We start from the raw sequence: 72,089 nt of genomic DNA on the forward strand, positions 1-72,089 counted from the left end.
ATCTCCAGAGCCATGAGTGTTACTTTCGGGCGGGTATCCTCCGGCCTGCATCCTTCATACAATGGAGTAACCACGTCTATCTCCAGTTGATCCATCTTGGCTCTCTCTCGGGCAGCAGCTCTTGAAGATAAGGATCCTTCACCCAGTCCATCGACTATGGTCCATCGTCTTCATCTTCATGATCGTCATGATGACCTCCATCTTGATATTCCTCATCAGGTCCAGGATCTCCTACATTGTGATCATGATCATCTCCGGGATCTTCTACATTGTGATCATGATCATGTCCGGGATCTTCTACATTGTGATCATGTCCGGGATCTTCTACATGGTGCTCACCTCCTTCCTTATTTCTTGAAATCCCATGGACAAATTCATAACCATCTTCATCACCTTGCCAACGATAGCCATCCATGAAACCACACACGAGAAGGTGGTCCCGCACCATATCAGCTTTAGTGTCCACAAGGCTCATCAGCTTGCATCTTCGACACGGACATCTTGGCTCTGTTTGGTTATTTTTAATCATCTCGGCCTTCGCGGATTTCAAAAACCTAGCCACAACGCCTTCGCTCATCATGCGAACCATGGTCGCCTGTGGGGTATAGAGAAAATGGATATTTTAGTATCAAAAGACAAATTTGGCATGACCTTCCCTAAAAATAGGACATATGTATATGCGTAGTATGCCCATTTTTCACCAAAATAGAAATGAATCAACATTTCGGCAAAATATTGGCAACTCGCATTTCAAATCCCTGCAAACAAAAACATGCAACACATGTAGGCTTCACATATACAACACATGTGGAGGCTTCTCATACAACACACATGCATGCACGTGAGGCTTTGCGCATGCACAACACATGTGGAGGCTTCGCATAACATATATGCACACACACACGTGTGCAAGACGATCGGGAACCGGTCACACACAAAGCATATCCAACAAAGTTACAGATACGGCGAGACCGAGAGTGTTGGATGAGGAAAAAAGTTGAGATTGAGTAGGGGATTGAGCTAGAAAGCTTCACCTTACTTACCTATCAAGAAAATTAAGTTTAACAACTTAATTTGGGCGAATGAAGGGGTGGAAATGAGGTGGGGAGGAGGAGCAACACGACCAGATCTAGATTTGGTGGGAGGTGGTGGTCGAAGAGTGTTGGGGAAAGTGGGTGGCACATGTGGGGTGAGGGGGGAAAGGCAGGAAATGGTCCCATGTTAGAAGTGGCGCACCATGATACGCGTACATCACGCGTCCGTTGGGAACCCCAAGAGGAAGGTGTGATGCGTACAGCGGCAAGTTTTCCCTCAGTATGAAACCAAGGTTTATCGAACCAGTAGGAGCCAAGAAGCACGTTGAAGGTTGATGGCGGCGAGATGTAGTGCGGCGCAACACCAGGGATTCCGGCGCCAACGTGGAACCTGCACAACACAAACCAAGTACTTTGCCCCAACGAAACAGCGAGGTTGTCAATCTCACCGGCTTGCTATAACAAAGGATTAGATGTATAGTGTGGATGATGATTGTTTGCAGAAAACAGTAGAACGAGTATTGCAGTAGATTGTATTTCCGTATAGAGAATTGGACCGGGGTCCACAGTTCACTAGAGGTGTCTCTCCCATAAGATAAACAGCATGTTGGGTGAACAAATTACAATTGGGCAATTGACAAATAAAGAGGGCATGACCATGCACATACATATTATGATGAGTATTGTGAGATTTAATTGGGCATTACGACAAAGTACATAGACCGCTATCCAGCATGCATCTATGCCTAAAAAGTCCACCTTCAGGTTATCATCCGAACCCCCTCCAGTATTAAGTTGCTAACAACAGACAATTGCATTAAGTATTGCGCGTAATGTAATCAGTGACTACATCCTCGAACATAGCACCAATGTTTTATCCCTAGTGGCAACAGCACATCCATAATCTTAGAGGTTTCTCTCACTCCCCCAGATTCACGGAGACATGAACCCACTATCGAGCATAAATACTCCCTCTTGGAGTTACTAGCATCAACTTGGCCAGAGCATCTACTAATAACGGAGAGCATGCAAGATCATAAACAACACATAGACATAAATTGATAATCAACATAACATAGTATTCTCTATTCATCGGATCCCAACAAACACAACATATAGAATTACAGATAGATGATCTTGATCATGTTCGGCAGCTCACAAGACCCGACAATTAAGCACAATGGGGAGAAGAAAACCATCTAGCTACTGCTATGGACCCATAGTCCAGGGGTAGACTACTCACACATCACTCCGGAGGCGACCATGGCGGCGTAGAGTCCTCCGGGAGATGATTCCCCTCTCCGGTAGGGTGCCGGAGGAGATCTCCTGAATCCCCCGAGATGGGATTGGCGGCGGCGGCGTCTCAGTAAGGTTTTCCGTATCGTGGCTCTCGGTACTGGGGGTTTCGCGACGAAGGCTATTTGTAGGCGGAAGGGCAGGTCGAGGGGCGTCACGAGGGGCCCACACCACAGGTCGGCGCGGCCAAGACCTGGGCCGCGCCGCCCTATGGTTTGGCCACCTCGTGACCCCACTTCGTCTCCTCTTCGGTCTTCTGGAAGCTTCGTGGCAAAATAGGACCCTGGGCGTTGATTTCGTCCAATTTCGAGAATATTTCCTTACTAGGATTTCTGAAACCAAAAATAGCAGAAAACAGCAACTGGCACTTCGGCATCTTGTTAATAGGTTAGTTCCAGAAAATGCACGAATATGACATAAAGTGTGCATAAAACATGTAGATATCATCAATAATGTGGCATGGAACATAAGAAATTATCGATACGTCGGAGACGTATCAGCATCCCCAAGCTTAGTTCCTGCTCGTCCCGAGCAGGTAAACGATAAACAAAGATAATTTCTGGAGTGACATGCCATCATAACCTTGATCATACTATTTGTAAAGCATATGTAGTGAATGCAGCGATCAAAACAATGTATATGACATGAGTAAACAAGTGAATCATATAGCAAAGACTTTTCATGAATAGTACTTCAAGACAAGCATCAATAAGTCTTGCATAAGAGTTAACTCATAAAGCAATAATTCATAGTAAAAGCATTGAAGCAACACAAAGGAAGATTTAAGTTTCAGCGGTTGCTTTCAACTTGTAACATGTATATCTCATGGATATTATCAACATAGAGTAATATAATAAGTGCAATAAGCAAGTATGTAGGAATCAATGCACAGTTCACACAAGTGTTTGCTTCTTGAGATGGAGAGAGATAGGTGAACTGACTCAACATAAAAGTAAAAGAATGGTCCTTCAAAAAGGAAAGCATCGATTGCTATATTTGTGCTAGAGCTTTGATTTTGAAAACAAGAAACAATTTTGTCAACGGTAGTAATAAAGCATATGTATCATGTAAATTATATCTTACAAGTTGCAAGCCTCATGCATAGTATACTAATAGTGCCCGCACCTTGTCCTAATTAGCTTGGACTACCGGGATCATCGCAATGCACATGTTTTGACCAAGTGTCACAAAGGGGTACCTCTATGCCGCATGTACAAAGGTCTAAGGAGAAAGCTCGCATTGGATTTCTCGCTATTGATTATTCTCAACTTAGACATCCATACCGGGACAACATAGACAACAGATAATGGACTCCTCTTTTATGCATAAGCATGTAGCAACAATTAATTTTCTCATTTGAGATTGAGGATATATGTCCAAAACTGAAACTTCCACCATGGATCATGGCTTTAGTTAGCGGCCCAATGTTCTTCTCTAACAATATGCACGCTCTAACCATAAGGTGGTAGATCGCCCTTACTTCAGACAAGACGAACATGCATAGCAACTCACATGATATTCAACAAAGAGTAGTTGATGGCGTCCCCAGGAACATGGTTATCGCACAACGAGCAACTTAATAAGAGATAAAGTGCATAAGTACATATTCAATACCACAATAGTTTTTAAGCTATTTGTCCCATGAGCTATATATTGTAAAGGTGAAGAATGGAAATTTAAAGGTAGCACTCAAGCAATTTACTTTGGAATGGCGGAGAAATACCATGTAGTAGGTAGGTATGGTGGACACAAATGGCATAGTGGTTGGCTCAAGTATTTTGGATGCATGGGAAGTATTCCCTCTCGATACAAGGTTTAGGCTAGCAAGGTTTATTTGAAACAAACACAAGGATGAAGAGGTGCAGCAAAACTCACATAAAAGACATATTGAAAACATTATAAAACTCTACACCGTCGTCCTTGTTGTTCAAACTCAATACTAGAAATTATCTAGACTTTAGAGAGACCAAATATGCAAACCAAATTTTAGCATGCTCTATGTATTTCTTCATTAATGGGTGCAAAGTATATGATGCAAGAGCTTAAACATGAGCACAACAATTGCCAAGTATCACATTATCCAAGACATTTTAGCAATTACTACATGTATCATTTTCCAATTCCAACCATATAACAATTTAACGAAGAAGAACTTCGCCATGAATATTATGAGTAAAGCCTAAGGGCATACTTGTCCATATGCTACAGCGGAGCGTGTCTCTCTCCCACACAAAGAATGCTAGGATCCATTTTATTCAAACAAAACAAAAAACAAAAACAAACCGACGCTCCAAGCAAAGCACATAAGATGTGATGGAATAAAAATATAGTTTCAGGGGATGAACCTGATAATGTTGTCGATGAAGAAGGGGATGCCTTGGGCATCCCCAAGCTTAGACGCTTGAGTCCTCTTGATATATGCAGGGGTGAACCACCGGGGCATCCCCAAGCTTAGAGCTTTCACTCTCCTTGATCATGTTGTATCATCTCCCTCTCTTGATCCTTGAAAACTTCCTCCACACCAAACTCAGAACAGCTCATTAGAGGGTTAGTGCACAATCAAAATATACATGTTCAGAGGTGACATAATCATTCTTAACACTTCTGGACATTGCACAAAGCTACTGAAAGTCAATGGAATCAAAATATCCATCGAACATAACAAAACAAGCAATGCGAAATAAAAGGCAGAATCTGTCAAAACAGAACAGTTCGTATTGACGAATTTTATTGAGGCACCAGACTTGCTCAAATGAAAATGCTCAAATTGAATGAACGTTGCGTACATATCTGGGGATCACTCACGTAAACTGGCATAATTTTCTGAGTTACCTACAGAGAATTTTGCCCAGATTCGTGACAGCAAAGAAATCTGTTTCTGCGCAGTAATCCAAATCTAGTATGAACTTTTCTATCAACGACTTTACTTGGCATAACAAAATACTAAACTAAGATAAGGAGAGGTTTCTACAGTAGTAAACAACTTCCAAGACACAAATATAAAACAAAGTTCTGTAGTAAAAACATGGGTTGTCTCCCATAAGCGCTTTTCTTTAACGCCTTTCAGCTAGGCGCAGAAAGTGTGTATCAAGTATTGTCGAGAGATGGTGCATCTACAGCGGGGTTTGGAGTTTTCTCAGCCAAGCATGGTATATTGGATACATAAGTTTTAGCGTCTCCCTTTTCATTAGTCTTAGGCTTGCTACTCTCATCAAACAAATTTTCAGGAACAAGCCAAGCATAGTTATTTTCTAGTGCATCATTCATTGCTAGGAGCTTACATGGTATTGGTGCTTTGATCTCCCCACCATCATTAATATTATTAGTGTACCTTATTCTATCCATGTCCATCTTTTCAAGGAGACTAACAAAATTGGTGCAAGAACCAAGCATATTATATTTAGCAAAGACCTTTCTAGCCTCTCTTGCTAGACCACCAAATTCTCTAAGAAGGGTTTCTAAAACAAAATCTTTCTTTTCCCCCTCTTCCATATCACCGAGTGTAAGAAACATGTGTTGGATTATAGGATTGAGATTAACAAATTTAGTTTCCAACATGCGAACTAGAGCAGCAGCAGCAATTTCATAAGTAGGAGCAAGATCTACCAAGTGTCTATCTTCAAAATCTTCAACGGTACTAACATGATTGAAAAATTCTTCTATATTATTTCTCCCAATTATAGACCCACGTCCTACCGGCATGTTTTTTACGGTAAAATTAAAAGGAAACATGTTGAAATAAGTAAAGCAAATACAAGTAACTAATTTTTTTGTGTTTTTGATATAGCAAACAAGATAGCAAATAAAGTAAAACTAGCAACTAATTTTTTTGTATTTTGATTTAGTGCAGCAAACAAAGTAGTAAATAAAACTAAGCAAGACAAAAACAAAGTAAAGAGATTGGGATGTGGAGACTCCCCTTGCAGCGTGTCTTGATCTCCCCGGCAACAGCGCCAGAAAAAGTGCTGTTGACGTGGGAGTTGAAAATCTTTGTGGTGTAACTTTTCTTCGTTCCCCGGCAACGGCGCTAGAAAAAGTGCTTGATACGCGTACAGCACGCGTCCGTTGGGAATCCCAAGAGGAAGGTGTGATGCGTACAGCGGCAAGTTTTCCCTCAGTATGAAACCAAGGTTTATCGAACCAGTAGGAGCCAAGAAGCACGTTGAAGGTTGATGGCGGCGAGATGTAGTGCGGCGCAACACCAGGGATTCCGGCGCCAACGTGGAACCTGCACAACACAAACCAAGTACTTTGCCCCAACGAAATAGCGAGGTTGTCAATCTCACCGGCTTGCTGTAACAAAGGATTAGATGTATAGTGTGGATGATGATTGTTTGCAGAAAACAGTAGAACGAGTATTGCAGTAGATTGTATTTCAGTATAGAGAATTGGACCGGGGTCCACAGTTCACTAGAGGTGTCTCTCCCATAAGATAAACAGCATGTTGGGTGAACAAATTACAGTTGGGCAATTGACAAATAAAGAGGGCATGACCATGCACATACATATTATGATGAGTATTGTGAGATTTAATTGGGCATTACGACAAAGTACATAGACCGCTATCCAGCATGCATCTATGCCTAAAAAGTCCACCTTCAGGTTATCATCCGAACCCTCTCCAGTATTAAGTTGCTAACAACAGACAATTGCATTAAGTATTGCGCGTAATGTAATCAGTGACTACATCCTCGAACATAGCACCAATGTTTTATCCCTAGTGGCAACAGCACATCCATAATCTTAGAGGTTTCTCTCACTCCCCCAGATTCACGGAGACATGAACCCACTATCGAGCATAAATACTCCCTCTTGGAGTTACTAGCATCAACTTGGCCAGAGCATCTACTAATAACGGAGAGCATGCAAGATCATAAACAACACATAGACATAAATTGATAATCAACATAACATAGTATTCTCTATTCATCGGATCCCAACAAACACAACATATAGAATTACAGATAGATGATCTTGATCATGTTCGGCAGCTCACAAGACCCGACAATTAAGCACAATGGGGAGAAGACAACCATCTAGCTACTGCTATGGACCCATAGTCCAGGGGTAGACTACTCACACATCACTCCGGAGGCGACCATGGCAGTGTAGAGTCCTCCGGGAGATGATTCCCCTCTCCGGCAGGGTGCCGGAGGCGATATCCTGAATCCCCCGAGATGGGATTGGCGGCGGCGGCGTCTCAGTAAGGTTTTCCGTATCGTGGCTCTCGGTACTGGGGGTTTCGCGACGAAGGCTATTTGTAGGCGGAAGGGCAGGTCGAGGGGCGTCACGAGGGGCCCACACCACAGGTCGGCGCGGCCAAGACCTGGGCCGCGCCGCCCTATGGTTTGGCCACCTCGTGGCCCCACTTCGTCTCCTCTTCGTTCTTGGAAGCTTCGTGGCAAAATAGGACCCTGGCGTTGATTTCGTCCAATTCCGAGAATATTTCCTTACTAGGATTTCTGAAACCAAAAACAGCAGAAAAGAATCGGCACTTCGGCATCTTGTTAATAGGTTAGTTCCAGAAAATGCACGAATATGACATAAAGTGTGCATAAAACATGTAGATATCATCAATAATGTGGCATGGAACATAAGAAATTATCGATACGTCGGAGACGTATCACACCACTTAGCAGTGCGCCATTGCTAGGGCCACATAGCAATGGCGCACTACCAAGTGGTGCGCCACTGCTAACTGATACGTCTCCGACGTATCGATAATTTCTTATGTTCCATGCCACATTATTGATGTTATCTACATGTTTTATGCACACTTTATGTCATATTCGTGCATTTTCTGGAACTAACCTATTAACAAGATGCCAAGTGCCGCTGTCGTTTTCTGCTGTTTTTGGTTTCAGAAATCCTAGTAACGAAATATTCTCGGAATTGACGAAATCAACGCCCAGGGCCTATTTTTCCACGAAGCTTCGTAAGTCCGAAGATGAAACGAAGAGGGGCCACGGGGTGGCCAAACCCTAGGGCGGCGCGGCCCCACCTCGGCCGCGCTGCCTGTGGTTTGGGCCCCCGTGCCGCCTCTTGACTTACCCTTCCGCCTACTTAAAGCCTCCGTGACGAAACCCCCGCATCGAGAGCCACGATACGGAAAACCTTCCAGAGACGCCGCCAACGCCGATCCCATCTCGGGGATCCAGGAGATCGCCTCCGCACCCTCGCCGGAGAGGGGAATCATCTCCGGAGGACTCTACGCCGCCATGGTCGCCTCCGTGTGATGTGTGAGTAGTCTACCCCCGGACTATGGGTCCATAGCAGTAGCTAGATGGTTGTCTTCTCCCCATTGTGCTATCATTATCGGATCTTGTGAGCTGCCTAACATGATCAAGATCATCTATCTGTAATTCTATATGTTGCGTTTGTTGGGATCCAATGAATAGAGAATACTTGTTATGTTGATTATCAAAGTTATATCTACGTGTTGTTTATGATCTTGCATGCTTTCCGTTACTAGTAGATGCTCTGGCCAAGTAGATGCTTGTAACTCCAAGAGGGAGTACTTATGCTCGATAGTGGGTTCATGCCTGCATTGACACCGGGGACAAAGGATGAAAAGTTCTAAGGTTGTGTTGTGCTGTTGCCACTAGGGATAAAACATTGATGCTATGTCTAAGGATGTAGTTGTTGATTACATTACGCACCATACTTAATGCAATTGTCTGTTGCTTTGCAACTTAATACTGGAGGGGTTCGGATGATAACCCGAAGGTGGACTTTTTAGGCATAGATGCAGTTGGATGGCGGTCTATGTACTTTGTCGTAATGCCCAATTAAATCTCACTATACTCATCATGATATGTATGTGCATGGTCATGCTCTCTTTATTTGTCAATTGCCCAACTGTAATTTGTTCACCCAACATGCTGTTCGTCTTATGGGAGAGACACCTCTAGTGAATCGTGGACCCCGGTCCAATTCTCTTTACAAATACACCCATCGCAATACTTGTTCTACTGTTTTCTGCAAACAATCATCTTCCACACAATACGGTTAATCCTTTGTTACAGCAAGCCGGTGAGATTGACAACCTCACTGTTTCGTTGGGGCAAAGTACTTTGGTTGTGTTGTGCAGGTTCCACATTGGCGCCGGAATCCCTGGTGTTGCGCCGCACTACATCCCGCCGCCATCAACCTTCAACGTGCTTCTTGGCTCCTCCTGGTTCGATAAACCTTGGTTTCTTTCTGAGGGAAAACTTGCTGCTGTGCGCATCATACCTTCCTCTTGGGGTTCCCAACGAACGTGTGAGTTACACGCCATCAAGCATATTTTCTGGCGCCGTTGCCGGGGAGATCAAGACACGCTGCAAGGGGAGTCTCCACTTCTCAATCTCTTTACTTTGTTTTTGTCTTGCTTAGTTTTATTTACTATTTTGTTTGCTGCACTAAATCAAAATACAAAAAAATTAGTTGCTAGTTTTACTTTATTTGCTATCTTGTTTGCTATATCAAAAACACAAAAAAATTAGTTTACTTGCATTTACTTTATCTAGTTTGCTTTATTTACTACTACTAAAATGAGTAATCCTGAAGTTGAAGTTCGTACATTTAAGCAACGAGGGGGAGAATGTTTGAGAGATGCTTGGTATAGAATTAGCGATGCCCATAATAGATGCACTAAGAAACACTCCACCATTATTTTACTCAGGAATTTTTATGTTGGTATCTCTAGCTGGAATAGATATGTTCTTGATAGTCTCGCAAAAGGTGACTTCCTAAGTACTCCTGCATTAGAAGCTAGTTGCATTATTGAGAGTTTATTTGGAATACCCCCTGTTGATAAAGTTAAAACTGAAATCTCTCTTGAAGATGTTATGAAAAAATTGGAAACCATAGAGAAAAATTTTCCAAGTATTGAAGCTGAATTGGAAATGTTACTTGATAAAACTGATAAACTTGATAAATCCTTAGGAGGAATTGATGAAAGAATTAGTGTCCTAGGAACTTGTGTTGTCCATGATGATCAAATCAATAGGATTGATGAACTTGAAAAGGCTATGGGAACCTTGGGTTCAACATTTTCTTCTCTTAAATATAAGGAGAAAGCTTATGTGGGTAAGGAGCAAAAGTTTATGTATGTCTCTAAAGTGCCTAAACCAAAGAAGTATTATTATAGGCCTAAAATTGACAAAGCCCTTGGTACCACTGTGGATGGGGGAGCTCATAATAACGATACATCACTCTCCGATAATACTTGATACACACTTTCTGCGCCTAGCTGAAAGGCGTTAAAGAAAAGCGCTTATGGGAGACAACCCATGTTTTTACCTACAGTACTTTGTTTTTATTTTGTGTCTTGGAAGTTGTTTACTACTGTAGCAACCTCTCCTTATCTTAGTTTAGTGTTTTGTTGTGCCAAGTAAAGTCTTTGATAGTAAAGTAAGTACTAGATTTGGATTACTGCGCAGTTCCAGATTTCTTTGCTGTCACGAATCTGGGTCCACCTCCCTGTAGGTAGCTCATAAAATTAAGCCAATTTACGTGCATGATCCTCAGATATGTACGCAACTTTCATTCAATTTGAGCATTTTCATTTGAGCAAGTCTGGTGCCATTTTAAAATTTGTCAATACGAACTGTTCTATTTTGACAGATTCTGCCTTTTATTTCGCATTGCCTCTTTTGCTATGTTGGATGAATTTCTTTGATCCACTAATGTCCAGTAGCATTATGCAATGTCCAGAAGTGTTAAGAATGATTGTGTCACCTCTGAATATGTTAATTTTTATTGTGCACTAACCCTCTAATGAGTTGTTTCGAGTTTGGTGTGGAGGAAGTTTTCAAGGATCAAGAGAGGAGTATGATGCAACATGATCAAGGAGAGTGAAAGCTCTAAGCTTGGGGATGCCCCGGTGGTTCACCCCTGCATATATCAAGAAGACTCAAGCGTCTAAGCTTGGGGATGCCCAAGGCATCCCCTTCTTCATCGACAACATTATCAGGTTCCTCCCCTGAAACTATATTTTTATTCCATCACATCTTATGTGCTTTGCTTGGAGCATCGGTTTGTTTTTGTTTTTTTGTTTTGTTTGAATAAAATGGATCCTAGCATTCACTTTATGGGAGAGAGACACGCTCCGCTGTAGCATATGGACAAGTATGTCCTTGGTTTCTACTCATAGTATTCATGGCGAAGTTTCTCCTTCGTTAAATTGTTATATGGTTGGAATTGGAAAACGATACATGTAGTAATTGCTATAAATGTCTTGGGTAATGTGATACTTGGCAATTGTTGTGCTCATGATTAAGCTCTTGCATCATATGCTTTGCACCCATTAATGAAGAAATACATAGAGCATGCTAAAATTTGGTTTGCATATTTGGTTTCTCTAAGGTCTAGATAATTTCTAGTATTGAGTTTGAACAACAAGGAAGACGGTGTAGAGTCTTATAATGTTTTCAATATGTCTTTTATGTGAGTTTTGCTGCACCGGTTCATCCTTGTGTTTGTTTCAAATAAGCCTTGCTAGCCTAAACCTTGTATCGAGAGGGAATACTTCTCATGCATCCAAAATACTTGAGCCAACCACTATGCCATTTGTGTCCACCATACCTACCTACTACATGGTATTTTCCGCCATTCCAAAGTAAATTGCTTGAGTGCTACCTTTAAAATTCCATCATTCACCTTTGCAATATATAGCTCATGGGACAAATAGCTTAAAAACTATTGTGGTATTGAATATGTAATTATGCACTTTATCTCTTATTAAGTTGCTTGTTGTGCGATAACCATGTTTACTGGGGACGCCATCAATTATTCTTTGTTGAATTTCATGTGAGTTGCTATGCATGTTCGTCTTGTCTGAAGTAAGAGAGATCTACCACCTTATGGTTAAGCATGCATATTGTTAGAGAAGAACATTGGGCCGCTAACTAAAGCCATGATCCATGGTGGAAGTTTCAGTTTTGGACATATATCCTCAATCTCATATGAGAAAATTATTAATTGTTGTTACATGCTTATGCATAAAAGAGGAGTCCATTATCTGTTGTCTATGTTGTCCCGGTATGGATGTCTAAGTTGAAGAATAATCAATAGCGAGAAATCCAATGCGAGCTTTCTCCTTAGACCTTTGTACAAAGGCATAGAGGTACCCCTTTGTGACACTTGGTTAAAACAGTGCATTGTGATGATCCGGTAGTCCAAGCTAATTAGGACAAGGTGCGGGCACTATTAGTACACTATGCATGAGGCTTGCAACTTATAAGATATAATTTACATGATGCATATGCTTTATTACTACCGTTGACAAAATTGTTTCATGTTTTCAAAATCAAAGCTCTAGCACAAATATAGCAATCGATGCTTTTCCTCTATGGAGGACCATTCTTTTACTTTCAATGTTGAGTCAGTTCACCTATTTCTCTCCACCTCAAGAAGCAAACACTTGTGTGAACTGTGCATTGATTCCTACATACTTGCTTATTGCACTTATTATATTACTCTATGTTGACAATATCCATGAGATATACATGTTACAAGTTGAAAGCAACCGCTGAAACTTAATCTTCTTGTGTTGCTTCAATGCTTTTACTTTGAATTATTGCTTTATGAGTTAACTCTTATGCAAGACTTATTGATGCTTGTCTTGAAGTGCTATTCATGAAAAGTCTTTGCTTTATGATTCACTTGTTTACTCATGTCATATACATTGTTTTGATCGCTGCATTCACTACATATGCTTTACAAATAGTATGATCAAGATTATGATGGCATGTCACTCCGTAAATTATCTGTGTTATCGTTTTACCTCGCCGGGACGAGCGTAACTAAGCTTGGGGATGCTGATACGTCCCCGACGCATCGATAATTTCTTATGTTCCATGCCACATTATTGATGTTATCTACATGTTTTATGCACACTTTATGTCATATTCGTGCATTTTCCGGAACTAACCTATTGACGAGATGCCGAAGTGCCAGTTGTTGTTTTCTGCTGTTTTTGGTTTCAGAAATCCTAGTAAGGAAATATTCTCGGAATTGGACGAAATCAACGCCCAGGGGCCTATTTTTCCACGAAGCTTCCAGAAGTCCGAAGATGAAACGAAGAGGGGCCACGGGGTGGCCAAACCCTAGGGCGGCGCGGCCCCACCCCTGGCCGCGCCGGCCTGTGGTTTGGGCCCCCCGTGCCGCCTCTTGACTTACCCTTCCGCCTACTTAAAGCCTCCGTGACGAAACCCCCAGTACCGAGAGCCACGATACGGAAAACCTTCCAGAGACGCCGCCAACGCCGATCCCATCTCGGGGGATCCAGGAGATCGCCTCCGGCACCCTGCCGGAGAGGGGAATCATCTCCCGGAGGACTCTACGCCGCCATGGTCGCCTCCGGTGTGATGTGTGAGTAGTCTACCCCTGGACTATGGGTCCATAGCAGTAGCTAGATGGTTGTCTTCTCCCCATTGTGCTATCATTGTCGGATCTTGTGAGCTGCCTAACATGATCAAGATCATCTATACGTAATTCTATATGTTGCGTTTGTTGGGATCCGATGAATAGAGAATACTTGTTATGTTGATTATCAAAGTTATATCTACGTGTTGTTTATGATCTTGCATGCTTTCCGTTACTAGTAGATGCTCTGGCCAAGTAGATGCTTGTAACTCCAAGAGGGAGTACTTATGCTCGATAGTGGGTTCATGCCTGCATTGACACCTGGGACAGTGACAGAAAGTTCTAAGGTTGTGTTGTGCTGTTGCCACTAGGGATAAAACATTGATGCTATGTCTAAGGATGTAGTTGTTGATTACATTACGCACCATACTTAATGCAATTGTCTGTTGCTTTGCAACTTAATACTGGAGGGGGTTCGGATGATAACCTGAAGGTGGACTTTTTAGGAATAGATGCAGTTGGATGGCGGTCTATGTACTTTGTCGTAATGCCCAATTAAATCTCACTATACTCATCATGATATGTATGTGCATGGTCATGCTCTCTTTATTTGTCAATTGCCCAACTGTAATTTGTTCACCCAACATGCTGTTCGTCTTATGGGAGAGACACCTCTAGTGAACTGTGGACCCCGGTCCAATTCTCTTTACTGAAATACAATCTACTGCAATACTTGTTCTACTGTTTTCTGCAAACAATCATCTTCCACACAATACGGTTAATCCTTTGTTACAGCAAGCCGGTGAGATTGACAACCTCACTGTTTCGTTGGGGCAAAGTACTTTGGTTGTGTTGTGCAGGTTCCACGTTGGCGCCGGAATCCCTGGTGTTGCGCCGCACTACATCCCGCCGCCATCAACCTTCAACGTGCTTCTTGGCTCCTCCTGGTTCGATAAACCTTGGTTTCTTTCTGAGGGAAAACTTGCTGCTGTGCGCATCATACCTTCCTCTTGGGGTTCCCAACGAACGTGTGAGTTACACGCCATCACTAACCTGGCACTAGCACCCTCCCTGGTCCCACCACCTCCCCAAACTTAGCAGTGGAGGTGCGCCATAGCTAGTACTGGCACACCCCTACCCAGTGCGCCATTGCTAAGGTTCTTACCTATAGAAGGCCCTGGCCCACCTCTTAGCAGTGGCGCACCACAAAGCAGTGCACCATAGCTAGTCAAGATAGCAATGGCGCACCACTGTGCAGTGCACCATTACTAAGTTGGGGGAGGGAGGTGGGTTCTGGTCGCCCTTTAGGGATGGTGCACCCCTTAAGCAGTGCGCCACTGCTATTTTTTTACCAGTGGAGCACCATTTTTTGGTGCGCCACTTCTAAGTAGTAGTGGCGCACTGCTTTTGTGGTGCGCCACTGACACCCATATTACGAGTAGGCCTTTTTCTAGTAGTGATGGGTGTTAGGTACATTACCATGTAATCTATATTATTGACTCTAGTGCAAGTGGGAGACTGTTGGAGATATGCTCAAGAGGCAATAATAAAATGGTTATTATTATATCTTTGTGTTTATGATAAATGTTTGCATCTCATGCTATAATTGTATTAACCGAAAACATTAATACTTGTGTGTTTTGTAAACATAAAAGTGTCCCCAGTAAGCCTCTTATTAAACTAGTTTTTTGATTCTTAGATGATCACGGTTTCCTGATCATGAACATTGGATGTTATTAATAACAAGGTTATGTCATTAGAAGAATGTTGTAATGGACACACACCCATAGTAAGCATATCATAAGATCAAGTCATTGAGTTCGACCATGAGATCATGTAAATCACTTACACCAGATGGGTGGTTTGATTACATCAAACGCCACTTTTTAAGTGGGTGGTTATAAAGATGGGATTAAGTATTCTGAAAGTATAAGTTGAAGCGCATGGATCAAGAGTGGGATTTGTCCATCCTGATGATGGATAGATATGCTTTGGGCCCTCTGGGTGGAATGTCGTCTAATTAGCTTGCAAGCATGTGACAAGGTCACAAGGGAGGACATATCACGGTACGAGTAAAGAGTACTTATCGGTAACGAGGTTGAACTAGGTATAGAGATACCCATGATCGAACCTCGGATAAGTAAAGTATCACGCGACAAAGGGAATCGGTATCGTATGTTAATGGTTCATTCGATGACGAAGTCATCGTTGAATATGTGGGAGCCATTATGGATCTCCAGGTCCCGCTATTGGTTATTGACCGGAGAGGTGTCTCGAGCATGTCCACATAGTTCGCGAACCGTAGGGTGACACACTTAAGGTTCGATGTTGTATAGTATATTTCGAATATGAGATGGAGTCCGAATATTGTTTGGAGTCTCGGATGGGATCCAGGACATCACGAGGAGGTCCGGAATGGTCCGGAGAATGAGATTCATTTAATGGAAGTCATCTCCCGGGGTTCGGGAAAAGTTCTAGTGTTTTGACCGAAGCTTCTAGAAGGTTCTAGAGAGCCACCGGTGGGCCCCCACCCCGGGAGGGGCCACATGGGCTGACAGAATGTTGCGGGGGCCTCATGGGCCAGCTGTAGCAGGCCCAAAAGGCCCAGCCGGCCAGCCCCCAAGGGATAAGATCAAATCCCAAGGGATAAGATCAAATCCCTAGATTATAGGGGGGAGACTTGGGGGGGGAGATTTCTTCCTCCCTCGCACGCGCCAGCCCTACGTGTTGGTGGGCCTAGGGGGTAACCCTAGCCGACCCCCACTATATAAAGAGGGGAGGGGTGGCCGGCCATTGCCCCTTCCCTCAACCCTAGCTACCACCTCTCCTCCCTCCTGCTTCTTCCTGCTCTGGCTTAGGTGAAGCCATGGAGGAATTCTCCTCCACCACCACCACAAGACCCCGTGCTGTTGGGATTCCGAGGGGATCTACTCCTCCACTGCCCGTTGGAACGGGGATAGGAAGGACGTCATCGATACCGTACGTGTGACCGAGTACGGAAGTGCTGCCGGATTGCAGCACCGGAAGGATCGTCTACATCAACCACAAGATCTGATCTCGTTAAGTATTTGGATCTTCGAGGGTTAGTCTCTCTTCTTTCTGTTTTCTCCGAGCTCATAGATTAGATCTTGGCTTTTCCATAGATTGGATCTTGGTTTTATTCATCTTTGCGGTAGAATTTTTTGTTTTCTATGCAACGAATCCTACAAAAATCTCCCACATAGACCCACGGATATGGTGACGATGATCGAATAAATTTCAAGACATCCAAGGTTTTAAATCGTTCAGCCACTTGGGCCTCACCATATACTATCGTCAAACTCCATGGTTCCTTTCCTACTTCCTTCACAGTAGCATCAATATGGTACCGTGAATACGGTAAAATCTCTATAGATATATTATTATTCCAAAAGATAGCAAGGCCGCCACTACGACCTGAACTACTTACAGCAAAACACTTACCGAAACATGTCGATCGGGCTAATCCTTCCACATGTGCATTCTAAAGTTGGGTTTCTTGGACGCACATCACCGTGGGGGCGTGTTTCCGCGCTATGTCGCGGATCTCTTTTGCTGTTGCTACTCCGCCCAAGCCACGGCAGTTGTGGCTCAGGGCACTCATTGTTCACGGTGGTACTCCTCAGAGGCCGCCAAGCCAGTCGTAATTGCCATGTCGTCATAAACTGAGTCCCTTTCACTCCTTTCAGACACCGTCTCCGCAGCCCTCCTCAATTTCTTCTTCTTTTCTGAGGGCGAGATATATGCCGATGGAGGTGGAGGGACTGCCTCAACACCAGCATTCATGTCCAGACGCTTCTTGGCCCCCAATTTGGTACCAATCTGCGCGTTGCGCTCTCCATCTGCTTGCTTCGAAGGACTAGAGGTTGTGTCATCCAGGTCTTCCATGTGATCCATGCCCAAACCTGCCTCTGCAGATTTACGCTTCTGTCCTCCATTCGTTCTTAGCACCCACTTGCGTTGGGTGCGATTTCCCGGCGCACGCCCATAGCCGCGACCCCGGTTACCTCTCATTCCACGTCCTCAATTTCATCCTACCTCCCGCACAGAGCTCCGAGCACGTACGCCTGGCATACCAGGCTTTCAGAACGCTTCATCCGAGATCATCCACTGTCCAAACTGCAATTGGTCCTCCTCATATTTCCCGGTACCACACTCTAGATAGATGTGTCCCATTAAGCCGCAATTCTCATAGTGCTTTGGCATCTTCTCGTACTTCACTTGAAGGAACATACGCTCTGCATCCTCCATCACCAGAGGCACAAAACGGGTCAGAGGCTTTGAAGGGTTTAGCTTCACGCGAATCCTATGGAACGCACTGTTTCTAGTCTGCATAACATTGACATCAACTGTTACTATATCTCCTACTCGCGTAGCAAGCTGCGAGAGGACCTCCGGAACAGCGGCGGGATCTTGTGAATTTGAGCCCATACTTGCACACTGTTTGGAATATTTGGCTTGATCGACGCACCATCAAGAGCTTCCACCATCAAAGCACAGCCGCGAAAAAGCCATATGGCCCCTCTTCCATGATCCGTTGTTTCCATCCTCCCAGACAAAAAGTCATGCCTATACCCTGCAAGCACCGGCAAAACGCTCACAAGCTACCAATTGTACCAGGCTTAATTTGTTTAGGTAATGCTAGAAGAGTGTCTATCATTAGGAGAAGATCAGGACAAGAGAGATAGAAAAACAATGGAAATTAATCGTGAGGCAAATGCCGTGAGTCATATGTTAGCTTCCATAGGAAGAGTGCAAGAGAGAATCACTTTGTGGTTGCATAATTTTTAAATTTGTGTGGTTTGGTAAATCTTAATTATTTGTGTGCTACGTTGAACTTGTTGAATTATGTCCAACATTTAAGTTGTAATAAATTATCAGAGTATATTTGTTGTTTAAATTTAATATATATATAAATGTAATAGGGGAGCCGTTTGGGATGCACGGCTGAGCGCCGGCATGTTCCCAATTCTTATTTTGCGTCGGCGCCCCTCCTACGGTCCCTATAACAGCCACGCCGGACGCAAACGGTTGCTGAGCGACCGTTTTCGTCCGCCGTGACCGGAAATGCGTCTGGCACCACCTCCAGCTGGTCGACGCAAAGTGACCGGGCCGTCCGCGGAGACACAAATCTGGCCCAAATATGCACTAGGTTTGCGGCTCCGCGGTCGCGGAAACTGTCCGCGTTGGGTGCATCCGGGCCCGGTCGGCAGTGAGTAGGTAAGCAAAAGATTTTTCATTACTATTGATTGGCCAAAAGGACCATCTTTACAGAGATGGTTAGTCGAGTTAACCTAAAACTACAATGGCCGTACCTACTCGCAGTCGCGCGGCCTACACCGGCCTCGGTTACTCGCAGTCGCACGGCCTACGACTGGCCGCCGGAAGGGCCGGCGCCGTCGTCGAAGCGGGAGAGCTTCACGCACTCCGCGCACCGCGCACGCCGGCGAACGGACATCTCGTCCTCCCGCATGCGGCGTTCGAGGGCCTCGGCCAGGGAGCTGTCCCACAGGGCCTCCGCCTGGGCCAACGCCACCTGGGTAGCCGCCGCCTCCGCCGCCGCCTGGGCCTCCTCCTCCTCCGCCGCCGCCTAGACCGCCGCCGCGTCCTCGTTCGCCTCGGCCGCCGCCTGCAACCCCGCCAGGTGGGCGATGAAGCGGGCCCTGTCCCTAGCCGCCTCCGCCACCTCTTCGTCCCTGGCGGCGATGGCGACCTCTAGCTCCCGGTTCTCCTGCTCGACCCGCGCGGGAGACGGGCCCCTGCGCTGGAGCGAGTCCAGGTCGGAGCACATTAACCCCCGAGCCATGGCCATCGCACAGCTGTGGGCTTCCTCCTCCGCCACCCAAGCCTGATGGCGTTGGGCGTCCGCAGCCAGGGACTCGAAAGACGCGAGCAAAACCCGCTGGTCGCCGGCGCACTCGAAGCGGCGTGGCAGGGGGGTCGTCGTCCGTGATGTCGTGGATGACTGCGTCCGCCGGAGGGGCCGCCATGGCCGCCCGCGCATCCGCGAGGTCGGCCCTGGCGTCGGCGAGCTCGGCCATGGCGTTGGCGATCTCCACCCTGGTCGTCGCGAGGCGCCCTTCCGCGCGCTCCGCCGCCTCCGCCACCGCCTCCGCAACCTCCGCCTCCGCCTCCAGGTCCAGCTGTTGGGCCTCAACGCCGACGGCGACTACCTCCTCCTCCTCCTCCTCCGGGTGGAGGTGGCGGCACATCTGAACAACGTGCTCCCAACTACGGTCCTGCCCGGCCATGGATGGATTAGCTTGAGGTGTGCCCGTCGCCCCCGCCGGTGTCCACCATATATAGCCATGACGGGGCGGGAAACGGCGTTCGCGCGCAGGTCGTTTCCTGCGTGCGCGAAACGCCGGTGAAACTTGCCAATGTATTGGGCACGCGCGGGAACGATCGTAGTCACGCGGGAACAGTTAATCGCCGACGGCAGTCCTCGATGAGACGTAAAACGCCATTAGCGAGCTTGACGCTATCCCCGGTTAAAAAATGCATCCGCGCTGCTGGAGGTACCACAGACGCAAACGATCGCCTTAGGCCACATCGCGTCCGCGGGCCGACGCAAACGGACATTTCGGATGCCGAAATGCGTCGGCCTGGAGATGCCCATAGGTAGTGATACCCATGAGGCCATTGGATTTGTTTTCTCGCTTCTATACACAGGTGGCCCAAGAGATATAAAGGGCTGGACATTCTGGATGGCCATATTACACAAGGGGTACAATCTGGGCCCGTCTCTCAGAAGTCACAGAAGCAAGTTCCGGAAAAGATAACACAGAAAAGACTGCATATTATTTGGGCCATGCCCAGTAACTGAAGAGTCTATGGGCCTATGGGTAATTCTTCCAGCAGGAGGAGACGAGCATGGAGACGCAGCGACGCATGATGTAGAGCCTCGCCCGCTGCTCCCTCGCCGCGCTCGCCACCCGCACCGGCAACGACGCCGATCGCCGTAGCTCTCTCCTCCGAACATGGCATCCTCCTTTCTCCGGAACCTCCTCCTCGCCCGTCGGCCTCCGCAACCGCACGTCCTTGCACTTCTTTGCGGATGGCATCTTCTTCCAGCTGCACTGCTTGTCCTCCTCCATCTTGCTTCTACAATGCATCTCCATTGATCTTCTCCTTCTTCTCACTTTGTGTTAATTTTCTTGTGGCCGATCAACTCGTAGGACTAGCACTGGTGCTATTTATAGCTTCCAAACTGATGACTAAGTACGTAGTACCGCTAGTTAGTTAGGGTAAATTTTAGTATGTATATTGGGAGACTGGGAGAGCATCTCTTCTCATGACTATGCCCTGTCTCCAGAATAAGGATCACGAGGGACCCATCCCTCCTTGGCCTGCTAAAACAATGGTACTATGCAGCATCCAGGCAACAATATTATGTGCCACATGAGTGCATGCACACCTCGGTAGATGCATGCATATGCTTTGCATAGAACGATTTTACTACTGCGGAAGGGCCGAGGGCGGCTGATAAGATTAGCAAGTACTATTAGTAACTAATAACGCATACAACCGCAACCCAATCATCATGCATGCCGCTGAAAAGTTGCTTTTGGACGGAATCTTTTGTTGCAATACGTGTCGAATATGGTATATCATATTGTATAGAGTACATTTCCGTTTTTACCATGCTTCACCAATTACCCCATTTAACAAAATTTCATCCTAATTACCCTTTAGGAAAAGTTTTGCCAAATTTTACCCCCTTTAAAAAATTAGAGCATTTTGACATGTGGGTCCATGTCATCTGGTCCATGTGGCGTAACACATATGCGGTTTTTGGCCAGATAAGGTTCAAAACTCCTCTAACATCTTTGTCACACGTGAATCATCTGTTAGCTCAACCATAGAGTTTACATTGGTCCATTTCTTCTGATAATACACGGTGTCTCAAGGGTTGAAATCCAATTCATTCATCTTCTCATTTGCATCTAGTTTGCGGGAAAAAGCTAGAAGGCAGAAAACCGCGTATGTGTCACGCACATGGACCTGATGGCACGGATCCACATGTCAAAACACTCTAATTCTTTAAAGGGGGTCAAATTTGGCAAAACTTTTCCTAAATGGGGTAATTAGGATGAAAACTTGTTAAATGGGGTAATTAGTGTCAAAATTGACAAAGTAGGGATAAAAACCGAAATTCACTCTATTGTATATCTTTAGATAATGGTTAATAATATAATTAACCCAATCATATTCTGTTCTAGCTATATACTACTCCGCTAAATGCAATTAAAGTTAATTGATGCAGCCCATAAAAGCAAATATGCTATCTCTATAGTTTATAACCCGCGACAATTAATTTGGGCAAAGTAATAATGTATCATTAGAATAAAATTATGTGGGCTTCAATCCTAAAATTAAACCACCCACATAGCGGGAAATCCATGAGGGTTACAATCCTCCACAAGTCATATGAAAATCGTACGAATCAAAGAGGCTCTTACTGTGTATCTTTCCGAAGTCTTATTTCGTTATCCCGTTGCACACATTTTTCACAATTTAGCACATGCATGGCCTCTTTGGTTCATAAGGTTACGAAATAGTAGGAACTAGAAGGATACCCCGCGCGTTGCAGCAGCATTTTCTCCGATAACTCTATTTTGTAAAAAAACAAAAGGATATAAGTTGATTGGAATATGATGTTATTTGTAGGAAAATGGAGGATTCAATAAGCGTAAATAGTCAAGAGGCTAACTTTTAAAAAAACTGACTTGAAATGGTTATGTAGTTGGCGGCTAAAAATTGATGATGTGGATAATTGAATGGCTTAAAAAATAGATAATGTGACTTGCATGTAGAGTATTAATGAATGTTAGTGGGAGATGACATGGACAATTGGATGGCTAATAGAATGAATGATGTGGATTGCTTGCATGTTAAGATAGATAACTGACCCTCTAGTGGGGTTTTGCTTTATAAGAGATATAGATAAGAACACAAGATTATGAGAATGTATGAGCAAAACAAAGGGCAGGAAATGCGAAAATTTTGTAGTCTTAGTTTCAACACGTATGAATGAAGAACACTGGAGTTTTAATAAGCACGGTTAAATGATAGTCAAACCACTAGTAAAAGTAGAATTAAGATGTCATCATGCCACCCAAAATCCTCGTTTATTTTTTCCATTCGCAAGAGTTCTAAATTGAGGTCCAAGTGGGTTGCACCATTATTCCTGTTGTTTTATCAAAGAAAGAAATTATACGTTTTTTCTTTCGCTATTTTCTTTTGAATCAAACAGATGATTAATTAGTGTAAGAAACTAAATATGTTCATAAGTATATAAGCCATATATTTTGTATTAACGTGCAGCCAAACCAGAAGACGGAAATTGCCTTAAGAAAGGGCAGACTTCTTCATGTGGCATAACCTAGGAGGTGAGAATTGACATGAACCTAGAGAGCAGCCTAGTATTGCATCTTGGATCTAGCGTCCATTTAACCATATGGATGCACGCATGTGCACCATATGAAAGGAAGATACATAGCTACTAAAATTCGCACACAAGGGTGCTAGCACCGGTCACCTAATTATACTGGTTAGAGCATCTCCAACCGCGTTTTTCAGAGTGTTCCTAAACGGCGCCGGATCGAGCATTTGGAGAACGCATTTTCTTCATGCTGCATCCCCCAAATAAATAAAAATGCACAAAAATAAAGATTTTTGTTAAAATTTGATTATATTTTACAAGTTTAAATGAAAACGGCTAGATTATCTAACCTAACCTATTAGCCGTCGGTGGTGCGTTCGACGGCCCCGCCCCGTCGTTGTCTCCCCTCCGCCGCGGCTCTTGCGCCATGCGCCGCCTCTCCCTACGGAGCGTGACGAGAAGACGCCGGTGCTCGATCAGCACGTCGTCGCCTGCCCTCCCCTCATGTGCTGCCTGGAGGGGAGTTTGACGACGCGACGAATCTGCTCGTCTTCGCGGGCACATGCATCGTCCTGCAGGTTCTTCTGCGACTCGCACGACTCGGTTATCGCTCATTGCTGCGTCGCCGCCTCCTCCGGGCCCGGCCCATCGTCGTTGTCATCGTCCTCCTCCTCCGCCTCCGCCTCGTCCTCATCCTCCTCCTCCTCCTCCTCCTCAATTTGCGCCGCCACAGCCGCCGCCAACGCATCCTCCGCCGCTCCAGCGCCTCCTGCCGCTCACGCTGATGGAACTCCAGCTCTGCACGCCATCGCTCGCCCATCTCCTCGGCCCGGTGCCGTCGCGCCTCTTCTGTCGTGGCGGCGTCAAACACCGCTATGGTGTCCACCAGCGCCGCCTCCTCCCACGCTTCATTCTCCGCAGCTTCCGGGTCGACGTCGAACTCCTGCGGTGGTGGAGGTGGTGGTGGAGACGGTGGTGGAGGGAACTGGTCGGCGCCGGCGCGGTTCATCATTGCGTAGGTGGTGTGTATGCGACGAGGGATGTGCTTGCAGCGGACAAAGGGGTGCTGGCGGCTGTGGTGGCTACCATTGAGCGGGGAGGCCTTTTATAGACACCGGCGTTGTGAGAAGAGGCGGGAAGAAAGCGCGGGAAGAGGCCAGAAGCGGCGAAAGAAAGGCGGGAACGTGCGGTGGCGTGCGAATGTCGGCGACGCGTGGAGGTTGCGCAATGTCGGCGACGCATGGAGGTTGCGCAGTGATAGCGGGTGACGGTGATGGAGTGTTGATTCCTCCCCGACGACGGCGCCAGCAAAGTAGCTGCTTGTGACGGTAAAGCACACGTCCGTTGGGAACCCCAAGAGGAAGGTATGATGCGTACAGCAGCGAGTTTTCCCTCAGTAAGAAACCAAGGTTATCGAACCAGTAGGTGATGAAGGCCACGTGAAGGTTGTTGGTGAAGGAGTGTAGTGCGGCGCAACACCAGGGATTCCGGCGCCAACGTGGAACCTGCACAACACAATCAAGATACTTTGCCCCAACTTAACAGTGAGGTTGTCAATCTCACCGGCTTGCTGAAAACAAAGGATTAAACGTATGGTGTGGAGAATGATGTTTGCTTGCAAAGAAAAACAGAGAACAATGATTGCAGTAGGTTGTATTTCAGATGTAAAAGAATGGACCGGGGTCCACAGTTTACTAGTGGTGTCTCTCCAATAAGATAAATAACATGTTGGGTGAACAAATTACAGTTGGGCAATTGACAAATAGAGAGGGCATAACAATGCACATACATATCATGATGACTACTATGAGATTTACTTAGGGCATTACGACAAAGAACATAGACCGCCATCCAGCATGCATCTATGCCTAAAAAGTTCACCTTCAGGTTAGCATCCGCACCCCTTCCAGTATTAAGTTGCAAACAACAGACAATTGCATTAAGTATTGTGCGTAATGTAAATAATACAAATATCCTTAGACAAAGCATTGATGTTTTATCCCTAGTGGCAACAGCACATCCACAACCTTAGAACTTTCTGTCACTGTCCCAGATTCAATGGAGGCATGAACCCACTATCTAGCATAAATACTCTCTCTTGGAGTTACAAGTATCAACTTGGCCAGAGCCTCTACTAGCAACGGGGAGCATGCAAGATCATAAACAACACATATATGATAGATCGATAATCAACTTGACATAGTATTCCATATTCATCGGATCCCAACAAACACAACATGTAGCATTACAATAAAATGATCTTGATCATGATAGGCAGCTCACAAGATCTAAACATGATGGCACAATAGGAAAAGACAATCATCTAGCTACTGCTATGGATCCATAGTCCAAGGATGAACTACTCACGCATCAGTCCGGAGGCGGGCATGGTGATGTAGAGCCCTCTGGTGATGATTCCCCTCTCCGGTAGGGTGCCGGAGGAGATCTTCAGAACCCCCCGAGATGGGGTTGACGGCGGCGGCGTCTCTGGAACTTTTCTCGTATTTTGGCTCTCGGTACTAGGGTTTTCCGATACGAAGGAATATATAGGCGAAGAGGCAGCATCGGGGGAGCCAGGGGGTGGGCTCCCCACACCTGGGCGCGGCAATGGGTCCAGCCGCGCTGCCCTATGGGGTGCCCCCCTGCTGGCCTTCTCCGACTCTTCTTCGATCTTCTGGAACGCTCCGTGGAAAATAGGGCCGTGGGCCTTTGTTTCGTCCAATTGCGAGAATATTTCCTATGTAGGATTTCTGAAACCAAAAATAGCAGAAAACAGGAACTGGTGCTTCGGCATCTTGTTAATAGGTTAGTACCAGAAAATGCATCAAAATGATATAAAGTATGAATAAAACATGTAGGTATTGTCATAAAACTAGCATGGAACATAAGAAATTATAGATACGTTGGATACGTATCAAGCATCCCCAAGCTTAGTTCCTATTCGCCCTCGAGTAGGTAAACGATAAAAAGAATAATTTCTAAAGTGACATGCTACCAACATAATCTTGATCAATACTATTGTAAAGCATATGAGATGAATGAAGTGACTCAAAGCAATGGTCTATAGTTTACTAACAAATAGATAATGACTAAACAACTAAATCATATAGCAAAGATTTTTCATGAATAGTACTTTCAAGAAAAGCATCAAAAAATCTCGCATAAGAGTTAACTCATAAAGCAATAGATTATTAATAGAAGGTTTTGAAACAACACAAAGGAAGATTTAAGTTTCAGCAATTGCTTTCAACTTTCAACATGTATATCTCATGGATAATTGTCAACACAAAGTAATATGATGAGTGCAATAAGCAAGCATGTAAGAATCAATGCACACAGTTGACACAAGTGTTTGCTTCTAAGATAGAAAGAAGTAGGTAAACTGACTCAACATAAAGTAAAAGAAAGGCCCTTCGTAGAGGGAAGCAGGGATTAAATCATGTGCTAGAGCTTTTCAAGTTTTGAAATCATATAGAGAGCATAAAAGTAAAGTTTTGAGTGCTGTTTGTTGTTGTCAACGAATGGTAGTGGGCACTCTAACCCCCTTGTCAAACATACTTTCAAAGAGCGGCTCCCATGAAGGACGTTATCTCTACCAGCAAGGTAGATCATCCCTCTTCTCTTTTGTTTACACATGTACTTTAGTTTTATTTATGAATGACACTCCTCCCAACCTTTTTCTTTCACAAGCCATGGCTAACCGAATCTTCGGGTGCCTTCCAACATTTCACATACCATGGAGGAGTGTCTATTTGCAAAATTAAGTTGCTTACTGATGAATCAAGGAAAAACATGTGAAGAGAATTATTAACGAAAATTAATTAATTGGGGCTGGGAACCCCGTTGATAGCTCTTTTTGCAAAATTATTGGATAAGCGGATGTGCCACTAGTCCATTGGTGAAAGTCTTCCCAACAAGATTGAAAGATAAAACACCACATACTTCCTCATGAGCTATAAAACATTGACACAAATAAAAGATAATAACTTTTGAATTGTTTAAAGGTAGCACATGAAGTATTTACTTGGAATGGCAGAAAAATACCACATAGTAGGTAGTTATGGTGGACACACATGGCATAGGTTTTGGCTCAAGGTTTTGGATGCACGAGAAGCATTCCCTCTCAGTACAAGGCTTTGGCTAGCAAGGTTGTTTGAAGCAAAGACAAGTATGAACCGGTACAGCAAAACTTACATAAGAACATATTGCAAGCATTATAAGACTCTACACTGTCTTCCTTGTTGCTTAAACACTTTTACCAGAAAATATGTAGACCTTAGAGAGACCAATCATGCAAACCAAATTTCAACAAGCTCTACGGTAGTTCTCCACTAATAGGTTTAAACTACATGATGCAAGAGCTTAAACATGATCTACTTGAGAGCTCAAAACAATTGCCAAGTATCAAATTATTCAAGACAATATACCAATTACCACATGAAGCATTTTATGTTTCCAACCAAATAGCAATAAGTGCAGCGGCTTTCAGCTTTCGCCATGAACATTAAAAGTAAAACGAAGAACACCAGTGTTCAAATGAAAAAGCGGAGCGTGTCTCTCTCCCACACAAAGATTGCTAGGATCCGAATTTATTCAGAGAATGAAAATAACAAAATGAAAATAAAAGCACACAGACGCTCCAAGTAAAGCACATAAGATGTGACGGAATTAAAATATAGTTTCACTAGAGGTGACCTGATAAGTTATTGATGAAGAAGGGGATGCCTTGGGCATCCCCAAGCTTAGATGCTTGAGTCTTCTTGAAATATGCAGGGATGAATCACAGGGGCATCCCAAAGTTTAGACTTTTTACTCTTCTTGATCATATTATATCATCCTCCTCTCTTGATCCTTGAAAACTTCCTTCACACCAAACACAAAATAATCTCATTAGAGGGTTAGTGCATAATCAAAAATTCACATGTTCATCAAGGACACAATCATTCCAACACTTCTGGACATTACCCAAGGTTACTGAAATTTAATGGCGCAAAGAAACCAACTCAAACACAGTAAAAGAGGCAATGCGAAATAAAAGGCAGAATCTGTCAAAACAGAACAGTCCGTAAAGACGAATTTTTTCGAGGCATTTAACATGCTCAGATGAAAAAGTTCAAATTGAATGAAAGTTGCGTACATATCTGAGGATTACTCACGAATTGTTTCAAGATTTTACGATTTTCCTACAGAGAGAACAACTCAAATTCGTGACAGCTAAAAATCTGTTTCTGCGCAGAAATCCAAATCTAGTATCAACTTTCTATCAAAGACTTTACGCGATTTTTTTTAAAATAATACAAATTAATTATTTAATTCTAGGACTATCACGCGTTTTCAAAAATTTCCAATAGTGTGACTCGGTCGGCTTGCAGCAGGCCGATCGGACAGCAGCAAACCGACTGGGTGTCGGCTGCGGTCTCCGTCCAGACTGGTAAGACTCGTTGGTCGATAGCTGACCAACTGGACAGCTAGAGACCAATTGGCCTGCTACAAACCAACTGGCTTGCTACAAACCAACTGGCCTGCTGATACCCGATTCTTTGCATGGGTGTATTTTGCTTCGTGTGGAAAGGCCGGCCCGACTCTGCGCCTGCGCGTGGAAAGGAGCGTCTGCGCGGCGCGTCGAAAGGAAAGGAGCGGGGCGTCTGCCGAGCGTCTGCGCCGCGCCATGCAGTCGGCCTGCTACGGTCCGATCGGACTGCTGCCGGCCGACAGGGTGCTGTCGGCTGGTCGGCCGCAGCAGGCACCTGCAATCGGCCTGCTACGGTCCGATCGGCCCACCCCAGTCCGATCGGCCTGCCCCACTCCGACCGAGTCACACTTTTGTAATTATTTGAAAACGCGTGGTAGTCCTCGAATTAAATAATTAATTCGTATTATTTAAAAAAATCGCCAGACTTTACTTGGCACAACAATGCAATAAAGTAAAGATACAAAGGTATTGCTACAGTAGTAACAAGCACCTTGACTCAAATATAAAACAAAAATTGCAGAAATAAAATAATGGGTTGTCTCCCATAAGCACTTTTCTTTAACGCCTTTCAGCTAGGCGCAGAAAGTGAAAATCAAGTAACATCAGGAGAAGAAACATCATTATCAGAGTTGGGAGTTTTCTCAATGATGCATTGTGTCTTATCTATGTAAGTTTCAGAGGCTCCTCTTTCATTACTTTTAGGCTTACTATCCTCCTCAAATAAATTTTAAGGAACAATCCAATCAAAATTCTTTTCTAGTGCCTCATGCATTCCTATGAGCTTATAAGGTATTGGTACTTTAGTCTCCCCCTCACAATTGGCTTCATTAGTGTACTTTAGCCTATCTTTTTCCATCCTTTCAAGCGTATTTGCAACATTGATATAAAAGCCAAGCATCTTATGTTGAATAAAGACCTTTCTAGGTTCTCTAGCTACATCACCAAATTCTTTAAGAAGGGTTTCTAAAACAAAATCTTTCTTCTCTACTTTTTCCCTATCACGGAGTGTAAGGAACATATGTTGCATTATAGGATTAAGATTGACAAATCTAGCTTCCAACATGTGCACTAAAGAGGCAGTAGCAATTTCATAATTAGGAGCAAGTTCTACCAAGGATCTATCTTCAAAATCTTCAACCTTACTAACATGATTGAAAAATTCTTCTATATTATCTCTTCCAATGATAGACCCACTCCCTACTGATATATCTTTCAAAGTGAACTTAGGGAGAAGCATGGTGAAATAAACAAGGGTAAACCGATAAAGTAAATGCGAGTAACTAATTTTTTGTGTTTTTGATATAAAGAAAGCAAACAAGACAAAAAATAAAGCAAAGCAAGACAATAAACAAAGTAAAGAGATTGGGTGTGAGAGACTCCCCTTGCAGCGTGTCTTGCTCTCCCCGGAAACGGCACCAGAAAAGTGTTTGATAGCGCGTGACGGTGATGGAGTGTTGATTCCTCCCCGACGACGGTGCCAGCAAAGTAGCTGCTTGTGACGGTAAAGCACACGTCCGTTGGGAACCCCAAGAGGAAGGTATGATGCGTATAGCAGCGAGTTTTCCCTCAGTAAGAAACCAAGGTTATCGAACCAGTAGGAGATGAAGGCCACATGAAGGTTGTTGGGGAAGGAGTGTAGTGCGCCGCAACACCAGGGATTCCGGCGCCAACGTGGAACCTGCACAACACAATCAAGATACTTTGCCCCAACTTAACAATGAGGTTGTCAATCTCACCGGCTTGCTGAAAACAAAGTATTAAACGTATGGTGTGGAGAATGATGTTTGCTTGCAAAGAACAACAGAGAACAATGATTGCAGTAGGTTGTATTTTAGATGTAAAAGAATGGACCGGGTCCACAGTTCACTAGTGGTGTATCTCCAATAAGATAAATAACATGCTGGGTGAACAAATTACAGTTGGGCAATTGACAAATAGAGAGGGTATAACAATGCACATACATATCATGATGACTACTATGATATTTACTTAGGGCATTACGACAAAGAACATAGACCGCTATCCAGCATGCATCTATGCCTAAAAAGTCCACCTTCGGGTTAGCATCTGCACCCCTTCCAGTATTAAGTTGCAAACAACAGACAATTGCATTAAGTACTGTGCATAATGTAAACAATACAAATATCCTTAGACAAAGCATTGATGTTTTATCCCTAGTGGCAATAGCACATCCACAACCTTAGAACTTTCTGTCACTGTCCCAGATTCAATGGAGGCATGAACCCACTATCTAGCATAAATACTCCCTCTTGGAGTTACAAGTATCAACTTGGCCAGAGTCTCTACTAGCAACGGAGAGCATGCAAGATCATAAACAACATATATATGATAGATCGATAATCAACTTGACATAGTATTCCATATTCATCTGATCCCAACAAACACAACATGTAGCATTACAATAAGATGATCTTGATCATGATAGGCAGCTCACAAGATCTAAACATGATGACATAATAGGAGAAGACAACCATCTAGCTACTGTTATGGACCCATAGTCCAAGGATGAACTACTCACGCATCAGTCTGGAGGCGGGCATGGTGATGTAGAGCCCTCCGGTGATGATTCCCCTCTCCGGCACGGTGCCGGAGGAGATCTTCAGAACCCCCCGAGATGGGGTTGATGGCGGCGGCGTCTCTGAAACATTTCTCGTATTTTGGCTCTCGGTACTAGGGTTTTCCGATACGAAGGAATATATAGGCGAAGAGGCAGCGTCGGGGGAGCCAAGGGGTGGGCTCCCCACACCTGGGCGCGGCAGTGGGCCCAGCCGCGCCGCCCTATGGGGTGCCCCCCTGCTGGCCTTCTCTGACTCTTCTTCGATGTTCTGGAACACTCCGTGGAAAATAGGGCCGTGGGCTTTTGTTTCATCCAATTCCGAGAATATTTCCTGTGTAGGATTTCTGAAACAAAAAACGGCAGAAAACAGGAACTGGCGCTTCGGCATCTTATTAATAGGTTAGTACCGGAAAATGCATCAAAATGATATAAAGTATGAATAAAACATGTAGGTATTGTCATAAAACTAGCATGGAACATAAGAAATTATAGATACGTTGGAGACGTATCACGCAGCGCCGGCGAGACGCCTCGCCTGCCCCTCCATCGCCAGTAAGGCAAAGCTGCGACGCTTCGTTCATGTGTCGCTGACGCGTCGGGATCGCCACTCCTCGTCTCGCTTCTCGCTGTGTCCGGCGCGCCCGAAGCGTCCCCTGTGAACCGGGGATGGGCTCGGGCCGTCGGACACCGTATTGAGCCGCGCCGTACGGAAAGGACCTTTGTGGCTCGCGGCTGGGAACTAAAAAATATCCGACGCGCCTCAAATACCTTTAAAAAACGCTTTGAATGACGTGGCTAGAGATGCTCTTAGCTACAGAATCAAACAAACTCTCCCGCGAAAAAAGCAAACAAACAGTACTCTATCTTTCTCTTTCTCTCCAACTATTAAGCTTACATCTCTGGCATAGTTCAGCACATTAGCGTAGCATTATGATGAGTTCTCAAGTCCAACTAAAAGAATCAACGCACGTAAGCAAGGCACCGACGCTATTATATATTTACTTATTATGGAGAGCGGTTTGACCAGCCAAATACACTTTTAAAATACCAGATGAACTGAAGTTAATTGGGGCTTTTTACAATATCGATCTCATTTTCCAGATAAGCCCTTTTATTTCTAATTTTTCAAATAATATTTTTTCTTCCTAATTGACAAATTGATTTAGTAACCACTAACCAGTTAATCTACCGTATATATAGTTATTTATCTGCAGACACTCAGCCGAAAGGTAGGTAGGAGACAGAGACACGCACGACCAGTACTACGAATATATTTGAAAATTTGATAAATTATACTCATTTATCAATCTATGACTATATATGATTAATTAGAAGCTAGCTACCTAGCTAGCGACCTAACGTGATGAAAGCATTTGATGACTAAATTGATTGCACATACTGTATTCATTTTGTAGTAGTCTTCATGCTATCATGTTAGCATGTGGGGTTCGTTGGGGACCATGTGATCTTAACTAGCAAAATGCGCTAACCTAGCTAGATACTGCAAAGTTTCAAATATAGATCTAGTATCTAGCTTTTGGTAACTTTATATGTGGTTATTATACTACTAGATTTACATGTGCGCCTTGGCGCACGATGCCGTGGAGCTCATGCCAACGTTTATTTTGTATAATGACAATAAAACTTAACTCTGCTCAAATGCTAATATATTACTTAGGTTTTATTGGAAGCAACTAAGATAAAAGTATCTAGTATCTTCTAAATCTCATACTCTTAGTTACTGGAAGCAATAGATCATGTGGAGCTGATGCCAATGTAACTGCCCATATGCTAATATATTACTTAGGTTTTACTGGAAGCAACTAAGATAAAAGTATCTAATATCTCCTAAATCTCACTCGTAGTTACTGGAAGCATATTTTTTTGTATAATTGGCACGCATTTCCTGGCTTTCACACCGACACACAATTTGGCAACAACTACATTAACCATGCATTAAAATCTATCATAAGTCGTAAGTGAAGAATACAACGATGATCATTTTGTAAAACATTATGTAGTAACCCAAGAGAAAAGCAAAGAGATCGGCGTGTACATAATTACTTGAACCAACAAAAAATTACACACATATCAATTAATTATTAATACAAACTGATAATAAATAGTTAGCAATAAAAAGACATTGAGAATGGAAAGAAATGTTTCATATATTGATAGCTTGCGCAAGCCTCCGAGATGGTCGGTGATTTTACACCGTGCCATCAGAGTGGCTAAGGCGTTGTGCCGATAGATAGAACTTGCAGAACTGGTATATGAGCCTGGTATTTTGATTGGGAAGTTGCAGCTTCTTCAGCATGTCCTCGAGCATGACGGCAGTTAGAATTACAACTGCCTCCATGTAAGAGTTGGCCGCTAAGTAAGACAATAATTAGGTAATAGCATACATACAATAGTTAAGAGCAGATCAATGTTGTTGAATGGATAAAAAGCACAACAGGATGGGAAGAAAATAATTATGTCTTACTGAGCTATACATGATACGTAAAATGGAGCTCGAGCCGATGTTTATTTTGCATATAGTGACAATAAAAATTAACCGCCAATATCAAAATATACATGTATCTAGACATGTTTTAACGCGTAGATACATGCAAATGTAGACAAAGTTGAGACATTTTTTTTGTAGACTGAAGGAGTAAAACAGTTCTTAGGTTTTACAGAACTTCTATGATCCACAGTACCTTATAGAAATTTTGATGCGTCTTACCTTATAGAAATTTGATGTGTCTTTTAAATAAAATACCTGCGCCAAGCCGAGGCACCAAAGAGTTGTCTTTTTTTTAAACCAAAGTTATATAAGCAAGAGACTAAAAACCATTGTTCAACGTTACTCTATTTCAAGTTGAATAAAAAAATCACATCTTTACAATATCAGATAAAGAAAACAAGCAGGAAACACTATCCCAGTAACACAACATTTCAGTGAACTTGAATCCCCAAGCAGGTAGCCAGAGAACAACATCCATCAGCTTAGAGCGCGCCTCACGGAGATGGATTTAGAAGGCATCCCTATAGCCCAACATAAATATGTAGTGATGCCAAATAATAGAAGAAAAAATAACATGTCAGCAATAACCACACCTTTCAAATAAGATAAGACTGACCGTAACAGGTATATATCTAAACACAGAGTCCAGATGTACGCACCATAACACACCCGATCCAACTGACCAAAAATAGTCATCATGGTTACCGAGAGGGTAAAGCAAGTAGGTGAACAAACTGAGAGAAAAATGAAGAACTGCCATCGTCACTCATTTTCACGGTTTGGATTCAAACCAGTTATGAACACACCTGATCCGATTGACCGAAAATAATCCACCGCTACCGATCTTTGGGGAAGCATACCACTACATGTTCTATGTTGACTAATAAATTTTCTTTCGAGCAGATAATATATATGCACTTTGGAAGGGGCAAGAAAACTGATCCTACTCTGTATACTACCGAACAGAAATTTAAAGGATGTCAGACAATGCAATGAAGGCTGGAGCTACTTTTTTTCCCACGGCAAACTCCAACCCACCTAATTTGTGATGTGAAGTAAAGAAAGGTAAGTCTCTTCGGATTGTAGAAAATAGAATGAGATACAATGGAATAGATTCCAGTTGAGTGAAAGAAAATAGATAAGACTATCAGATCACCTTCAGCATCTTTGAGAGCTGTCAAGTAAAAGAGAAGCAAATAACTTAAATGCGGGGCTCCAAAATGGACAAATATGCATTTAATTAACTATATGAAACGTTCATTCATTTGTTCAGTCCTTAGCAGCCTGACATTGTGCATATATCAGTACCATTCTCAGTTTCTCATCACTTCACAACAATTTAATTATTTTCAAGTGTTGGTCCCGAACCAAGACACCGACTAATCACCAATACAAAATTATATTATTATCCACTTAAGACAAAGCTGCATGTACTTTTGCTAGCAGCTCCTTGTAAGCAAAGAAGAGAGATTGTCTTCCAAACAATACTTAAGTTTCGGTGGCAAATGAATAGTTCCACTCCAATTATGAATATTAATATCCTATTCTACATCAGAAAAAAGCTAGATAAATAAGTCATTCATGGTTCGCAGCAAAAATACATCTAGTTACTCCACCAACCTTAAAATCCAAGTTAACTGCTAGCGTCAGAAAATATACCAAAAGTGGCAAATGAAACCTAACAAAAATGGGAGAATCTATTTCAGCAAGCATTTACAATCAATTGATGATTTAACTTGCCATTGCTTTCAATTGACGAAAAAACACCTACTCATGCATGTAAAGAATCGAAAACTATGAGCAATAAAACCTAATGATTTCTGCACTACGAGTTGGCAGACACTTAATAAGTTAGGTTCCATAATAGAACATCAAGCAAATATTAACAATGAAATTTCAAATTTTCTCTTCTGTACATGAACATAGTTATAACCTGCAATAGTAAGTCCATTTTTGTAACCAACAGAATAACAAATGGTGAGAAAGCCAATACATCCAAATATCTAGTTATCCATTTTCCCCAAATACTCCACAGTCTGCAATAGCAAATCCATTTGAAGTTCACCACAGTGGTATAGAATAATCAACATAATAAGCTTTAATTTCCAAAATCAAGGGCTACATCCTAAGATAACTAAAGGATATAATGTCATGCCCCTTAATTTCCAAAATCAAGGGCTCACATTATCAGAAACCGTTCAGTATATCCTTGTAAAGAATCTTCAATGCGGTGCATCCTTTAGTTATAGGAGTTACAGGACCTGACAATAAAACACAGTTGTCACAGACTAAGTACATCAATTATCATTCTTATTTCATGAATTAATGTGGTTCTTACTAAACACCAATCTGATGCGTGAAGTTGTAACTGTGATCAGTTTGAGGATAGTATCTATTGCATACTGGCTGAGGTTTCCTAAAAAAATCTTTGCAAGAAAAGGGAGCTTTCAAAGACAAATCAAGCAAGCGCCAATTATAATAGAAACAATATTTTTTCTATATTTATCAATTGATCATCACCAGTAAAAATTTAATGAGATATTAAACAATGCGTACATCAAGTATGTATATAGTTGTTCTTATAAATAAAATGAACCAATACAAAGCAGGCAAACAAAATATTCTTAGCTATCTCTGTCAGATTACCATTAGCGATCCCACTGATGGAAATATCATGTTGGCGCACAAGCGTATATCAAATTAACTGCATCTCACAGAAAGTCTTAGACACAAAAGATATAGGGATCAGTGAAGGATGATATGAAATAATATGGTAAAGAAATTTGCAGAGAAGCATAAGTGGCAGGAATTAAGATGTAAAATAGAAAAGGGTCCCAATCATGTAAAAAATACCCGCACGTCCTTTCTTTTGGGTCAAAAGATTGTTGCAAAAATATCACCCCGATGATGCGTCGGTGGGAGTAAAGCTCATCATGCACACCTACAGCTTGGAAATAGCTAAAATGAGCATTTTTCTTTTTATAAATGAAGAAACCCACGGCTGGGCCTAGAGATAAACCTCATATATGGAGAAATGGATTCACTGTTTTTTCCATACATATAAACCTAGAACTATCTATATTTTTGAACACACATAGAAGAGCACATTAAGAATGCACCACTAATAATTAGAGCAACAATTTTCACTAAGAACAAAATATTTAATAACACCGCATAAAAGGCCAAGAGTAGGACAATTTCAGGGAAAATGCAAACTAATTGAAGGTTTAGGCTATGAACTTTAGTCCCATTATGTAAACTTCCATATGTTGTTTACTCAGCTATGCACACCAACCTCTTATAAGTAGAGCAACAATTGTGAGTAAGAACAAAATGTTCAATAACACGGCAGAAAAGGCCAAGAGTATGGCAATTTCAGGGAAAATGCAAACTAATTGAACATATAGATCAGAATTCTTGCATTTACTGTTCGCTTAACAATTCAAGAACCAACTGGAGCAGCAAGAATATCTAATTGCATTTTTACTGGTGCATGCAATTCACTAGCACATCCACCTTGGGTCCTCCGTACAAACAAACAATTTTTTTATTGCATGGCCATTTCATGGAGGCGTGGAGCACCAACCTGAAACCTGAGAACATCAATTCTCATTAAGAAGAAACCTCAAATAACCTTCCGTGTGGGCAAGATAAAAGCTGCAAGGTAGAAACCGTGATTTAGCAATCCAATAGTAATACAGGAAAGAACAGAATAACCAAGGTAGAAATAGTGCACGCCAAGAAAGAAACACACAAAAATGAAATAAAAAAAAAACCCAAGGGCACTTTTAATAAGAAATATAGAATGCGAAGACATGAATGAAAAGAACGTGTATAAACGAAAGGTAAACATGCAGTAGCAAAAGACAAAGATAGAGAACTACTTGGCAGAGAAATAGGTGCAGCAACAGCTTGCAACAGACAACCTGAAGCAAAGTTATTATATGTCACAGATACATGCAAAACTATAGAAATATAAATTCGCTGATCATATGAAAACAAAGCATACCATAAAAGATCAATGCCAAAGACAACATAATGAGAACCTAAAATAACAACCTAGCGCCATAATCAGGTCTATCGAGGAATTACACTGGTGTAATAGCAGCACCGTGGAGGAGAAGTCAGTTAGTAGGGTGGAGGAGAAAACAACCAGTGGGGTAGAGAAGGTGTGGACCATGGCGGCATCATTCCTATCCCATACCTCACAGTCGTGAAGCGGAGGCCGCCTATCACTCCTCCTGGTGATGGCGACAACGCGAGGCGGCGGCTGCATGCCGCTCCTTCCGTTGATGGCGGCATCACGAGGTGGTGCTGCAAGCAACCACAAAGCTGCAAGTGGGAAGTGGGGACAAGGCTTTCAATACACAAACCTTGTGAAAGCACAAGAAACTGCAAACACATAAGAGCCTGCTATTTAGCTAATAAACCTAGAACTTTCAAATGAGCACTGCATTAGCTGGAGGGGAAGCACATAAATAATGAGCAAGGCTAAATCATATGATAGAATGAAACAGTAAACACTGGAATGAAAGCCTAGAGCAACGACCAAGCGATTGCACATGCGTAGACATGCAATAACTATTTTGCTGGAGCTGGGTCAATAACCTGACAGTAACCAACCAAAGTCTAATTTTATGTTGCTATAAATTTTGTAGGCAATATCAGTCAATAGATCTTATCCTAAAATTGATCATATCTAAAAATTTAGGATTACGATTAGTGTTGTGAAGCACCATATTAAAAAGTTTGCTCCCTAAATCAGCAATTTCACTGCGGTAACCACCTTTCTTTGATTACGAATACGTTTCACTATTTTTAGAACAACTCATGAATTTTATAACTAAGACACATGCATTACATGCCAGTTTTATTTCTCAGCTGTTGGTCACTGTTATTTTTTACAATTCTACAGAAGATGGCAGCATAATTCTCCTATTTGATAAGACACACACAAAATATACATGGCTATTATTATAGATAAATTTTCCATAGCCCAGAACGACCTCAACGCATCTCTTATTTTGTTTCACAAGCAAGCAATAAGAAGAAAACTGTACAACTGACTGCAGAGTTAGCTAAGGTCATACAGGCTTCTAACCTGCAGAACACAGAAACTTCTAACTTGCACAACACAAATTGCCCCTGTACCTACCAATGAAAAATAATTGGAAGCATATCCATTTGCACTGGTTTACTCACCCATCACCATCCTGAAGTGAGGATAACATTAGCTAGATGGAAACCAGACAAATCCTAGGCATATAATAACCTTCAATTAACTAACGAACTCTGAACCTCCAGGAATCAGCAAAAGAGAAATTCCCATGGCTGCACAAGAGTGCTCTTACCTAGGAAACTATGCATGTACGAATGTAGGAGGCTAAGGAAACAGTTTGACGCGCGTTAGGCCAAGGACGCGAAAGTAACTAATCAAGATCTCATTTTTAAGTGATCAAGCTCGTATTTTTAAGAAGCCAAGCTGTCGTTTTTAAGTGATCAAGCTCTCATGTTTACTAACAGCAAACAACACCTGAATTTGAAGCAATGAAGCTCCTTTTTTACTGCACAACGAATAACACCTGCATTTAAAGTAAGCAAGTCACCTATTTTACCACATATTCAACTTAAGGTCATTTAAGTACCCATTTTACCGCAGAACAAACTGAATGTTCTAGGACGTCGCCTAGAGGGGGGAGGGGGGGGGGGGTGAATAGGCGGTGTATAAAAACTTCTTCTTGAGAGCTAAACTAGGCGGAATAAAACTACAAGTGTTTACTAGTTTAGCTCAAGGCCTATCAACTAGGGGTTTGCCTAAGTGCTCCAACAACCTATGCTAGCATGATGAGCAACAAGGTAATAACAAGATAGGCATAGCATCAAGCATGATAGATATCACAATGTAAAGCGCATAGGTAAAGGAGCTCGGGTTGAGAAGTAACCGGTGCACGAGGAGACGATGATGTATCCCGAAGTTCACGCCCAAGGGTGCTACGTCTCCGTTGGAGCGGTGTGGAGGCACGAGGCACTCCAAGAAGCCAACTAGGGCCACCGTATTCTCCTCGAGCCTTTCCACCAAAGGAAAGCCTCGATCCACTAAGGGACCCTTGAGGGTGGTCACCGAACCCGTACAAGCTTGGGCAAACTCCCAAGTATCAAGCTTGAGGCAACTCCACAACGAGGAGGCTCTCAAGTACACGGCCACAAGAGGCTTACAACACACCACCAAGAAAACCCACTCCACCAAGGATGCTATGCGCCACACGAGGCTAACACACTCCACCAAGGAAACCAACTGCACCAAGGATGCAACGCGCCACAAGAGGCTAACACACTCCACCAAGGAAACCAACTCCACCTAGGATGCAATGCGCCACAAGAGGCTAACACACTCCACCAAGGAAACCAACTCCACCTAGGATGCAACGCGCCACAAGAGGCTAACACACTCCACCAAGGAAACCAACTCCACCAAGGATGCGATGCGCCACAAGAGGCAAGATGGCCACTAAGGCAAGAACACCACTAAGGAGGAACACACACACCCTACAAGATCGAAACCCCGGAGAGAGCGCAAACCGATGCACCTAATGCAATGGCTAAGAACACCACTAGGATGCCCAAGTTCTTCTCTATCAAATTCCAACAAAGCTAGAAGAAGCTATTGGGGGAATAAGGAAGGAAGAACAAAGTGAGGAGAAACACCAAGAAACTCCAAGATCTAGATCTAGCAAGATCCTCTCACTTAGAGGAGGATTCAATTGGTGAATCTCTAGATCTAGATCTCCTCTCTCCTTTCCCCCAAAAATATGCAACAAATAGTGGAGGGATCAAGAGGAGGAAGCAAGAACCCAAGGTCAACAATGGAGGAGAGAGAATAGAGGGGCAGGGTTGGTTGGGTCGGAGGTGGAAGAGAGATATATATAGGGGACCCAGAAATATAGCTGTTGGGGCTGAAAAACGGTCAGATCCGCGCCCAAAGCGGTACTACCGCTTGTCGAAGCGGTACTACCGCTCGCGCGCGAACTGCGCAGAAAACGGTCAGAAATCAGCCCAAATCGGCCCAAAGCGGTACCACAAGCGGTACTACCGCTCGAGCGGTACTACCGGGTTGGTACCGGGTCAATACCGGACCAGATGCATTGTCTCGCAGAGACCAAACCGGTACCTGACCGGTACTACCGCCCGTCCCTTTTTTCCTTTAAACTGCGATACGAAAACGGCAATATCTCGAGCTTGGAAACTCCGATTGAGGTGAAACCAATTTTGCCGGAAAGAGGACGACGAGAGCTACCACTACACAAGGTGAAAACATGCAAAAGAGTGAGTGATGATTTTCTCATGGTCATAGAGGTGTAACCTCTCAATATGGTATATCGGGAAAATCATCACCCTTGCACATGCAACATGCAATGCATCCGGAATCCGTTTCCGATGAGCTAGAGCTTGTCATGAGAATGAACACAAGCTCTAACTTATCTCATGGATAAAAACCAAGAAGAACCAAGAACACGATGAAATGCATGCAAGGTTTGAGCTCTCTCCGATGATGCGACTCACTATCCTATCGAGCACAAACCTAGTCCTTGCGCGTTCTTCTCGAGTCGGCAAGCTCCGTCTTCATACTCTTCATGATTGTACATGCCACCGTCTTCATCATTGTCCATACCACCGTCTTCTTCCATCTTGTACGCACACCACCGTCTTCATCCATCTTCAACGCCGTCTTCTCTCTTCATCTTCTACGCCGTCTTCTCTCTTCATCTTCAACACCGTCTTTGTCTCTCTTCAACACCATCTTCATCATTGTACTCTGTCTTCTCCATCTTCCAACCTTGAGTCCAACATGACTATGGACTTGACCTAAGATTGATTCTCAATGCAACCGTTAGTCCATAGGGATTGTCATCAATTACCAAAACCACACATGGGGTAAAGGACATGTTCTTACAATCTCCCCCATTTGGGTAATTGATGACAATCTCTTTGAGAGGGTTTAGATATGGAATTTAGCGAACAACCCAAGTTGAATATTTAGAGAAAAATCCCCCATAATCTATGCATGCGTGAATGAACTTGAATTTCATTGCATATACCGGCAATTAAAACCTAGCGGAGTATCCTCTAAATATTCAACCATGCAAAGCAACGAATGCAAGGCATGAAAGGCAAATGCTTAAGAACCAACAAAAGCAATTCCCTTAAACCCTCCAAACTTCTCCCCCATTGGCATCGATGGCCAAAATGGACGAAAGGTTTGAAAGGCCAATATAGTGAGCGTTCCTCCATAAGTTGTGCATTTCTCATAATTGTGAGTGAAATCAAATGCACATATTCAATGGCGAATATTCGGAGGAAATCAAACTAGATTGAGGATCAAAGATTGCAAGAGGATGTGAAGGTGAGAAAGCTTCGACAAATGAAGCAAGCAATCAATGAACCAAGAAGAAACACAAGCTTAATAAGAGGCAAGGAAAAACGAAGCTTGTGCCAAAATCAAGTATGAGTGCGTGAAGATGCAAATAGGATAAAACAAGCACTCACGAGATTCTTTGTGGAGCCACCAAAGAGATGAACAAGAATAAAGGAAAGGACTCCAACAAAGATGGATATCAAAAGAAAATGTATCATCTCTCATGTATATAAGTTTCTCTAGGTGGACAACATCACAAAGATATTTATCCATCAAGAAACATGCACACACAAGATAGATACAAGAGAATAAGAGCGAGATATCCAAGGTGAAGTAATACAATATACCAATGAGATATTTGCTTTATAGCACGGCCAATGGCTCATATTTATCTCATTGTTCATTGAACAACTTCAACCAAAACACCTCAAAGACATCACAAGAATCACCAAGAGAAGGAGATAGTTGAGATGCTTTGAGAGAGGCAAACAAGTATCACCAAATGAAATACCAAGGATAACCCTATGGTTGGATACAAGATAGCATGCATGAGGGGATTGATACTTGTTACCCGGATGCAATGGTGTGATGTAGTAGATATGAGTTAGTCATAACATCATAGCTCGCCTCCAATAGTCACTTGTCCTTCACTTCTTCTTCATGAGTGAGACGAGCATCCAAAGCATCACCAATGTACCTAAGACAAAGCTCAAGCACACAATGGTCCCCAAACTAATTGGGTCCGAGTAGTTAGTGCAACTACAACACATAGGACAAACTCCACATAAATATGTGCATATGGATATGAATTTGAATTTCATGCACATCTTAGCCGATTTGGGATTATGGTGGAGTTTTCCCGATGCATTGGATCAAAGAAAGCAAACATGCCATAAGATATACATCAATGTAAATATGCATGCAAGACTTTCAAGAACCAAATGGAGATATGACTTGGACAAAATGCAAAATAGAACACGATGGCACACAAAGGTGTGACATGTCAAAAGCTTGTCCAACCCATATCCAAGAATCAAATCAACATAAGATTGACTCCAAAGTTCAACAAAAGAATTAAACACAATGAGCAAGATGATATCCAAAACAAGCATGCTCAAGAACTTATCTCATTTTAGGAAATAAAACCAAATATAAAGAAATGAGATAACCAACTCCCAAAGAAAGCAAGGTTCCAAACAAACCAAACCCTCAACGCTTTTCATGATGGCACAAAAGTACCGAAAAGAAAAGTTTTGTCTTCCAAAGTCAAATTCTTGAAACAAGAGAGTGTTCTAACAAGCATAGGAGAGCTCCCCCAAAATTAGTGCACTATTTAGAATTTTGCATTTGAATACAAAATGCACAAATGCAGGATTATTGCTCAACCATGTTTATCAAAACACTAACAAGGTTCAAGTGAAATAAGGATATCCAAAAGAAGCAAGGAAGACAAATGGGAGTCTAACCCACAAGGAAAAATTCTTGGCAAGAAATGAAGCAATTGAGCACATGAGCCAAGTGTGAGGATGATCCGGAACAATACCACACAATTTATTACCAATTGTCCAAGAACAAGAGGTATTTAGGAAATATCCATATTGTAGTTTGTGAGTATGTCCAAGATTATCTTCACAACAAGAAAGCATATGGTAAAGTGGGATTTGTTTGAGCAAACATGTCACATAGGAGCAAGATAATCTATAATATCAATTCTATGTGACACAACCTCAAGTATTCACATTTTCTAGGTTTGTAAGATGCACAAGGCACAATACTCCCCCATAATGTGATAAAGACATTTTTCGTGCAAGAGGCAAATAAGACCCAAGTGAGATAATTAATGGACATTATAGGATTTTAATTCATCATGTCGCACATTTTAGGATTGTGAAATGCACAAAGCATATCACTCCCCCAAAAAGGGATAGTCCATTAATTTCTCACATGAGCCAACAACTAAGATATGAACAAGATGCAATAGGCTCAACAAAGAACAATTGTACATGATGTGCCACCCAACATATATAAGAAGCAAGATAAGCAAGTAGGAAGCACAACATACACAATCACATGCAAGGTACAAAACCAACACATGTAAAAGGGGAGCGAGTAACTTTTCAATGTAAAGGAGTTGAGAACTCGTTACCGCAAGGAGGTGCATGGATAAAGAATGAACGGAATAGTACTTGACTTGAGGAAGTGAAAATGATGAAGATCCCCTAAGTCTTCATGAGCTAGTCAAGCCTCCATGCCCTCCACTTGTACCTATTGATCAAGTTTTGGCTTGTTGGTCCCCAACTAAGTTGGGTCCTAAGAAGTTAGTCACAATAGGCTTGGCAACCCAAATGGTTCTTTGTGCGAAACCACTTTGAGTGCCAACATATTTGGCAAACACATCGCCAACCTCATCCTTATGTAGAGAGTAAGCACCATGGATCAAGATAGGGTTGGATGAGTTACCACTTGTACAAAAGGAGGAGATGTGGCCCTTCTCACGGCATATGTAGCATCTTCTTCTCCTCCCCTTCTTCTCACTTGATTTCTCCGCAACGGGAGCTTTGGCTTGATCCTTCTCGGGTAGCGGCCCTTCTTCACGTTGAGGTAGACCTTGAGCTTGGCCTTGAGGTAGACCATGAACTCCATCTTGAGGCCGCTTCCCTTGTTTCTTCTCGCCAAGTGGCTTCTTCTTCAAGGGGCACAATCTAACATGATGCCCATCAATCTTGCACTTGAAGCACACAATCTTGGCGGGGTCCTTCACATGCCATTGGCCCTTCTTCCGCTTGTGCGAGGTGGACTTGTTCTTGTTGGAGTTGATTCCAAGTCCACTCTTGTCATTGAGGAATTGCTTCCCCTCATGACCCTTTACCAAGTTCTTCTTAAAAGAAGTGACTTGGGCCTCGAGCTCGTCGATTTCCCCTACATGGTTAGTAAAAACACAAGTACTAGAGGAAGTGGAAGCTTTATTGTTAGAGCAACAAGGCAAGGTATGTAATTCACCACAAGATATAGCAATAGCATGGGTGGGTGATTTACTAGCACGAGCACAAGAAATTGTAGAACAAGGCATAGAAGGTAGTTCACCACAAGATAAGTCAATAGCATGAGTGGGTGAACTAAAAGCACTAGCACATGGAAAAATAGCATTTTGAGAGGTAGTGCTTGTACTCACATGAGGCACATAAGATTTTACCTTTGTCATGATAGCCTCATGAGCTAACTTTAGCAAATCATGAGAGACTAGAAGATCATCATGGGAGCTAGAAAGCTTTCCATGACTTTCTTCCAATTTCTCATAATTGCTTGTTAGCAAAGCAAGTTGAGCCCTTAGCTCAACATTCTCCTTCAAGATGGAAGCTTCACAAGAGGTAGAGTTAGAAGCACAAGCATTATCAATTATAGCACAAGGAGAAGGCAACTTAGCAAGCTCTATTTGGTTGAGAGCCTCAAATTGCTCAAGTGACTCGGTGAGAAGCTCACAATCCTCAAGGAGTTTACCATGAACAATTAGTAGCTCATCATATTTAATTTGTAAATCATGTGCCACCTCTAAAGCTCTATCACGAGATTCCTTTACCCTACGTATCTTTAGAGCAAAGTTCTCTTCAAGAGTTTCATTGGTGTTGTTGTTCTTTAAGAGCTTTACCAAGTTTTATAATCTCGTGTCCATACTCGCGCTCATGTTCTTCCTTTTTCTCAATAAGTTTTGTGCTCTTAATGGCAAAATTGAAGATTTTCATGAAGTTAGAGCGAGCAAGTTTTTTCTTAGGAAGAGCATGATAAACCGACTTTCCCAACTTGTTTAATGAAGCAACATTAAGTCCTTCCATATCATCATCCTCATCATCACTAGATAGATAGGGTTCCAAGGAAGGAGATACCTTAGAAGCCTTAGCCATAAGGCAAGTGTAGGAACCGTGCAATGATGAAGAAGATGAATTCCTTGAAGCTCCATCCAATATCTTATCTTGGCCCATAGTATCTTTGGTTTCCTCTACATTGTTAGCACAAATACTAGAGGAGAGCAAAGTATCTTCATTATGGCAACAAGACAGGAGAAGCATATCATCATGGGATGAAGATATGCAAGGACTATCAACACTAGCATGTAAATCATTTATAGTGCTACAAGTGTTAAAGTCCAAAGATGAGACATTGCAATGGGATAGAGATGAAGAATCATCAAGGGAGCGCTCACCATCAACAATGCAATGTTCATCACCACTCACCATACCATTACCTTGTGTCTTACCACACGTTGGTGAAGTGGAAGGAGCGTGATCATCCTCAATGGTCTTGGATCCACCATATGTATCTTGAAGCTTTGTCCAAACCTCATGAGCACTCCGGAAAGGCGCAATGGAGGAAATCACTACATGACTCACAACACGGCAAAGGACTTTAGTAGCTTGAGCATCTAGATAAGAGTTTTTCTTCTCCTCAAAAGTTGGATTTTGTGGATCCTTGGGAGGAGAAAAACCCATATCAAGAATTCGCTCCACATGTGGGTGCATGTCCCTAAAATAATCAAGCATGTAGAATTTCCAAGCATCATAATTAGTGCCATCAAATGTAAAGGGAGAAATGTGCACTAATCATCTAGCCGACGTCATACTCTCTAGGCGGTGAATCCCAACAAGATAAGAGAGCCCTAGCTCTGATACCAATTGAATGTTCTAGGACGTCGCCTAGAGGGGGGGTGAATAGGCGGTGTATAAAAACTTCTTCTTGAGAGCTAAACTACGCGGAATAAAACTACAAGTGTTTACTAGTTTAGCTCAAGGCCTATCAACTAGGGGTTTGCCTAAGTGCTCCAACAACCTATGCTAGCATGATGAGCAACAAGGTAATAACAAGATAGGCATAGCATCAAGCATGATAGATATCACAATGTAAAGCGCATAGGTAAAGGAGCTCGGGTTGAGAAGTAACCGGTGCACGAGGAGACGACGATGTATCCTGAAGTTCACACCCAAGGGTGCTACGTCTCCGTTGGAGCGGTGTGGAGGCACGAGGCACTCCAAGAAGCCAACTAGGGCCACCGTATTCTCCTCGAGCCTTTCCACCAAAGGAAAGCCTCGATCCACTAAGGGACCCTTGAGGGTGGTCACCAAACCCGTACAAGCTTGGGCAAACTCCCAAGTATCAAGCTTGAGGCAACTCCACAACGAGGAGGCTCTCAAGTACACGGCCACAAGAGGCTTACAACACACCACCAAGGAAACCCACTCCACCAAGGATGCTATGCGCCACACGAGGCTAACACACTCCACCAAGGAAACCAACTCCACCAAGGATGCAACGCGCCACAAGAGGCTAACACACTCCACCAAGGAAACCAACTACACCTAGGATGCAACGCGCCACAAGAGGCTAACACACTCCACCAAGGAAACCAACTCCACCTAGGATGCAACGCGCCACAAGAGGCTAACACACTCCACCAAGGAAACCAACTCCACCAAGGATGTGATGCGCCACAAGAGGCAAGATGGCCACTAAGGCAAGAACACCACTAAGGAGGAACACACACACCCTACAAGATCGAAACCCCGGAGAGAGCGCAAACCGATGCACCTAATGCAATGGCTAAGAACACCACTAGGATGCCCAAGTTCTTCTCTCCCAAATTCCAACAAAACTAGAAGAAGCTATTGGGGGAATAAGGAAGAACAAAGTGAGGAGAAACACCAAGAAACTCCAAGATCTAGATCTAGCAAGATCCTCTCACTTAGAGGAGGATTCAATTGGTGAATCTCTAGATCTAGATCTCCTCTCTCCTTTCCCCCAAAAATATGCAACAAATAGTGGAGGGACCAAGAGGAGGAAGCAAGAACCCAAGGTCAACAATGGAGGAGAGAGAATAGAGGGGCAGGGTTGGTTGGGTCGGAGGTGGAAGAGAGATATATATAGGGGACCCAGAAATATAGCTGTTGGGGCTGAAAAACGGCCAGATCCGCGCCCAAAGCGGTACTACCGCTTGTCGAAGCGGTACTACCGCTCGCGCGCGAACTGCGCAGAAAACGGTCAGAAATCGGCCCAAATCGGCCCAAAGCGGTACCACAAGCGGTACTACCGCTCGAGCGGTACTACCGGGTCGGTACCGGGTCAATACCGGACCAGATGCATTGTCTCGCAGAGACCAAACCGGTACCTGACCGGTACTACCGCCCGTCCCTTTTTTCCTTTAAACTGCGATACGAAAACGGCAATATCTCGAGCTTGGAAACTCCGATTGAGGTGAAACCAATTTTGCCGGAAAGAGGACGATGAGAGATACCACTACACAAGGTGAAAACATGCAAAAGAGTGAGTGATGATTTTCTCATGGTCATAGAGGTGTAACCTCTCAATATGGTATATCGGGAAAATCATCACCCTTGCACATGCAACATGCAATGCATCCGGAATCCGTTTCCGATGAGCTAGAGCTTGTCATGAGAATGAACACAAGCTCTAACTTATCTCATGGATAAAAATCAAGAAGAACCAAGAACACGATGAAATGCATGCAAGGTTTGAGCTCTCTCCGATGATGCGACTCACTATCCTATCGAGCACAAACCTAGTCCTTGCGCGTTCTTCTCGAGTCGGCAAGCTCCGTCTTCATACTCTTCATGATTGTACATGCCACCGTCTTCATCATTGTCCATGCCACCGTCTTCTTCCATCTTGTACGCACACCACCGTCTTCATCCATCTTCAACGTCGTCTTCTCTCTTCATCTTCTACGCCGTCTTCTCTCTTCATCTTCAACACCGTCTTTGTCTCTCTTCAACACCATCTTCATCATTGTACTCCGTCTTCTCCATCTTCCAACCTTGAGTCCAACATGACTATGGACTTGACCTAAGATTGATTCTCAATGCAACCGTTAGTCCATAGGGATTGTCATCAATTACCAAAACCACACATGGGGTAAAGGACATGTTCTTACACAAACACCACCCTTGTACTAATTACCTTGGCACCTAGCAAAGAACCTAAGGTAACCATAAATAAGCCTAGGAAAATAGAAAAATAATCACCGAGGAGTAGCCAGAGGGGTAAACTTACAAACTACACATGCAAACCCTTAACCAAGCCTCAACAACTCGATGCGGCAAGCTCCAGCGCAATGATTACCTGCAAAGAATAACATAAGAATCACATGAGCGACCAAATAAAGAACACCGAGAAAATTTAGAGCAAAGCTAAACAAAAGAACGAACTGCTGAAAGGCTGCCATCCTCCCTCGCGGATTGATGGTGACCTTCAGCGATGTGAAGGAGCGAGAAGAGACCTTCAGCGATGGGTTCACACGTGGAGATGAGGTGGCTCTCACCATGTAAGAGGGAAAGCCATGGGCACCACCAGACCGAGACCATCCCCTTTGACCAACACAACATCGGCTGATCCATACCACCCACGCACACAACCAGGCCGGTACGTAATAATGGACTCTGAATTGGCTACAAATGGAGGATGTGAATTGATCATTAACCCTTCACATAGACATCATGGCAATAGTTTTATAATAAAGCGTATTAAGTTTATGGCAATGCATCAGTAGTAGAAGAAACTGCATAGACAAAGTGGAGCCAATTGGAATGAACTTGGATGGAGGTTGTTATCTCAATATGATGAAATGAGCAGCAAGCAGACGACAAATCAGCAGCGAGTCACCTTGATTCCATGACCTAGTCCATCTCTTGGGTGAATCTGTATAAGATTCATAGAGTTGACTTTAAATATTAGAAACTATTTCATAGTGCAAGAGTCAAACCCTGAGCCACAAGTTGTTCTCAGAGTTAAACTCGACTGTATGACTATTCAGATGAATGATCAGTAGGCAGTCAACTGATGAAAGAATAGAGCACCAAATGATCATCGCATTGCTGCAAGGCATGAAGCGCTCTTTGATAACTATGTTGAAAGAACACAATAATCGGAAAACATGTATACATAAATACTCTTATAGCTCTCAGGAAAAAGCAATGGTGCTACCAAAAGACGATCTGTAATCTAAACAAAACGAGCTGAATTATACAGTCCACACATTGAGTATCACACCTCAGAATTTAGGCAGTTTAGGTTCAAGATGAACGCTTCGTCATCAATTTGAGGTTTCATGTGTTGATAATCTATTCTAGAAATCAAAGGTATTAAAGACGAGGTATCATTTCTACCCAGATTATTTGAAGGTCCAAATGATTCCGTGCAAGTATTACTTTGGTTGCAAGTGCTAAATTTGCAGGAAGAACATGAGCAACTGCGAATGGATGTTTCGGGTGCTTAAAGCAATCAATGAAAACCAGAGTGTATCTTCATCTGTAATATTGGCCAAACAGTTAATTAATCTTATAGCTTTAATTCTTTGGGGAAAAAAATCTTATAGCTTTAATTCAGATGCAAACAAAGATTCATGTCCTAGATACAATATTCTGACGAATCAAACCAATACCATAATATATTCGTCGTCCCTTCTATCCTCCGTACCCATTGTTTGTACGTTGTTCCAAGAACACAAATGAATCTACCACATGTGCTCAAAATAAATGGAGCTTTACAGTTCAGACATAGAGTGAATCAAGTTACCTCTCATCTGGGAGAAGAGAGGCGGGCCCGCCCATCCGCTGCACCAGGAACTCGTGCTAGTTCCGGCTGCGTCCTCCTTCTTCGATCCCGAGAATATCTCTCAGAACCACTCCTCCTCGTCCTCGTAGACCCTGTTTTGTATTCGTCGATTTAACCACAGCCACAAAGTTAGGACAGAAATCAAAGAGGAATGGAGGAAAACAGAGACAAGAGGAGAGAGAAGAAACCAGGGAGCGGATCGATTTGAAGGTTCAGGGCTCACCTTGTGTAGAAATTTGTGGAGAGGATGTGGCACCCTCGGGATCAGGGTTAGACAAATACCAGATCTTCATCTGACATAAGCCTAACCTAGAGCTCGAGAGACTACAGTGAGAGAATCGGTAACACAACAGTGACTCTACGACTCTAAGAAGTAATACAAGCTCATAACTGAGCGAAGAACCAAAGTATTACAAGCAGAGGTCACTGACCTGGCATACATCAATCAACGGAAGCAAGGTTATGCTATTAGACATAGCAAGATAGCAAAAGGCCTAAGAGGCCAGGAGCAAAACGGCGACGTCCCAGCCCATAGATTCCAGGCTGCCACCTTGGAACCCCAAGCTACTCGTCGATGTCGACTAGAAACCACCATCTGTTGGAGCAACTTCGTCTGAAACAAAAGCATGCAAAGCTGAGTACAGGGACTCAGCAAGACTTAGTACAACCTTTTAGCAAAGCGGATATGCGGGCTTTCTGTAGATCTTCTTTTGCGTAAAGCCAATTTTCCTTTGTAAGACAAGAGAGAGGAGAAGCTCGACTACTCAGAATATTTAAAAGGGGATAAGAGAGCGATATCCCTAGCTCTATTGATCATCATATTGTATCCACCAAATCTTCATCATCTCGAACCACTATCCTCGGATCACCCCCTCAACAACCCGGAGAAGGTATCCGTAAACACACATTGTTTGCCAAGTTTTACGATGAGGTTAAAGTTCTCTATGATCTCCACGTCCGTTCCCAAGTCGTCCGTAACCGTGGACACGGCTTGAAAAGATTTAACCCTGCAGGGGTGCACAACTTTACCCACACGTGCCAACCGACTCTTAATGCCAGGACCATTAGCTCTCTTCCTTGGAAAGCTGGCAGAGGGTGGTCGACCACGACCTTTACCTTGCTGTCGCCGAGACCATGAGTCACGCGCTAAGGATTGTTCCGCCGTAACGGGTCAAGTTCCGAAGTCGGTACTTAACGATGTGAGCCGTGGTGGGTTTCCCCAGAGGCCGCAACCCCCAGCCACCACGACCACGCTTACCTGCCTGTTATGTACCTTTACCCCAAGCAAAATGCAATGCATATGACCAGGTAACACGCAAACTATGTGACTCATGGAATCTACTAGGAAAGCTAGTGAGTCGAGAGGGTACCATAATAGGGCCTCGTGTAGTTGTACGCTCAGTCTTGGTTCAAGAGGCGAGAACTCGGTTCCTAGGGTCGGCAGAAACGAAACAACCCACCACATCCCAATGTGGCCTCTCGTATGAGCTTTTAATCATGTTTAACAGCATCTCTATACTTACCACGTCAACCTGTCATGCTAGATTCATTTCATTGTAAGACTCCAGTCCGAAGACCGGAGTAGTAGCGTAACAATCTAAGCATGGCTAAGCATAAAGATATAAAGGCTCTAACGATGCACACATGCCAAACCTAGTTATGCTAGGAGCAGTGGATCATGGATTTGATGCTACAAGGGTGAAACATGCAATAGATAGGATAAATCTACCTATCGATAAAAGACAGTTGAATCGTATGCAATATGTAGGAACCAGAGTAAAGACATTTCAAAATCATATATGAACCAGGATAGGGCTTGCCTTTGTCCCTGACAAACCGAAGTGGAGCTTCGATAAACTTGCACTTGACTTGTTTGTCGGTGGGCAATTATTGATCTTCGGTGTCGTTCATCTTCATCGTCTCGGACTCGTGCTCTATCGATCGCGAAGAAGCAAATACCGGAAAGGTAAAGAACAATCAACACATGGCATAATGCAATGCGCAGACAATATGAATGACATGTCATATTAGAGGAATTGAATTAACCCTAGGTGCATCATCAGATTAAAGGGGTTCCGGCATTGGATACCGCCATATGAGAGGGGTGTATTAGGGTTTTCTACTAAGCTCCACATTTAATGGGTTCAATCATGTATGAAACATGTATAAACAAATAGGAAATGTTTTCATGATCAATTTGATATATAATTTTGTATTTTTCTGAATTTATATTATTAATCAATTACTGAAAATAAAACAGAAATTAAAAAAAGGAAAAATGACATCACGCTGACGTCAGTATGACGTCAGTGCGGCCATGAGCTCTCTGGGAGCTCGGGCGGAGCTGCAATCGGCCGAAATGGAGGGCGATAGCGTCGTGCGGGAGGGGGAAAAGAGGCAGCTCGACGCGCGCTACCATTTGGTGGCGGCGCCGCCCACCAATGGTCGCCGGAGCGGCCACGGTGGCGATGGCCGGCGGCGGCGCAAGCAGGCTAGCGTGGCGATGGCGGTAGAGAGCGAGAGAGAGGGGTACAGGGGCACAGGGAGGACCGCCTGCTCACCCTGGTGCTCTTGGTGGCGACGGCGAGGCGAGGGAAGGCCGGACGACGACGCCATGGTCGATGGAGGCGGTGGCCGGCCGCGGGGAAGATGGGGTCGGGGCGGGCGATTGGAGCCTCCCCTCGTCGATTCCTTTGACGGGGTGGAGCAGCAGGAGGAGGCGGAGCCAATGGTGGTGGCGCTTGGGCGCAGGGGTGGGCGGAGCAACGGCGGCGACGAGCGCCGGTCGGGGCCAGGGTTTGCTCGGGTGTGCGCGCGCAGAGAGAGGAAGAGAGGGCCAGGGGAGGGAGAAGAGGATAGAGATGAGAGGGAGGGCGTCGGTGGCCTTATCTCCGTCTAGGGGCGACGAGCGGCGGCGCGAATCCCTTCGGGGATCGACGACGCGGGCGGCCACACGCAGCTGCCTGTGCGTCTCCAGGAAGAAGACATGCACTTTTGCCCATAACCCCCTAGGTTTTAGGGTTTCTCTGGAATTTTTAAAAGCAGGGCAAAAACACTTCCCTTTTGTTAGTTTGGACTCTTTTGCAAACCCAAAAGCACTCTAAACTTTTATAGAAAAATATTTAGGAGACTTCCTAATAATAATTGAAGGTCCACATATTTTTGTGTTGAGGTTTCAAACATTTGAACAAATTTCAAGCAGAGGTAGAAACTTTGAAATTTAGGGTTTCCACTTCACTTTTAAAATGCAAATTTTTCCTAATGAATTTTACATGATGCTCATGAATGCACAAACAACTTCCTAACTAGGGTTTAGCAAAACAGGGATGTTACAGAGGACGAGGATGACGCGGACCGGAAAACCGTCTCGGCGGCCCACGCTCCACCAGCGTCGCCGCTCCCGCACAACTCGACATCCTCTCCTCCACCGCTCCATCCATGTGCATCCGGTGGTTAAGCCCGGGGCGGCTCGGCGACCACCGTCGTGGATGTGCCGAATGTCGTCCACCTGCTACTCCGTCGTTGCGTCACCGACGGTGGGGACCTGACGTGGAAGCGCCGCCTTCCAGGGCGCTGGGCGGCAGGGTCTGGAGGCGCCGGCGCCGGCGGGAAACAGCGGCGCAGCGACAGCCGCAGTCGCCGGTGGAGAGTAGGGTAGGGTTGGGACAGGAGAATAGAAGGGCGTGGGGATTGGGGGAGACGGCGCGGCAGAGCTCGGGGCAAGAGGCACGCGTGGATTGGGGCTAGGGTTTCTGCGTTCCTTTTATAGGGCCGCGGTGAAAAAATGGAAGGGTGAAATGCGTTGATGGTGTGATCCGACGGTCCACGTGTGAGGATCGCTGTGAAGCCCCCATGGGGCGGGGGGGGGGGGGCAGCTAATATACCTTCAGATGCCAAAGCGGAGGTAGGTTTGATAGATCAATGTGATAGATATATCACATAGATGCACCTCGCGATAACTTTACGTTAATTAATGTTAAGTGAGAGTTCTTGACTGGCACATAAGTGATGAGTAGGACCTTTTGATCATGCATATGAGGTGACAACAAAAGTGACCAACCGTCTTCTTGTCCATTTCCCAACTCTAAACTCCCAATCACACGCATAACCACCACTATATATCATCAATAAATATTTACATTCCTTCATGTTTTTTACTAGTACTTTCTTTTCTAGTACTTGTTGGGAGAATCTGTTGTACGAATATATTTCAGTGAATAACAGGGTAAATAAATTTTATTTTTTATCTTTGAATTATAGGGCACTACCTTGGCAAGGTATAAGATGATCAACAACAAGTATCTTTTATCTTGTACTAGTACAAACTTCTGCAAATCATACTTGTTTGGCAGCATAGTTAAAAATGTTACCTTTTCAAAGGTAGAAACTACGCTCTCGCTACTCCCATGCAACCACGCGGCGACACACGAGAAGATAGCGCTTAGTGCCGTTTCACTGAGTTGAGAGATATTGCTCCAAACTAGAGTAAGAATATACTTTCATATATATTTGCTTTTACAATATTTCTGACCCTTTATATAAATACAATAGTTTGTGTGCCATATATAGATGTTGCACTACTTTCATATATGTACCGAGCACTGTTCAAAAAATCGGTCGAGATACCGATTTATCGTGAATCGGGTGGTAACCGATAAGATTTCTGCATATCGGCTAATTTATCGTCTACACCGATTTGCGGCCGATTTTCAGTCTAACAGCCGATATTTCGGCCGATTTCGATGAAATTGCCCTGAAATTTGGTCTGACAGTCAATGTTTTCGTCATATAGTCTTGTAAAACTCTGCATTAGCTTAAATTTTTCATTTTTATTGATTCAAATGCAAGGAATAAAGGTGATACTTCTATCCAATGCTCCAATGTTATTCTTACATAGCATATTATAGAAAATTTAGTGCTAAAAATTAGGATTTAGAAAAAAATAAGCCGATAAATTGATGACCGATAAAATCGATTAATCGGCCGATAAGCGATTAATCTCCATTTTGAGGCCGACCGATCAGTTAACGGTTAACGATTTCTTGAACATTGGTACCGAGTCACTCACAGCGATCACCTGGCCCATCTTCTCTCCTTTTTGTTTCTTTTTATCTTCTAAATTTTTGGTATGTGTTTTTTCATGATGTTTCTTAATTTGTTTTATTAGTTATTTTCCTAGTTCTTTTTGTTTTTCTATTTCATTTTATTTTTCATCTTTTTTTTCATTTTTTTGGATAATACATCGATATATATGATTACGAAACCTTGAGCATTTTTTCTAACGGGTGAATATTTCTTTCGTACCCACAAACATTTTTTGGACTATGGACATTCTATTTTTTCGAATGTGTGAACTTTTTTGTAACTCTGTCTAATTTTCTAAAAAACTACATGGAATTTTTTTGGACACGTGAAACATTTTAACCTCGTAAATATTTTTTCAAAATCAATTAATGTTTCTTTACGTGTCAACATTTTTTTTAAATCTTGTGAATATTGTGTCCAAACATAAACATATTTCCAGCATGCATGTACAATTTTTCACAATTTAAAAAGTATTCACCTATAATAAAAATGTTCATGTACGTACAAAAGATGTTCACATATTTTAAGAAGATGTTCATGCATTTGGAAGTGTTCATACATCTGCAAAATCTGTTCCACGTTTCAAAAGATATATGTTCATTTTCTAAAAAATATTTCATGTGCTAAATAAATATCCACATATTTATCCAAAGATATAGAATAAAAGAACATAAAATAAAGTCAAATAAATAAATAAACCAATGGAAAAGACTTAAATTCAAAGGAAAAAAGAGAGCATAAAAGGAAATAGAAACAAATAAACAAATAAAATAACATAAAAGGGAAATAAGGCCCGAGCTCGTACCCATCTCAATAGGAGAGTTTATGAACCAAACATGACTACCCATAACTAAAGAAGTTGTTGTTCGAGCTAGCCAATGCGCCTCGTTATTCACCTCGCGATGTTCGTGGACAACGTCTAGGTGCTCGGTGCCCACTCGTATCTAGACTATCTATACTGCATCAAAATCCATGCTAGCTCTTTTTCACTCTCAAAGAACTTCTCATTTTTATATCTATCACAACATACAATATTTGAACTTGAAAATTTACAAATCACTTAAACATAAGAACTAGAATGTGGGAAAACTATTTCAAATTTTTTATGTCTATATATATTTAAAAAAATATTTTAAATTTTAGAATAATTTGAAATTTAAAATTGCGAAAAAAATCTGAAATATTTTCCTCCATTCTATTTGTTATTTTTGAGTGAGTTGCAAAAACATGAAATGGAAATATTATATAATTTGAGAGATACAAAAAAGAAAAAAATGTGTTTTCCCCTTCAACAAATTTCTCCTAGGATAATAAATTGCTCAAAGTGAATAACCATAATTCGAGATTCTCCATACAGCAGATGAACCTCATCTTCATCTTTAAAGCCCACACGCTCCTGGCCATGTTACAATCCAACAATTAATGGCGTCAAGCATCAACCACTGAATTACAAACAGGGCAGCTCGCCGTGGTGGTGATGCGTCCGAGTGCTCGAACTTCACGTCTTCACCGATAGGCAAGGTTGAGCGGGCTAGTCTTCAAGCGAAAACACGGAGCTTTGAAGGTACCTTGACCTTTGAAGCTACTTTCCTGATCACTTGAACTAGTTTTTTTTTTTTTTTTTTTGAGAATCATCCAGCCTCTTCATTACTTATCATAAGATTTGGAATACAAACTCCCTCGGGAGGATCACGATACCACACATAACGCCCTACCGGCGACGACACAACTAGCCTAGCTAGTTCATGTGGTTCCTTACTCGAGGCTCGATTTTCATGAACTAAAAAAGCTTCAGTAAAACCAGCCATACCCTCCTTGATTTGATGCAGGATACACTAGTGAAAAATAGGGCATTAGCACCGGTTGATAAGGGTCTTTTTCACCGGTGGTAAAGGGGCACCACGTGGCTGGCTGCCGAGCGCCCGAGCGGAGGACCTTTAGCACCGGTTCGTAACACGAACCGGTGCTAAATGTTTCTACCGAGGCAGAGTCTGCCGCCACGCCCCATTTGAAACACGTTAATGCACACATATAGGAAAACATTATATTACACAAAACATCGTTATAAATACATATATCAAAGTGACCTTTTTCACCGTGCTTGGCCGAACATATTACATAATGGTACCGTACACACGTTCATGCATATATGTGTACAATATAGTTTATATGGATCATAGTTTTCCAAAATCGATTTGGCGCTGATGGTATTCTCCGTTTGAATCTGTGACTTGCTCAAGTAAGAATCCTGCCATTCTTCTTGAATTGCTCGTACACGCTCGGTTGCTAGAAGACCGTCCCGCAACCGTTCGATCTAATAATTTAAAAAAAGGTGGTCAATATATATGAATGAAACACAACACAATTGATCAATGGTGATAAAATAAAATTATAAATATTGTTACGTACTTGAAGTTGTTCTAAAATTCTCCCCGTTTGGTGGGTCGTCTGGTGAATAAACTCGCAGACGTAGAATTCACATAAATTATTCACGTCTTGTTGCGTCAAGCACTTTACGAGAACAGAGTTCAATCAAAATAATAATCAAGGATGGTAATATTATTAAAACTAAAATCAAAGAGATATGCGGGCCTAGCTAGTAGTACTTACATGTATATGTTTAAGTTCAAGCTCGCCTTTCCACTCACCCGGAGCCTTGTTGGTGAACCGTTTACAAGCCCTGCCCGGCAATGAAAATGAATAAACCAGTTATGAATTACTTGGTATCGGGAAAAAAAAAGTTACCGATATACAGCCATAATGATTAAAATTACCTCTGGAGGATATCAGCCATGTCCCCCCACGCCGCAAGGGGTTTACGTTTCGATTCCATGACTTCTACTACTCCGGCATTGATACGTCTCCAACGTATCTATAATTTATTATGTTCCATGCTAGTTTTATGACAATACCTACATGTTTTATTCATACTTTATATAATTTTGATGCATTTTCCGGTACTAACCTATTAACAAGATGCCGAAGCGCCAGTTCCTGTTTTCTGCTGTTTTTGGTTTCAGAAATCCTACACAGAAAATATTCTCGGAATTGGACGAAACAAAAGCCCACGGTCCTATTTTCCACGGAGTGTTCTAGAACATCGAAGAAGAGTCAGAGACGGCCAGCAGGGGGGCCACCCCATAGGGCGGGGCGGCCAGGCCCCTGGCGCGCCCAGGTGTGGGGAGCCCACCTCCTGGCTCCCCCGATGCTACCTCTTCGCCTATATATTCGTTCGTATCGGAAAACCCTAGTACCGAGAGCCAAAATACGAGAAAAGTTCCAGAGACGCCGCCGCCGTCAACCCCATCTCGGGGGGTTCTGAAGATCTCCTCCGACACCCTCCACACCATACGTTTAATTCTTTGTTTTCAGCAATCTGGTGAGATTGACAACCTCACTGTTAAGTTGGGGCAAAATATCTTGATTGTGTTGTGCAGGTTCCACGTTGGCGCCGGAATCCCTGGTGTTGCGCCGCACTACACTCCTTCACCAACAACCTTCACGTGGCCTTCATCTCCTACTGGTTCGATAACCTTGGTTTCTTACTGAGGGAAAACTCGCTGCTGTACGCATCATACCTTCCTCTTGGGGTTCCCAACGGACGTGTGCTTTACCGTCACAAGCAGCTACTTTGCTGGCGCCGTCGTCAGGGAGGAATCAACACTCCATCACCGTCACACGCTATCAGGCATCAGGTTCAATGATTAGCAGCACATGCGTATATAACTCATCAATTACACTTAACACCATCCTCTGGGCGCCGTGCCATCTCCAGCACCGCGCCGATACAGCGCCAGGACATCTCCAACGTCGGCAGCGTCGAGCCGTCGAGCCGCCAGGCAGCCGGCCAAGGTCATCCCCGACCCTGACACCAATGTAAGGAATTTCCTAGCTTCGGTTCGACCCGTATTTAGCATGTAAACGAGAGATGTACTGGTTCTGGTTATGTTTCTTTGCATTGTCTCATTTTCTAGATATTGAGAACGTGTTTGACTTGGGCATCCGATAGATCTGGACTTGTACTGGTAGTATTTCACTGTAATTTTGCTCTGCTAGACAACTTTGCTATGGTAGTCTGCTCTGTTGATATATGTGTTCTGCTACTATTTCTGATGAGAATGGAGAGTAAATTACAGAATAAGATAACTTGCTGATGTGTTTTTGCAGATGACATCAGAATCTGGGGAAGAGGTAAACCGATTTGTACTTGAGGATGAGCTGAACGCACGGGAACTTGCTCTTGAGGATGCAGAGGCTGATGAAGCGATAGCTGCAGGAACGGAATCCACAGTAAAAGTCATTGATGAAGAGGTTATTCAAATTGATGATGATGAGGACATCAAACCACACGTGAGGAAACCGATGGCGGCAAGATCAGAAGCTTGGGAACATTTCACCAAAGTTTTGGACAACAAAGGTTTAGTGAAGGAGGGACTGTGCAAGTATTGTAACCGCCCAATTCAAGCAACAACAGGTCGCAATGGCACATCATCAATGCATAGGCACTTGACAAGCTGCAAGAAAAATCCAAATAGGAATCAAGATCCAAAGCAAGGTATGTTGCAAGCAACTCCAGGAGGTGGCATCAACAATTGGAAATATGACCCGGAGGTACTTAGAAAGGCATTTGCTGAAATGGTGATAGAGGATGAGTTCCCATTTGCATTTGGTGAGAAGTCGGGCTTCAAGAAATTCATGTCAAAAGCTTGCCCCCGTTTCAAGAAGAGAAAGTTGAAAGCAAGGCATTCTTGAACCTAGATGTATGCACTAGGTGGAACTCAACATATGTAATGCTGCGGGCTGCCATCATCTATGCTAAGGTGTTCACAAGGTACTGTGAGGAAGATGCATTGTATGCGTTGGACTTGGCTGAAGAGAAAGGAGGTGTTGGGTATCCAGATGAGCGTGATTGGCAAAATGCAAAGAAAATGGCTGATTTCCTTTGCCATTTATACAATCTTACTGTTCGTGTGTCTGCCTCACTCCATGTCACTTCCAACAACTTCTTGTTTGAGATTGGCGAGGTCCGCATCTTGATTAAGGATTGGATGGCTAGTACAGATCCTTTGCAAGTTGCTATGGAAAAAAGCGGATGAAAGAAAAGTTTGACAAAGATGGCTCGTGATATCCTGGCTATTACCATCTCAACGGTTGCTTCGGAGTCTGCCTTTAGCACAAGTGGATGCATACTAGATGATTTCAGGACCTCTCTTACTCCTTACATGATACAAGCTTTAGTTTGTACACAAGATTGGTTGAGACGGTCCCCTGATCCAGTTGACATCCAAGAGAACTTGGAGGCACTAGAAGAGCTAGAAAAAGATAACTTCCCATATAATCAGCCATGATATTTATATACTTCTGCCACTGCCACAATCAGCATGTTATTTACATACAATCAGCATGTTATTTACGAACAATCAGCCATGTGTTCGTGTAATTTATGTACTTTTATTACTTCCACAATCAACCATGTTACATATGTACAGAGTTACTTGAAGAATTTGGCGACAAAGGGAAAGGGAAGCGCAAGGCTGATGGTATTCTTGCTGATGCATCCCCGACCGTGGGCAAGTCAAGCAAGTTCAATAAATAAATGGATGTGCACTGTCGAAAAACTTGTTTATCTATGTGTACTTGTGATCTGGGAGTTATTATTTGTCAAGTTCTGGCTTAGATTGAGACTTAATATTTGCTATCTCTGTGAGTTGTGCGTGTGAGAGTGAAACTGTTTGAACTAATGTTACTTATATGCTTTGAATTATTAACTATTATCTTCCTGTTGCTACTACTTTGTGATGCCAACATGTACGTTGTGGTACTGCCATTTGTTGGCTGGCATTTATGTTGCAGATTGTGAAGTTAAATGCTTAAATGACTATTGTGTTGTCCTGCCATTTTAATATACTTGAGCTGGCATTTTGTTTGTTTGGTCTATATGGTCATGACCGAAGACCGAACCGAAAAGACCGAAGACCGAATACAGAAAGACCGAAAAGACCGAACCTAATATGGTTATCATTACTAGATGACCGAAATTTTCAATGACCGAAAAGACCGGACCAAGCAAACCGAACAGACCGAACGCCCGGCCAGAGTAGCGTCTATCTTCTATTGGATCCTCACTCTCCCTCCCCCTCTCCCCATCTCTATTTCTCCCCCATGAGCAACACCAATCATCTCATCGATCCTTTCTCCTCCGAGTTTACTTCTACCTCTTATTTTGATGTTGGTTATATTGTTTAGGATGATGATTCGTAGTAGAACAGGTAGGAAGGCGCGGCTTGCCACACACTTGCTCGCTTATGGCAGACAATCAAATATGAATAACCTTTTTAACATATACTTGGAATTACTGCATCCAAATAGCGGGCAGCCAACTATGAATAACTGTTTTGTAAAATATTAAAACCTAAAGGTATAATAATAGTATACAGACAATCATTTTAAAAATGGCCTCATAACGGGAAAGTTAAATATCCTTGATGTTCGTTATACTGTTTAAGAAATGGTCATATATCATATATGAAGTGCTCGTGTGCAGCATTCTGGAGATATTATATTGCATTGGGTCACTGAAGAATTGAACTGGTCTTTACCAAGAGCATAGACAACTTAATTATAGCACAAACAAACAACATAATTATGTATCCAACATTAAACAATCCCATCTTAGGCTACTCTAAATCATACTGGGGCAATACAACCATTTTCATGAACAAAGTCCCAATACTATGAGTTACTGATCTGTTATTTTATCAAAGTATGTTTTTACCACATGTCGAAATAGAACCAGTAGGATGTGTCCGTTGAAAAGAAGAAAAGCCCAGGTTTTGCCGATCTAAACTATGTTAAAGCGTATCTACTAGGCACCTGTTGAGAATTTCACTGTCATAAGGGCTGCAGCTTTAACCTATACTACACACATAATCGACTAGAACACTCATTTGGTCTCCGCCAGAGGTAATATATCAATGTTAGCATGACAAAGCTAAATATGCATTCACACGCTGAGATGTTAGCGGCCCTAGCCATTGGTTATATCTTCCGCTCACAAGTTAAAGTCTGGTCATATGTGGTTGCTTAGTAGTATTACTCGTGCCCCAGCTGTATGTACTTCCGTTTCAATTAGAATCGTATGGGTCATGACTCATGAGGCTATCGTCTTACAGGGTTTCAGACCAAGGTCAGTGCCCTTTATGGTTCTATTCTCTTCCATTAAGCAGTACACACAGATGGACTTACTGAAATCCTTGATACATCGTTGCATGTGCCTATCGGCACCAGTGGCGGAGCTAGCCCAAAATTTTGGGGGGGCAAAACAAATAGTATGCAAAGTTTGGGGGGGCAAATGACTTTATTTTCTTCTCATTTAGGTCCCTCAAAAAAAATTCTTCAGAAATAATGCAAAGTCTAGGGGGGCGGTGGCCCCCTCTGACTTGCACATAGCTCCGCCAGTGCCTATCGCTCCCTCCAGCTTGTTAATTGCAAGACTAGACACCTTCTCCATGACTATGCATTTTAGTACTACTGCCTAAGAACCATCTACCCAAGTTTTTATGTAATATTGTTACAATGCTATGCTTGTATGCACTATATTCCCATGGTTTCACCGGTTGTGATTATATGTGCTTTAGTTCTCTAATAATTAGATAGATCCTACCATAATATTCATTTTCTGAATGCATTTTGTCAGGTTTAAAATTCCCTCCGCTTTTTAAGTTTCCACGTGATGTTGGGCTGTCCTCGCGGCGTGCCAATAAGGGTTTGTTAATAGTATTAACCAGGGACATCAAAAGTATAACCAAAGGAGGTGTGACTTGATGCTTGGTGTATTACTAAATTCTGTGGTGCCTAATTAATGGAGTTAGAGCTATGTTCTATTAATATGATGTGTACAATAGCATTTCATGTGTGCATATTCCAGGAATACGGAGATGACACGTAAGTTTTACTTGCCAGCCTAACCATAATTCTAATTATATGTATTTGTAGGTTATTCATATATGCTTGCATGTCGTAGGTAGCCTAGATCCAAAGTTATAATATTTTGCTCCACAAAGAGGATGTGTGATCAGCTGTCACGGAATCTATCACGACGGTACCATCCTACCATGCATCTGACATTCATAGTGATAAATCACAGACTCAGAGGGACTCAATGTTGAGTGATTTTTGAAGCGCCAGGTGCCCATTTCTTGTAGCTACTGATGTCGCTGCTCGAGGCTTAGACGTAAAGGATAGCAGGTTTGAACCATCTTTGCAACTTATAACTTTTAAGCCTCTCTTTGTAAATAGGTTTCATACGAGTACTATAGTTTGAAATAGTGATGGGTGAATACAGATTTTACTACTCTGTATGTTCAAAAATTGTTTCACTGAAATCCTCCCTAAATCTTTTGGCGCAGAGTTGTAGTTAACTATGATTCCCAAGGGGGTTGAGGACTATGTCCATAAGATTGGGAGAACAGGTAGAGTCGGTGCAACCGGAATCGCATATACATTCTTCTGTGGCAACAATGCAAAGTATGCTTCAGATCTTGTGAAGATTTTGGAGGGTACAAATCAAACTGTCTCACAACAGTTACGAGATATGGTTGGCCGTGGAGGGTACGGTGGCAGGCCGCGGGGGCGTTGGGCATCTTCTAATGATTCCTTTGGTGGCCAGGGATCTTTTGGCGGCCAGACTTGAGATAGCTCAAGATTTCAGTCAAGGTGTGTATAATTTTCTATCTGAACCAAGACTGACGTGATAATTATCTGCAGTGCCTATATGCTTGTATGAAATATTCTCATGGTTTCATTGCCTGAAATCATTCATTTCTCTATTTATTAGTGATCTCACGCAACATTTATTTTTTTGATGCATTTTGTCAGGTTTGAAATTTCCTTCACTGGTAGATTTTGCACACAATGTTGTGGAATGCTGGCATCAACTCACAGAAGCAAGCCAACGGAACATAAAACAATAACATAGTGCATATATAGATACAATTGCACTCATTACCTATAGAATCTCACAATTAACACGGGCAAACATGTGTAGGTTGGTAGCTGTCAGGTTTCTTTTAGAGCTATAGCCCATAGACAGTTATTATATTCCTGCTAAGTTGAGTGTCCATTTTCACTCTATCACAAGAGCATGTTCAGTGTTTCCACTATCTATGTTTATGATGTTGCTGCGCTGTTAGCAATGCACTTCCGTACTTGGTTGTATCATTTATGTGTTGTAAAGATCACTATGAGTAACATTTCTATAATATCTCTGCTAAATGTCTATTCATTTCAAATTACCAGTTATTTGACAGACATCTGTGTGACCTGTATTTCTAAATGCTTGCTTATTTCAAGTTACTTATTTATGCTTGCTCGTCGTAGGCAGGCAAGCGTGCGGCAAGCCGCGCCTTCCTACCTAGTATTATGAAACCATGCATGGCAGCACCATCTATGCCGATCAATGAACTCGTGGTGGTATAAACGGTGAGCTATCCTATGCATCGTGTCAGCATCTCCCCATACGCTTACTCCTGTGTGACGACCTTTCTCAATCAGTTTCGCTAACTAGGTTCTCTCTTCTCTCAATGGCCGATTGACTAATAGATAATGGTGTGCTTCTTACGAGCAGTAGTAGTGTGTGTCTATTTATAGGAAGAGGCGTTCGCTACAAAAATATCTAGCCACTGCTTGCCGCTTCTACACTCGTTAAGGCTATCCATAATGAAAGTATCATAGGTAGTATCATGCATTTTATGCATGCAAAATATTAATGTGGCAGTGCAATTAAGGATGAGAGAGAGGGTACTAGTATCATAGGTAGATACTGTATCATAGCACGGAAAAGCCCCAGTTGAACCTGGGTGCACGTGAACCCAGGTTGGAAATGCATTTTCGAAATGTGAAAAAATTCTGAAATAAAAATATCGGGGTACGTATGCATGTTCCATGTGTGCGTAGAAAGTTTTCGCGGAGAAACCACTTTTTTATTTCAGAATCTAAAAAAGACAAAATACGTCACATATATACTGCTATATAGCCCTGTAAAATTTCACTTTTTTGCCGAGGCAAAATAAAATGTTTTTTCAGAACGAAACTCATGTTCAGGGCACATGTTTGAGATCATCTTTGCAATCATTTTGTGTTTCGATTTTTGAAACATGTTTTGACATCACAAACCCACTTTTGAAAAAGTGGGTTCACATACACCCAGGATCACAAAAGCCGATACTACTAGAAAAATTTATGTCAAGTAAATCTTGCACATATATTTGCATTGAGATTTTACAAAATAATTAATATATAGAGACTATGATACTAGTATATGATACCATGCATTGTAGAGATAGTAACATATAGTAGTATCATATAGATACTTCTATATGATACTATGCATTGTGACTAGTCTAAAATATCGGCCGGCCGACATCCTTCTGAGCAAAATCAACGTGCAAAAGAACCTGGCTAACCATGGGCGGGCCCAGAACTTTGTAAATGGGTATTCAAACTAAATAAAAAATACAAAGAAAATTAGAAAAAATGGTGAGGAGGCCAGGATTCGAGCACATGCAAGACAACTACCTCTAGCCAACCGAACTACATACTACTCCAGTCAATTCGTAGACTGGATTATATACAGTGTCATGATAATTGATAGCTGTATCATATAATCTGAAATTTTTGACAAATATTCTGGGTATTCACCTGCATATCCATGAATACATAGGCCCGCCCATGTGGCTAACATGCATTAGTTCCACGTACGAGCCTTGCCGACTGAACTTGCCCACCACATCTCACTACAGGAATGGCTCGCTGCGCCGACGGCCGTGGCGTACGCCGACGGCCAAATGTCGGGGCCATCGGCGTACGCAAGGCCGTCGGCGTAGCACAGGCATGTGCTCCGGTTCCGCTCCGGCCGTGACGGCTCGGTCACGGCGTCAGCGAGGCGCCGAGGGCCACCCTCGGCATAGGGCATCACCCACCTATGCCGACGGCCACCCTCGGCATACATATATTTTTTTCTTTTTTTTCTCTCTCATTTACTTTATATTATGTTTGTTTTATTTATGTACTAGTATGAATTATGTAAAAATAGTTACTTTTTTAAAGGAAAAAATGGTAGATGGCATATGTAGATCCCACGAGTGACGCTCTTCGTAGACGGGTCGACGGGATCCAGTAGGCCCAACATCTGCTATCGATGTACATATGTCCTAATACAAAGGAAAAAAGTCCATTGCTAACCCTAACTCTAACCCTAACCCTAACCCTAGGGGTAGATTTGCGGGGTCCCCGCCCCCTAGGGTTTCCCTAGATACAAACCACCGGAGCGTCCTGTTAGTGTATGTAATATCCTTGTATAATACCGGTATAGAGTAGTACTCTACCCGGTATTATACCCCCTCTGTATTGCCACGTGTGGGGCTATTCCACACCTATATAAACACGAAACCAAGCCCAGGGAGAGGGCATCGTTCCCGCATAACATCGACATGGTATCAGAGCCCTCTTCCTCCACGACATCCAACGCCGTCCCCTAGAACCGCCGGCGATCGCCGAGCTTCCAAACAACCCAAACAACCAGAAAACAACCCTCTCCGGCCGCCGCGTTGAGATCCTCCGCCGCCATCGACAACCACAACAAAACCAAAGAACCCAACAAAACCCTAGCCGCTGCCGCTGATCATCTTGATCCGACGCCGCCAAATCAAAACAACAACCAAAAACCCTAGCTGCCGCCGCCGATCTTTACAGACAACCAGAAACCAGAAAAACTCCAAAAACCCTAGCCGCCACCGGTCCCCTGTGATCCGCCGCCGCGTTTTTTCGTCCACAACCCCATGGCCTCTTCTTCGACAATGGCCACCATGGCTGCTCTGGCATCAGCTCTCGGTCACCCACCGCCGGAGAAACTCTCCCGTGAGAACCACCTCTTCTGGAAGGCGCAAGTCCTACCGGCTCTGCGTGGAGCGCAAGTTATGGGTCTCCTTGACGGGACTGACCCCGCACCACCGACAACCCTCAAAGTCCTCGATGATGAAAAGAAGGAGATCAGCATCCCCAATCCAGATTATGATTCCTGGCTTGCTCGGGATCAAACCGTGCTCAGTTTTTTGACAAAAGGCCTCAACCAAGACATCCTTGCGCAGGTTCTCGGGGTAGAGCACGCTCGGGACCTGTGGACTGCAATTGAGGAACTCTTTTCCTCCCAGTCTCGCTCCAGGGTGAATATGCTTCGCGTCAAGCTGTCCAACACCAAGAAACTCGACATGACCTGCACCGACTACATCACCAAGATGAAAGGCTTTGTGTCCGAGCTTGCTGCTGCTGGTAAACACGTGGATGATGATGAGCTTAAAGGCTATATTCTTGCTGGTCTTGGCGATGACTACACTTCTTTTGTCGTCTCCATGAACGTTGTTCCCCACACCAAGCTGAACGACATGTGCTCCCAACTCCAAGCCCTTGAGCATCGCCAGGCTACGCTGAAAGAGACCTCTGAGGTTCCTACTACGTTCCAGACCTCTGCCAACGTCGCTGCCCGTCGTGATGGTGGCGCGCAGCACCGCAATGATGACTATCAGCGCCGACATGATGATGGCTACCGCCCACATGATGATGGCTATCGTCGGTGTGATGATGGTTATCGCTGACAAGGTATTAACTTGTCAATGCCTACAGGTTGTAGACTAGGGTTTAGTTGGAAGTAGAGGGTGACATAGGCATCCCAAATAGGCCTGCCGAAGATAGTACCCGGGGTTTACTGAAGGCCCATTACCCGAAGAATAAGAAGATTCGGGAGCCCAAGATATTATTAAGGAAGACTAGAGTTGTAATAGAAAGTGTTATTTGTAATCTTACGGGATGAGTTAGAAACCTTCCCGAATTCTGTAACTTGTACGGCACGAATCCCTCGGCTCCGCCTCCTATATAAGGGGGAGTCGAGGGACGAAGAAATCATCGAATCATTGTTTACAAACCCTAGTTTCATAATCGTCGAGTACTTTTCGGCTGAAACCTTCGAGATCTACTTGCCCTCTACTTCCAACTAAACCCTAGTCTACAATCCGTAGGCATTGACAAGTTAATACCTTGTCAATTGGCGCCGTCTGTGGGAACTAGAGGCGTCAAGGATCTGGTCTCGATGGCACGTTCAAGATCATCGACTTCATCAACTGCAAAATCATCGACTTCATCAATCGCAAGCAACGCAATGGATCGAGGTAAACAGATCGCTACTGGTCCTGTTGATTTTGTTCCTCACCCGCCCTCCCGTTTGGATGCATATGCGTATCTGGAGGAGCCTATGGAGATGACGTTTGGAAGGTTTCACTTTCGCGTCGAGAAAGAGGGATCGTATCGTGTCGAAATTCCGATTTCGTCGGGATCGTCGGCGGTCGATTCCGATTTTTCAAGCTATACATCGTCAACTGAATCAGGAGAGGAAGAAACTTCGTCGTCACGCTTCATCAGCATCAGGGCGAGAGAAAAACTCGTCAAGATCTTCAGCGACATGTCGTTTGAGTCATCTGCAGACTCATATATAAGCGATGGCTCAAGCAGTGTCGACAGCTACAACTTCATCGACAAATCTTCTACAGTGGGCAAGGTCTTCGCCAATCTTAGCGATGGTGTCACCAAACCCAACATAGATCTGAATACAAAGTATCATCAGATTTATGTCATCGGAGAGCCAAGCCATGACCAAGAAGAAACATCTGAGGCTTTCGACGATTTGGGAAATCCATACGTTGATCCCTCTGATTTGCGACGAGGTCTAGGCAATAAATATTTCGGGCCACAGCCGCGAGACAGAGTTCGACTCCCGCAAGCAGCATGGGATAGAGCCGCGAGAGCTATGGATGGCTCAGAACCAATGGCCACCACAGCCACGCCAGAAGAATTACAAGCATATCAATATAGGCTCGCACGTGCTGCAAGAGAATTGGAAAAACAGGCAGCTGAGTTAAACAGAAGAAAGGAGGCAGCTTCTGCATCCAGCAGGAGAAGGGCAGAGCTGAGTTGACAATCTAGAACTTCGGGTGATAGCCACAGGGAGGCTCGGAACAGAGCAAGATCAAGGTTACAACACGTACCCGAAGGAGAAAGAGAGCACCTGGTCCAAAACCTCGACATGTCTTTTATGTCGATAGACACAAGAGGAAACATCATCCCTAAGACACCAGAGGCTGGGTATATGGCGACACAAGCTTTTATCCTCGCATCTAAACCACCTCCAGGAGATCCAAGGGAAACACTGTACAACATGGCGATAGCAGGAGTTGGAGCCATGGGGACGGCGTTTGTATCAACACCTCCCGAAGGAACAGCAAGGCAAAATAGTCCACGACCTGCGGCAGCAGCAGCTCCTGAAGGACCAAGTGGAGCAAGAGATACGGCAGCACAAGCAAGGGTCGACAGAGCGCGACAAAGCAGGAGGGAACATCAGCAGTCCCCAGAGTTAAACGACGAGGATATGTGCGGCTTGCCGTGCTTCACGAGGAGAGTGCGAAAAACTCGAGTCCCTTCGGGATTCAAGTTACCCGATAACTTCAAAAAATTCGACGGCCTTCAAGATCCAGAGGATTGGCTAGTCGATTATCTCGAGACAGTGAAGCTCACAGGAGGAACCAGAGCAACAGCTATGCAAAGCATCCAGGTGCATTTGAGTGGAGCCGCACGGTCTTGGATAAAGAAACTTCCTCCAGGATCTATCGACAGCTGAGAAAGCTTCGAGGACGTGTTCGTCAAGAACTTCAGGTCCACGTGCAAGAAACCTGCGTCGTTAGAAGAGTTGAGAGCATGCCGACAAAAGCCAGACGAGCCAATGAGAAAATATATCCAAAGGTGGAACATCATCAAAAACTCGGCAGAAAATATATCTGACGAGAGAGCGATAGATGCGTTTGTCGCAGGAATCAGGCGTGGAGATTTTGTCGAGGACTTGGGGAGGACCAACCCAAAGACAGTATCCGCGTTAATGGAAATAGCAAACAGATGGGCAGATGGAGAAGATGTTGTTCACAACAAACGGCACAGGTCGCCAGAGGAGGACCGCGGTCGAAATTATCAACCGAGGCGACGATTTCCTCGGCAGTACCCGAGTTATGATGCCCCAGGACAAATCTCGGCAGGCTTCCGAGCAAACACAGGAGGAAGCAACAGAGATGATTATCAGAGAAGCAGTGAGCAGCGAGGCGACAATAGAGATGACTCTCGAAACAACAGGCAAAATAGCGGGCCTAGGTTCCCAAGGCCTTTCGTGTCTCCTGAAGAGATGATGAACGGGCCATGTCAGATGCACTTTTTCCTCGACAGCAACGGGAAAAGACAGTCAGGACATCTGCAGAAAGATTGTCGCAATTTCCAAGCAATGTTAAGGTGGGCAGAGCATGCTAATGCCAGGGCAACACAGAGAAATCCTCGAGAACCCAGGAGTGAGATTCACTTGCCACCTCCTCCCGCGATTACGGAAGACAATCGACACCAGCTCAGAATAGCGGCAGCACCTCCACCGCCACCTTACGTCGATCCTAACTCTAACGGAGCGGTTTTGATGATTCAGAAGGGAAGGCCATCCAATAGGGCTCAAAAAGTAATCTCGCGACAAGTGTTCATGGCAGAAAAAATGCCTCCACCAACAGTCGAGTATCTTAATTGGTCAGGACAAGATATTGGCTTCACCATAGCAGATCATCCGCAGCAAGTTCCTCGACCAGGGCAGTCAGCACTTATCCTACCAGCAGTCATTGCGGGATTTGATGTCTCTCGAGTGTTCATAGATGGCGGCAGCAGCTTAAACCTTATGTATGCAGATACATTGAGGAAGATGAACATATCCCTAGCAAACCTGAAGCCAACAGACACGAGGTTCCATGGTATCACACCGGAGAAACCAAGTTATCCACTGGGGAAGATTAATCTCGACGTTCAATTTGGAACCCGAGAGAATTATAGAATCGAGAAGCTGGAGTTTGAAGTTGTGGATTTTCCGTCGCAAAGATCACGCTACGTTGGGACGACCAGCATATGCTAGATTTATGGCGGTACCACATTATACATACCTGTTGTGGAGGATGCCTGGACCTAAGGGACCAATCACAGTCAAAGGAAGCTTCGCCTTAGCCGATAAGTGCGATAAGGATTTTCATCGGATATCAGAAACTTTCGGGATGCAAGCTGAGTATTTGGCGTCAAGGAGTATGACTGACTACGATGTGCTACCAGACGTTGGAAGGCCAAATAAAGAATCAACTTTCAATACTGAGAAAAATTCTAAGGAGGTGCAAATTCACCCGACAGACCCGAAAAAGACGACGTCCATCGCAAACAACAT

The 72,089-nt window shown here is 43.5% G+C and overlaps 1 pseudogene; it reads right to left on the minus strand.

Moving 5' to 3' along the window:
- Nucleotides 1–48,290: 48,290 nt before the first annotated feature.
- Nucleotides 48,291–52,697, minus strand: LOC127294645 (uncharacterized; annotated as a pseudogene).
- Nucleotides 52,698–72,089: the final 19,392 nt, after the last annotated feature.

This window comes from Lolium perenne, chromosome 4, assembly GCF_019359855.2.
Source record: "Lolium perenne isolate Kyuss_39 chromosome 4, Kyuss_2.0, whole genome shotgun sequence".
Lineage (NCBI taxonomy): Eukaryota > Viridiplantae > Streptophyta > Magnoliopsida > Poales > Poaceae > Lolium > Lolium perenne.